At 33.3% G+C, this 72,089-nt stretch overlaps 7 protein-coding genes across 18 annotated transcripts in view; 3 read left to right on the top strand and 4 right to left on the bottom strand.

The window, feature by feature from the left end:
* LOC148199729 (uncharacterized) overlaps positions 1-678 on the bottom strand; it is a 4,701-nt gene extending 4,023 nt beyond the window's left edge. The window contains exon 1 of the mRNA XM_088112768.1: positions 563-678. Coding sequence (XP_087968894.1) covers positions 563-617 — 55 coding nt within the window. The 5' untranslated portion in view covers positions 618-678. The remainder of the gene's footprint in view (positions 1-562) is intronic.
* An 18,725-nt stretch (positions 679-19,403) lies between these two features.
* Positions 19,404-29,550, bottom strand: LOC124848170 (K(+) efflux antiporter 5-like). Its single transcript, XM_088112556.1, has 20 exons — positions 29,217-29,550; positions 27,608-27,651; positions 27,313-27,380; positions 27,106-27,190; positions 26,942-27,003; positions 26,275-26,350; positions 26,042-26,116; positions 25,408-25,479; positions 25,120-25,203; positions 24,960-25,028; positions 24,774-24,851; positions 24,567-24,655; positions 23,928-24,024; positions 23,796-23,849; positions 23,419-23,514; positions 22,662-22,850; positions 22,503-22,580; positions 20,726-20,770; positions 20,556-20,651; positions 19,404-19,838 (listed from the first exon to the last, which is right to left on the bottom strand). The coding sequence occupies exons 1-20, from the start codon at positions 29,449-29,451 to the stop codon at positions 19,800-19,802; spliced, it is 1,731 nt and encodes a 576-aa protein (XP_087968682.1). The 5' UTR covers positions 29,452-29,550; the 3' UTR covers positions 19,404-19,799.
* A 1,222-nt stretch (positions 29,551-30,772) lies between these two features.
* On the top strand, positions 30,773-32,417 carry NEET (2 iron, 2 sulfur cluster binding protein). The gene is made up of 2 exons (XM_047325819.2): positions 30,773-31,083; positions 32,087-32,417. The coding sequence occupies exons 1-2, from the start codon at positions 30,842-30,844 to the stop codon at positions 32,184-32,186; spliced, it is 342 nt and encodes a 113-aa protein (XP_047181775.2). The 5' UTR covers positions 30,773-30,841; the 3' UTR covers positions 32,187-32,417.
* Positions 32,418-32,806: 389 nt separating this feature from the next.
* On the bottom strand, positions 32,807-35,180 carry LOC148199728 (uncharacterized). Its single transcript, XM_088111734.1, has 2 exons — positions 34,986-35,180; positions 32,807-33,959 (listed from the first exon to the last, which is right to left on the bottom strand). The coding sequence occupies exons 1-2, from the start codon at positions 35,107-35,109 to the stop codon at positions 33,007-33,009; spliced, it is 1,077 nt and encodes a 358-aa protein (XP_087967860.1). The 5' UTR covers positions 35,110-35,180; the 3' UTR covers positions 32,807-33,006.
* Positions 35,181-38,537: 3,357 nt separating this feature from the next.
* LOC148199727 (Peptidase family M48 family protein) lies at positions 38,538-42,413 on the bottom strand. The gene is made up of 3 exons (XM_088111508.1): positions 41,160-42,413; positions 40,850-40,998; positions 38,538-39,041 (listed from the first exon to the last, which is right to left on the bottom strand). The coding sequence occupies exons 1-3, from the start codon at positions 42,102-42,104 to the stop codon at positions 38,792-38,794; spliced, it is 1,344 nt and encodes a 447-aa protein (XP_087967634.1). The 5' UTR covers positions 42,105-42,413; the 3' UTR covers positions 38,538-38,791.
* A 5,036-nt stretch (positions 42,414-47,449) lies between these two features.
* Positions 47,450-48,868, top strand: LOC148199726 (embryo-specific protein ATS3A-like). Of its 2 annotated transcripts, none has more exons than XM_088114029.1 (3): positions 47,450-47,619; positions 47,692-47,805; positions 48,429-48,868. In XM_088114029.1, exons 1-3 carry the CDS (start codon positions 47,485-47,487, stop codon positions 48,735-48,737), a joined length of 558 nt encoding a protein of 185 aa, XP_087970155.1. In that variant the 5' UTR covers positions 47,450-47,484; the 3' UTR covers positions 48,738-48,868. The 2 variants fall into 2 exon arrangements, with proteins under 2 accessions (XP_087970155.1, XP_087970156.1); XM_088114030.1 differs by having other exon boundaries at positions 47,454-47,619; positions 48,432-48,868.
* A 2,149-nt stretch (positions 48,869-51,017) lies between these two features.
* LOC148199725 (uncharacterized) lies at positions 51,018-59,557 on the top strand. 11 transcript variants are annotated; one of them, XR_015786183.1, is made up of 9 exons: positions 51,043-51,303; positions 56,397-56,437; positions 56,524-57,186; positions 57,396-57,518; positions 57,649-57,695; positions 57,778-58,545; positions 58,642-58,723; positions 59,121-59,219; positions 59,304-59,557. XR_015786183.1 is itself a non-coding variant. In XM_088114062.1 (6 exons), the coding sequence occupies exons 1-3, from the start codon at positions 57,058-57,060 to the stop codon at positions 58,465-58,467; spliced, it is 462 nt and encodes a 153-aa protein (XP_087970188.1). In that variant the 5' UTR covers positions 57,051-57,057; the 3' UTR covers positions 58,468-58,545; positions 58,642-58,723; positions 59,121-59,219; positions 59,304-59,557. The 11 variants fall into 11 exon arrangements, 1 of the variants encoding a protein (XP_087970188.1); XR_015786181.1 differs by having other exon boundaries at positions 57,637-57,695; XR_015786184.1 differs by having other exon boundaries at positions 57,637-57,695; positions 58,435-58,545; positions 59,304-59,556.
* The last annotated feature ends 12,532 nt before the right edge of the window (positions 59,558-72,089 follow it).

Raw genomic sequence — 72,089 nt, 5'->3', positions numbered from 1 at the left:
GTTATGCTAAGTCGCCAAAAAAATCACCAGACACCTATGAAACAGAAGCCATAAGTAAAGCACAGTAAACATGAACAGTGGGGAAAAAACACCAAATTTCTCATTAAGCACCAAATCACAAAAAAATAAAAATAAACACTACTGAAAAAAGAACTGTTCTTTACAATTTAAAACTGTTGCTCCTTTGTCTATTTTCTGCAAAAAAACAAAGAAATATTTAAAACAAGGTTTAGTTATCATTTTGTCTTATACTTGTACAATATCCACATTAAAACAACAAATGAAATTATAAAAAACCATCAATAAAAATAAAATTTGAATCAAACACCACCGAAAACAAGTGAACTCACTCAATCACTCACTCACTAGTCACTCTGCAATCACTCCATTCCTCAAGGAAACACCAAGAAACCGACCAAGCTTACAGTTTTTAATCGTCCAACATAAACCAAACATGATCCTCGTACACACCCACATGCACGGACGCAAGAGAAAGTCTTGTTTTCTCTCTGGGCCATGCAAAGGAAACAAATGAACGAAAAGAGTGAGAGTGCACACAAACCTTCACCACTGAGAGGAGATGCAAAGGGAGAGATAAGAAGCAGCAGGAGCTCCATTGCGAGGAGAAGCAACAGAAAGTGGTTTCTGAGCTCGCGAAGAAAAGACAAGACACCTTTCATTGGAAAAGAAGTGAGAGAAGGGAAAAAGAGACGAAGATGGAAGAGAGTGAAAGTGAATAACTAACTATGATGAAGAATGGGATAAGGGCATGTTTGGGTTTTGAGAGAAGAAGTCACAGAAAAGGGAGAGTGGTAGAGTAGAGTGCAGACGTTTGGCGTGAAGTGAAGGGAAAAACATAAATGGGTTTTATGAAGAGAGAGAATGAAGAAACATAAATGGTAGCCGTCATTCTAGTCTATCGGACTCTACACACAAAACAATACCATTGCCATTGCCATTGCCAATGCCAATGTAGTACTTCTGCTAAATCATACCATAACACTGTTTCACGCGCTTCTCTTCCACCTTCTCAAACTTCCTCTGTTGGATTCTATTTCCATTTTTTTTTCACCATTTTCAAAGAATAAATCACCACTTTTGGTTTTTCAAAGAATCTACCAACCAGTGACCATTAAAAAACTAACCTTTGTCTTAAATTTTACAGATAGGTTATAAGTAAAATATGCTGTTTAAAAACTATTTTCTTTTATATAAAAAGTCATATAAAAAAACTAATTTTTTTTATATATTTCAAAAGCCATATTCAATTCAATTACAAGAATATAAAACTCTACACTGAGCTCTATGCTCTTAAAAAGATTATTTTTTTTTTAATTTTTCTAAACATATTTTTAGTACTTCTTTATCCTCATTAAATATGAGTTTTAATTTTTGTTCAATGTATTAAAATTAACAAAATTTACCATTCACTTATTATACTATGTATTTTCATATTCCGTGAGCATTTACAGAATTTATATATAAATTTATGAGAAACTTTATTTAACAATTTTTATGAAAAAAATAGAAAAAATCACTAATAATGTGGGTATGTAAACAAAAGTAATGAGTTGGGGTTTATGAATTTAACTATATGTTAAACTTTGTTAGAGAAAAATATATGAAAATTTAAATCAGTGTCAAATAATTATATTTTATACCTCATAAAGAAGAGGACGAGATATTAATTGATAAATGAATCTAAGTCATTATGTATTATTAGTGAAGATGAAAGTACTAACTCAAATCAGAATTTTGAATGTTACTGTACAAAAGTTCTATAAATAATTAAATAAAATGATGTTATGAATGATAGTAGCAAAATAGGAAAAAACAAAACCAAAATGATTTGGTTATAATTAACAGTAAAAGGTTTAACTATACTTCAATGATGGGATTTGGATAAAGGTTTTGGTCTTTTTCTCTTCAACATTTTTTGTTTTCTTTTATCAATAAGAGAAAAATTAGTAATTTTTTAACACAATTTAAACATATTATATTGTAGGTATAATAACTGCATTATGAGTCATAAAGATGTTTAATAATTAAAAGTTTGATTACATTATAAAAGACAGAGAAAGTTGGTGGCGCGTGCCACAGTTCTGACACAAGTATAGAGAGGGTGATAGAGATAAGAATTTATAACTATAGAAGAAACATTTATTAATATCTTTACAAGTTTGGATTAACTAAAACAGTTAATGTTTAATAACTGTTTGTTACTACAATCATTTTTTTTAAATTTTATCTCAATATTTTTAATTTTTTTAATTTAGATAGTGTTACTACATTGATTGACATTGGAAAAATATACTTTTTTTTTAAGTATGAATAAGGTCGAATTTTAATGTACAGAGATAATACAAATACCATCTTCTAAATAATTGTTTTAAGGTTAAACTAAACGTAAAATTATTTTTTATACAAAACTAAAATTATTTAAAATATATAGTCTAATTTATTCGAACTATCTATGTGACAAAATTTGGTTGAATTACTCATAAATATTTAATCTCATAGTTTAGATTTACTTTTAGAAATCAATTTATTTAATATTACAAATAGTATGAGATTAAAAATAGACATTGTATTAAAAAAATATTAAACCAACCATTAAAATCAGTTTATACATTAATATAATTTAAAATAAATTTGGACATACAAGTGTTGAGTTGGATGAACAAATAGTGTTAAATAATAAAAATTTTCAGATTTAGATAGTATTGATTGCAATTTGACCTAACTCAAAAATAAACATTTAATATTAATAAATTTATATATATTTATATATATATTAATTTGAAAAGAATGTTTGAAAAATAGGCAACAAGAGGTTGAGCTAATGCAGCTTTAAGAAGTTGAACAATAAATAGGGATTGCATCGTATAAAGCTGAGAGCTATTATGTGCAGTCCTTTTCAGTCTTCAATTATAAACTCTATGATCCAGAATTAGCACTTTTTTTGTTTTCTTTTTTGTACTTCTTTCTTCATTTCTTTCTCTTTCTTCCCCTTCTTCTCTTTTTGTTTTCTTCTATCTCCTCAATTTAACAACCAGAGGGTAACTCTATTAGTCATCAGATCAAAATCAATCCAAATAAAAAGAATTAAACAAGTATATAAAATATAAAACTTATAAAATTAAGGTTTAATAGCCAATTTAGTCCCCACTTTGGTTGAAAAATCTCAATTTAGTCCCTCGTTATAAAAGTGTTTTACATTAGTCCTAACTTTTAAAATAGTGGGTCAGATTGGTCCCTTTCGTTAAATATAAGTTAACGAAATTAATGGATGATGATGTGACACAGCTTAAAGCTGATGTGTTAGATTGGTCCCTCGTTAGCTTTAAGTTGTGTCACATCATCATCCATTAATTTTGTTAACTTATATTTAACAGAAAGGACCAATCTGACCCACTATTTTAAAAGTTAGGACTAATTCAAAACACTTTTATAACGAGGGACTAAATTGAGATTTTTCAACCAAAGTGAGGACTAAATTGGCTATTAAACCTAAAATTAAACTATTTTATTTGAGTGCTAGAAGGTCTTTTACACCAAAAATCTATATTTTCAAATGGTTTATGTCTATATTATTCTGTTCAAGCCTGAATTTATCTTTCGTATTAAATAGAATAAAAAAGTTAACGCAACATAAAAGAATTTATTTTAAAATTCATTGTTTTAGGATTTTTTAATTAAAAAGTTAACCGCATTTTTTATGAGGTGTAATTTTTCTTTTATCTTTTCTTTAAAGAAAATACATTAATGATATCTTATATTTATAAATGATAAAAAACATTATATTAAAAAAATTATAATTTAATTAATTTAATATTTTATATTGAAAGTAACCTTAATTTATGGGATGAATTCATCTTATACATTCAATTTCTTTCTCAAAAAATAAGAAACAAAAGTCCATCTATTTCACTATAAAATTTTTTAACGATATCTATGTTACAAAAACCACATTAAACTATTCATACTAGACTTATTTCTTTTAAGAAAAATGAGTTTAGATTTTATTAGAAGATGGCTTGCACACTTAATTCAATTCTATAAAATTGATTTTATAACGTGAAGTTTACATTTATATACGTATATATTTTTTAAATTAACTTTATTTTTAATTAGGTTTCATAGCATCTTTTGTCCCTAGTTTTACTCGATTATGTCAATTTGGTCCGTGGTTTTAAAAAAGTGTCAACTTGGTCCTCACTTATTAAATTTTGCATCAAAATTGTCCCTTCCGTTAAATAGAAACAAACAGCGTTAAAGATGGATGATCTGGGAGAAGACGTGACATTTTTAAATTGTATGCGTGGACGTGTTTAGTATTTCCTTTAATTATAATTAATTTGGATTAATCCTTTTCTTTTAATTAATTTTAATTATAATTAATGTGACAGTTAGCAACGACATCTCACTTCTCCTTCTACGATCAAATCTTCTTCTTCTAAAAAGAGTGTTGCAGGCAATGACGTCCTACTCCTCCACCGAATATCTGTCCCACTTGCTTCCTCTCTCACTTCCCCTTCTGTCCCGCTCCGCCTCCCACACCCTATCACCACCCCCACCCCCCAAACTCCTCTTTCTTACGCCCCCGCCAACCCAACTTTCCAAATGGATGCGTTGCGATTTGTCCATGGCTGTTCTGGTTTGGTTCTCTTGCTTTGCAGGTCTGAGGAGGCATGATGTTGATGCGCGATGAGGATTCTCGCGGTGGGGATGGTTTCTACGTGATTAGGGTTCTACAATTTGGGGCTCTTTTCGATTGGGGTTTTGGACGACGCTGTGGTTGCTTCAGTTCCGCTTCTAAAACGAACTGGATCGAGGTGTAGAGGGTTTTAGCATGGAGCTTCAGCGATCTAGGGCAAGCGATTCAGCCTGAATGCCGGGAAGCAAAGCAGAGAGCAGGAACGATTTCCTTGGATGCGAAAAGCACAACAGAGCAATGTGGGCGAGAATTTTGAGGCGCGCAATAAGTCCATGTTTCTCGTCAACTGGTTTAGGTTCGGAGTAGCGGGAAGAGCTTCGACGACGCTTGGAGGGAGGACAATGAGGGGAGACAAGGTTTTGTTCGAGTTGGACCCTGTAAGGTTCTGGAAAGATTGGACGGAGGCGGAGATGGAGTTAGAGAGGGTGGAAGGGAGAGAGGTACACAGAGGAGAGGAGGGTTTAATGGAATGGATTAAGGTTTTGAATTAGGATTTTGAAGATTTGAGGTTTTGTTTGGTGGATAAGGAAATGAATTATTCCACTGAGGATTGCAGAGAAGAACGAAGTCTCTTCTCCATCACACTTTCTCCACTCTGTTGAGGAAATGCCCCAATTTCCCACAAATCAAAATACTCTGAATCAATTTTTTCCCAATTAAAAAAATCATATCTTTAATATCCACCTCAATGTGTAATGACACGTTATCATTAAATACTGCCAGATCATTCATCCTTAACGCCGTTTGTTTCTATTTAACGAAAAGGACAATTTTGATGCAAAATTTAATAAGTGAGGACCAAGTTGATACTTTTTTAAAACCAGGAACCAAATTGACATAATCAAGCAAAACTGGGGACAAAAGAGGCTATTAAGCCTTTTAATTAATATATAACTTTTAAAACTTTATACTATATATTAGCTTATATATTAGCTGATGTGAGATATTCAACATTTTCACTCATGTTGAGATATATACATATTGTATCGTACGACCCTCGTTCTTGGCCGTACGGTCCCCACACTTGGCCGTCCTCTCGTACTGTCCTCCCAGGTCGTCCATTGTCCTCTCATGGTCGTCCACTTAGGTCGTGTCAACTGATAATGACTCATTAAGCCCCTAATAAAGATTAAGGCGTGATTGGGCCGACAAAAGGTAAAAGCTCATTACAACTAGTATAAATAAGAGTCACAGGTATGATTTCGGGACCACGCTGCTCATTATGCACACATGCATTATATGTGGTGCCTTTGATAGGTGCTCGTCCGTCCGACTTGGAAAAGGAGAAGGGAGAGCAAGCAACGTCTGTCCGGTCTTCAACGCCCATCCAATCTTCAGTACCATCAAAAATGTTTTAGCGGGGACCTCCTACCGGAACACATATTATATAACAAATATAAATCTTGATACTCTAAGTCATAATTCTAATACTATATTTCACAAAATCAACAACATATAAGATAAAGTTTACATTTGGGTATACTTTAAATTGGTCTCTCATGTATACTTTAAATTGATGTGACATATAAACTTTAAATTAATTTTATTTTTAATTTTGAAATTTTATAAATCAAAAACATGTTTTCATAAAAGAATTGCTTAAAAAAAATTGGAACTCACTTTTCTCCATGGGTGAATCCGAAAAAAGGTTATTATTTGAAATTATAATATTTGGAGTTAAAAATTCGTTTTGAATTTTCTATTTTGACATGGTTTACAGGGAACTAGAAAGTGTGATTTCATTGAAGTAGCAAGTTTTTCCAACGTTTTATAGGGAAATTATTATGGCAGATTAGATCACGTGAATATGTTACCAGAGACACGAGGTTAATCATTAATAAAGACGACAGCTGCAATAATTATTTTTCTTTTCTCTTTCTTCAAATGTGTTTGATAAAGGAAATTAAGTAAAAAATATAAATAATTTAGTGAATAAAAATTATCTAATTTAGTGAGAAAAAAAAGTACATATTTATATAAAGTATCTCCTAGTTCAAAACAAATAAATAGTTCAAAACAAATAAATGGTTCATAAACAACCCTTTTTTTTTCATTATTTCCATTTTCGGTGTAATATACAATTATTTTGGTTTGTTCCTTAAAAAGTTTACTAAACATGACAATGGAACGACGAGTTTTAACTTGCAGTGTTCATGTCTATGTAAAGTAAGGCAAATTTAAACTTCAAAGAGACGAATATAAAATTTATATCTCCCATTTATAATGAAATTTATAGGGTTTGAAGAAATTCGTCTATATTTTTTACATGAATTAAATATCAATTTATTAATTGTGTTTTAATCCGATAATATATGAAAATTAATAAATAATAACTAAACTACAAATTAACTAAAAATACTCTTTATTAAGTGTACATTTCAAATTTTGTTAATTATGTGTGTCAGGAAGGAAGTACTTATTCATATATACGAAACACTGTGTAAATAGTTTGTATATATTATTTATACAATTTTAACATATTTTAATTTAAATAATAATTTAAAATATTATATAAATCATAAAAAATTTAATATTATTAAATCAAAACGATTATATCTCTTTATTTTTAGAGATTGGAAACTAAAATATATTAAAATTTGAAACAAAAACAAATTTTAATTTTAGTTTTAAATTTGAATATTAAAAAAAACATATATATATATATATATATATATATATATATATATCAATTCAATTAACAATTTAATTATTAATAGGTTTGGCTGACAATGCTTTTGGTTGTATTATATGTGAAGAGAAGTACACACCTTATTTATTACCAATATATTAAAATATTAATTGGTTATTTGTGTGGTACATGCATTCATTATACCGTACTAGACCTATTTTCGTTATAACCCTACGATAGATTTAATTTATGTGACCAAGTTCTTAGAAAATTTAGAACATCACATTTAGCTTAATGAACTTGTGATTATTATCTAAAACCACGATAACTTAGTAGGTATTCTCACGAGAGTGAAGAAAAGTCAACACAATCAACATATATCATTTAATATTATTATATATTTTTGATGTATTTTTTTTTGTCTATGTGTAAATATAATAATTTTAGAGATGACAATGCATATTAACTTATTCAGATTTGATTATCGCGTATTTGACCTACAAAAGGAGTAGATTGGATTGAGTTGTCCCACATAAAAATTACAAGTTAGTTTTCTTGATATATCTACTCTTTTGAGCTAGTTTTCATTCTAATTCGTCCATTTTATGTTGTTGACCCTTGTTTTATTATGTGAACAGTCCATAGTAGTCCAATGCAATGAAGGGGAAAGGTTATATCATATATTTTATCAACTATGTGCTGGAGCACCCTCATCTCTTAGGGGTAAGTGAATTACTTTTGCTTTTGTATCTACTAATATATTTGTTACGTAGATGGGTTATTGTTACAATTCTTATTTGAGGGTTGCCTTGAAGAACGTGGAATTTCTCTTTAAATAGCGGCTTTGATGTTTTATTTATATATCAGAAAAGCTAAATGCACTAAGTGCGGAAGAATATAAATATCTGAGGCAGAACAATTGTTTCTGTTTTAATGATTGCTGACTTGTAATCTTTTTTGCTGTCTTTGCTAAAAATGAATTCTTTAGGTGTTCTTCTTAAGCTTTGATTTTGATCTATGATTGAGTCACTGCCGATTAGCATTTTATTCGGTGAAATCAATTTGTTAAGAGTCTTTTACTTTGGAAATTAAAATCTGGTTTGTCAAGTCTTGTATATTGCTTTTGTTGTCTATTAACATTCAATCATTTGCCTAGTTCATATCCTAGAAACTGATTTATATGTGACGCTTACTATTTCATTAAATTAGTGAACAATATTGAAATAATTTCAACTTGATCATTGAACAATTCTTATATGCGAATTGTTTTTGGTCCATTTTATTGCTTTTTAATATGCTCTAGAACCATTTTGAGGTCTCATTTGAATGCTAGCTTCCTTCATTACCTTTGTTATCGATTGTTTTTCTTAGCTGTCTTGTTTTGTCAATTACACGTGAAGTTTTAGTTTAGGGTTTAGGATTTAAGGTTTAGAATTTATGGTTTAGGGTTTAGGAGTTTACAGTTTAGGGGTTTACGTCAGATGTCTATATAAACGTCAGACTTGACAGGTTGGACGTCTATATAGACGTCTGACTTTGCCCCAGCCGACGTCTAATCCCCTGGAACGAATGTTGCCACTGTAATCCATTAGACGTGTACATGTGTACTGACAGACGTCAATAGACGTCGGACAATGCCATAACAGACGTCTACTGGGTGCTTTTAAAAAAAAATTAATAAAATCACACCTGAAAAACATAAAATTGTCCCATAACAACAAAATATAATATATTTTATGCGTTTCAAGTTAACAAAGTTCTAAATAATCTAAAAAACAATCCAAAACCTAAACTATCAAATTTTAAACTTAAACTAAATGAAATTAATGTTCAACAACAAATGGAAGTCTTCCTAGGTCCATCTTTGGAGAAGATAAGCTGCCCACTCTTGTCTTATCTTTTAATTGTGTCCTCTGGTATAGGAGATGTATTCTTGAAGTGTTGCAAAATGAAGAAAAATTCATTACGTTTGCATATGTTCAAAGATGAATTTGATTTGTAATGTATTGAAGGTAAGCATCATTACGTCAATTCAGTCATCTGTAATGGCAGCTCAAATGATGGTCTTAATCCAAGACATGACATAGTAGCCACATTCCCATGAATCTAGCTGCTTATTACACTAAAACGACAAACTAAATAGTTAAACATTTAGATCATTCAATAACATAGAAAATGAATTAGAACTAAAAATGACTTAGAACCTTTGGATAGAGGATTTGAACTAGCTGACCTCGGGGTTTACCCATAACTCTATTTACATTGAAAACACAATGTAATATTAATATAACTATATTTATCATAAAAATTGAAGGTGAACATGAATTTGAAACATAAAAAGAGAAACACTTACCCTGGAAGCATGTTTTTCAAGTTAGTTTTCATCTTCCTGTGCAGCAAACAAAACCATATAATTTTGTATTGTCTGGGAATGATGACCATCAGCTACCAGTGAGACCTATCATGAATCATAAATAGTTAGTAAACTAATTAAGTAAACTTTAATGAAATTTTACATAGAACAACTCATACCCATCAATGTATGGCACAAGGTATACGTCTCTATTTAACTCAACCATCCATGTTTGCAAATAAATTTGTTTGCTCTCAATTGTGTTACCAGAAGGTTGAATGGTCTGAGATTCAACAAATCCGTACATGGAAGATCGACCTTAGTCCACAATGACTGTGTCCATGTACCTAAAACAACAAAGTTAAGTTTACGTAGCATATTTGTCTTGCTTGACTAGCCATAATAAATGGTTCATCACTGTAATTCATCTTGTTAAGGTCCACCAATGTGAAACCAATGTCATTTGTCATGACACCGAAATTTATATCAACCCATTTACACTTGAAAACTGGGACTCTAAAACTAACATAATCAACTTCCCATATTTCTTGTATTATTCCAAAATAACTCATGGATGCTGTAATTGGATTTTTGTCTTTAGAACTAGCAAAGTGCACAATCTCAACTTGTAGTGTAACCCCACTATTTTGAACTCTACTTTTTTCATCTTCTAGCTTTGTTTGAAAAGAAATATTGTGTATATAGTACCCACCATATATAATCACATATGTGTTCGGCCCACGAGATAACCTCAATAGACTTTCAGAAACATTTGGAGTCGCATAAATCTTTTTCTTAAATCATTGTAAGAAGGTTTTGATATGTTCATTAAGAGTCCATTTTTCACTCATTCTTGGGTGTGCTGACTTTATTTCATTAACATGTTCAGAAATGTAAGGAATCACATCAACAGTGTTGTTTAAGATGTACAAATGAGCTTAATCAACTTCTTTTCTATTGACACTTTCAATTTTCACACCTCAAACACCTTTACCTTCACATTTTCCTTCATGCCTGCTCTTAGGAAGTCCCACTGGTTCACAACTTGGCCTATAACTTGAACAAAATTCAATGGCTTCTTCTGCAATGTATCGCTCTATGATTGAAACTTCTGGTTGATACTGATTCTTGACATATCCCTTTAAGTTTTTTATGTATCTCTCAACAGGGTACATCCACCTTAAGAAAACCGGCCCACATATTCAAATTTCTCTGACTAGATGAACAATCAAATTAACCATGATATCAAAAAAAGAAGGTGGAAAATACATCTCCAATTCACACAGTAGTCTTATACCTTCATTTTCCAATTGATCTAAAACTCGAGGGTCAATAACTTTCTTGCAAATGACATTAAAGAAGAAACTCAGACGTGTCAGAATAATTCTAACAGAAGTAGGTAATATGCCTCGAATAATAACTGGTAAAAATTATTGCATCAATACATGACAATCGTGAAACTTTAAACCAACTAACTTTAAATCTTGCATAGAAAAAAGGTTACTAATATTTGAAGAATAACCTTGTGGAACCTTCACACTTCTTAAAGAGTTACAAATTTTATTTTTTTTTAGAAAAAGTGTGACAGGCTGGGGGCAGATAAGTGCGTCTTCTAATTGACTGTGGATGTAACTCAGAACGGATTCCCATGTCAGCCAAATCTTGTCGTGTTTTTATTCAGTCTTTGGTCTTCCCTTTCACGTTTAATAAAGTTCCGATGACACTGTCACAAACATTTTTTTCAACGTGTATCACATCTATACAATGTCTAACATCAAGTTTACACTAGTATGGAAGATTAAAAAATATTGATCGTTTCTTCGAAATGTTTTTTGCAAAGGTCTTTTTATGATGTTTTCTGAAGACAATTTCAATGTTTTTGACTTTGTTATACACTTCTTCACCATTGTGGGGTATGGACACAACCTCATCCTCAACACTTCCATTAAATGCCCTTTTCAATCTACAGTAAGGGTGATTAATAGGAAGAAATTTTCGATGTCTTGTATATACCGCCTTTTAACCATGCTTCAATTGAAGGTAACTAGTGTTTTCTTCACAAATGGGACATGCAAAATGACCTTTAACACTATAACCGCTCAAGTTTCCATATGCTGAGAAATCATTTATAGTGCAAAACAACATTGCACGCAAACGAAAAGTTTCTTGAACATCTGAATCGAACACTTCGACCCCTTCTTCCCACAACATTTTCCAATCATCAATTAAAGGTTTCAAGTAAACATCAATGTCATTTCCAGGTTGTCTAGGACTCGATATCATCTGGACAATATCACATATTTTCTCACAACAAAGGAGAAAGATTGTATATCATCAACATAACTGACCATGAACTGTGTTTGCTACTTAAGTTCCCATAAGGATTCATGCCATTAGTTGCAAGTGCAAGTCTTAAGTTTCTTGGATCTGCACCAAATTCTGGAAATGTTTCATCGATCTTCTTCCATTGTGGTGAATCAGCTGAGTGTCGAAGAAGATTATCACACTTTCTTCCGGCAATGTACCATTTAAGGTTCTTTGCATCTTCTTTAACAGAAAACATACGTTTCAACCTAGGTATTATAGGCAAATACCACATCACCTTAGTAGGTGCACCATCATTACCTTCATCACTAGTGTTTATGTCATTTTTCTTTTTAAACTGTGATAAACCACATGTTGGACAATACTTTAGTGAAACAAACTCTTTTGTGTACAAAACACAATCATTAGGACAAACATGTATCTTTTGATATTCGAGACCCATTGGACATAAAATTTTCTTTGCCTCGTAATTACGAATAGGTAGAGTATTATTTTTTGGAAGCATCTCCTCCAACAACTCTGTGAAACATTTGTCGATCCATCCATTCCTTGCTTTTAAACTAAACAACTTCAAAATTGCAGACAGACGTTTAAAGTTCGAGCATCTTGGGTACAACGGTTGCTCTGAATCATTTATAAGAGAATCATACAAATTAGCTCTTCCAAAATTATCTTCACCAACATCACATATCATGTCCTCTAAATGATCACTCAACCATTCTTCCACATAATCCATTCCTCGTGACGTGGTAGGCTGGTCTAGTACTTCACCATGCCAAGTCCAAACGGTATAAGTTCTCATTATGACGAACATGAATAGATGGTCACGCATATTGCCTAAGTCTTGGAGTATTTGATTAAGACAACGAACACAAGGACAAAAATATGTCATGTTCACAAACTTTGCATTTTGTTCAACATATTGCAAGAACTCCAAGACACCCTTTTCATATTCTTCACTGATGCGACGTTCATTCATCCAGCTTCAATCCATACTATGTTCGTAACATACTTCATCAGTTTTAATTTTTGAACTCTCACAAGGTTAGGCCCTACCCATTCAGAAAAAATATTTTTCATAATTTGCTAAGACACGTGCAAAGAAGTCTAACATGATAAATTTGATAAGATTTCGACAACATTTCGTATTGGTCTCCGAAATACACAAAATGAGAGTAGTCAAGGATGACCACAATCAAATATGCATCCGGAGAATAACACAAATTATCTGAACCGAAGTTTTATCAATTTTATCCATAAACTCCAACGTACATGTTATAGCAAATTATGAAAAATAATTTTCCCAAATTGTCCAATCGGACAATTCAAAATTTAATACAAATGATTAAAAGATTAATCGTTTGTTTTAAATTTCAAACGAGAATTAAGTTTCACTCAATGATTTGATACTTATAATCTAACATGCCAATCATAATAACACAACAAACTTCATCATATGTTTTAACTAACAACCCAATCACATGCATATTCAAAAGCCAATAACATGCATACACAAAATGTTTTCAACAAGAAAGTTAACCTTCTTAACAAATTAAAAACGCAGTGGAGGGAAATGGAGGAGTGCACCATTCAAGAACTGAAGAAATTGCAGCCTAAAAATGCTCAAAATCGCCGCCCAAGAACATGCGCAAAACTGCATAAAAACGCAACGAAAACACATTTTAATCAATTCAAATGGAAGAGAATCCATCAAAGAGTAACTTAATCCGAGTAAAACTAAGTTTAAACGGTGAATAAGAGAGAAAATACACCTGAAAATGTAATACCGCAGAGAGAAATTGCGATGAGGAAGATGATGAACAGTGCGTATAACTTTTCCGAGTGCACGGTTTGTGTAATAATAAGATCTTAGATGTCGGACCCCTACTTGGCCGACGTCATTTGAATACAATCCTAAATACAAATAAATTCATCACAAAAACAGTTGATTGATCGAAAGTATATAAAAAATGAAGATAGTTCTCAACTTTGCTTTCATATAAGCGATCACCCCTTCCTTTGCTTGTACAAGAAAACAATTACAAGTGACCTACTTTCTTTGTCTCATTTTCTTTCGAATAAAAAATTATCAAATATGAAAATTATGTAGTAATTCAAACTTGCAAAATATCTTACCCAAAATCAATTTCTACCCATTCAATTGTTTTTAACGTAACAAGTTTAAACTAAAACCCAACACCACATTAATGCTTCAAAGCTTAGATATCATTAATTTAACTTAAAATGATTATTCCAAACTCAATGATATCATGTCCCAATTTTTAATCTCACATCATCTTCACACTTTCAAATATTAAATATGTTTTTGTCTCTAAATTTGTATCTAAAATTGGAATTCATTTATGTTTCAAATTTCATACATTTTGATTTTCAAATTTTTAAAATAACTAATTTTAATCCAATAACATTAATTTCTTTTTATGTGTTAAACAATGTTTCAAACTAACATTTAAAATAAAATGTGTTAAATCATATAAACAGTTCATACGCCAACTTTAAACATCCTTTAACACAAAAAAAAATCATGAAGTTAGATTAAAATAATTATATCTATTTATTTTTAAAATTTGAAAACATCAAAGTTTGAGATAAACATAAATTCTAATTTTAGGTTTAAGTTTAAAGAGTAAAAACATATTTAACATCACATTCCATTCAATTCTAATAATTTAAACACAAATCAATATTCAAATGAATAAAAAGATATTTCTCCTTATTTTCAAGTTAAGGCTTGTAAAAAAAATTCTATCTTACTCGTAAATATCTTAATTCATAATAAAATAACATATTACTATAATCATGATAGATTGGTAGAAATTAATGTATTTAGCTCACATCTCACATAAATATATAAAACTTATACAGCACATATTATGAAAATAAGTAAAAAAATGTGGAGACATTAGAAAAAAATATTTGCTAAAAAAATAACATGATATTTACTAAAAATAGTGTAAACAAATCGAAAATCACCTTGACACATTGTTTAATATATCAAAAGAATTTCATGCAGTAAGACTATAATGACTATATCTATTTATTTTTAAAGTTTAAAGATCAAATTATATCTTGAAACAACAATGAATTCTAATTTTATGTTAATGTTTAGAGATTAAAAACATATATATAACTCAACTTTCAATTCAAATTCAAAAATTTAAATACAAAAAAAATATATTTCTTCTTAACTCACCTTATTAGTGTTCGTCACAAAAATATATAAATAAAAAATCCTATCTTATTCATAAATATCTTAATTCAAATTATGAAAACATATAATTATAATCATCATGAGGGTAGAAATTCAACTATTTAGCTCATATCTCACTTAAATATAAAAACTTACGCACACAAATTATAAAAAGGAAAAAATAGAGTAGAAATGTGAAAATAAATGCTCACTAAAAAAATGAATTGTTTAGATGATCCTAATATTTTCTATTTTAAAATTACAACCAAGAGAAAATATGAGAACAATTTCAATTTGTTTAGAGAAAGTAAAAAACATTAAAAGAATAAGTTTAAGGGAATGATAAATTTTAATAAATGAATCTAAATTATTAAAACTCTCTCTATATATACATATTAAACACATTTTAATTTATTTTTTAAAATCATTCATACTAAATATAAAAATTGGTCTGACATTCCTCAATTTAAAATATACTTCACAAGTGTTGCTTTCTTTCTATTTTTTTTATTTTTTTATAAATTTTGTTCCTTGTTAATATGATAAACCACATGAATATGTAAATAAAGTTAAACATGATTTTAATTTTTAAATATTGATTCCAAATTGAAATTTATTTTTTATTTTAAACTTTGATATAATTTAATTTTTAAATTGAAAAGTAAATAAACATAATCCTTATAATTCATCTGCTTTATAATTTTTTTTTCCTAAATAGTTTCATTTGATGCATTAAACATTAGTATTAAAGTTCCATTTACTTCGATACAATAAACATCTAAATAATAAATTAGTTTTATAAAACAACACGCGCATTTTTTTATGATTTAGTTTCTTATGATTTTCCATTGTCTATTTTAATTTAGTACCTAATTAATCATTATAAAATTCGAATCAAATCCTTAAAAAATTGTAACTTCTATACTTATTTATTCATTATTGCAATAAATTAATTGTGCTAAGTTCGTTTCTAAACGAATTAATTTAATTAGATGACGAATTAAAGAAAGGTCAGTTCCATGTATGAAATCTTATAGTCCTGTTGGTGGTTATGCTGTAAAAAAAAATTGATATATCAACATAATTTGATTTATTTGTTATTGATGTGTATTATTTCATATTAAAAAATGGTGTACATGGTGAAAAACAGCATGATAGAATAGTTGTTCTCTCGTGATAGGGTTTATAATTTTTTTAACAAAGAAATTATATTTTCACAGAATAATAGTATTGCAAAATTGTATAAAATAAATAATCTCATAAAAATATCCAAAGTACATATACTTTATAAACTGTAATTGTTTTTCTAAGAATTTTCACATTTTAAAAATTATATGATTTTATATTGTTGATACTATAAAAGATTATAAAAATAAAGTGATAAAATTAATACGTTTACTCTCTCTTTTATTTCTTATTATATTTATATTTATTTTTTAAACAAATGTCCTGGTGAAACAACAACAATCATTATAGCAAAAGTACAAATATTTAGTAAGTGAAAAAATCTTGTGGGATAAGTGATGTTACCTACTTTAGATGTATTTACTATCATTATAAACACCACCATTCATTCTCATTTTTATATCATATTTATATCATAGATACTTTATTAAATGTCTTTATAGCTTAATTCTTTCAAGTCGAGCTTCTTTATGCTAATTTTCTTCAAATTAACTTTTTTTTTGAATTTTTAAGACCGAACTTCACGATTAATTACTTGTGGATAGAACTCCTATAATCTTTCACTCTAGATTGTTTGATTACAGTAGGGTCATAATATAGTCAAGCGAGATTAGAGCACAGTTAAAACAACATGTTCGAGCAAAGTTAAAACATAATCAAAACAACATGATCGGACGAAGTTATAGTATGATAAGAACAACATGGTTGAGTGATGTGACAACATAATCAGATTAAACAACATCTAATCAATCATAAAATCATATCGAGTCATGATTAGGACGACGAAAAAATAAAAACCTATACTATATATAAAGGTTTGAGATATAACTTTATAATAAAATACACATAATATGCATTGATTCCGAACAATAATGTATTGATCTTATGATCGAAGTACCTTTTATAAGTAACATCCAAACAATTTTAAACAAAACTAGAAAGACACTAGAAACAAATAACTAACAATTTGTTAATATACAACACTGCTGGTACGCGACAACACAAATCCAGTTAAAAGGACCTAAAAGAGACATAATTATTAATTCCTGTTATCAATATATATAACCACTATTATATTATTATTATTATGATAATATATTGTATATCATTTATCATTATCAGTTTATATAATGTTGTATATGAATTGTTGAATAAGTTTTAAATTACCTGATTATTTTATGATCATATTGTTGTATTTTAACCACCAAAAAGTAACAATTACTTTACGACAGAAGAAAAATTATTCAGTGAAATGGTTAATAAACTTACATAACATAGTGGAATCTAAAATTTAATGACGTGAAAAGTGATGGGCTAAATTCATGAATACGAATAGCAACACAACAATTTCAACTTTATAGAAAAGAAAAGAAAAAGAAAAAGAAAAGACAGTTGGAATGAGAATCAGCAGGGGATTCTGCCGGCGCGATATTAGCCAGTGACCCGCCGTCTGCGGCGCACGTCTGGCGGTGGTGGTTCATAATGGGGCCAACTCCCCAAAATCATGAAATAAAGAAAGAAAGTATGATATGATAGTAACATCTCATTTGCACTCCCCTTGTATTCCTCAAACTTACACTTAAGTGCGAATATACTTTTTATAAATTTACACCAACTCATAAGAAATCATTTCACACCAGCTCAGATAATTTAATATTGGGTTAAATATGTTTTTAGTCCCTAAACTATTGGCTGTTTCTGATTTTCATCCCTCTTTCAAAGTAAGGTACAATTTGGTCCTCTTTTCGAAACATTCGTTTTAGTCCTCGGAATTTTGGTTTTAGTCCTCATTTGTTGCTAAATGAGGACCAAATTTTTAAACAGTGTTGAGTTTTCGAAGACTAACACGAACGTTTCGAAAAGAATAAGGACCAAATTTTACCTTACTTTGAAACAGGGATGAAAACCAGAAATGACCAATAGTTTAGGAACTAAAAACATATTTAACCCTTTAATATTATATGATATATTTTAGCCCTTACTTTTGGTTCTCAAAAACTTTCCAATTGTACATATAGAGTCTCAAGATTATCCAATTTGTACATTTATTCCTGTTTCATTTCTAGAACAATTATGATTTTATATTCAGACACTCGTCATTATCTAATGGTGAATCAGTCCCTTAATTTTCAAAACCTTTCCATCTATACACCTAATTAGTACATTTATTATCATTATAATTATAATTCATATTTAACTCGTATAATTATAAGATTTTACAATTTTGCATCTTTTTAATTCAAATTTTACTCATGGTCATGACAAAGTACAATTCTTAGAATCATTAAACAAAATAAAAAAGTAATATGAATGGTCATTATTTTTTTTTTCTAAATTGTGTGTTATATCACTTATTCACCTTTTTGAATGAATGAATTAATTTCAAGTAAAATGTAGATCTAATTAAAAGTTAATGTAAATTTATAAATTCAGTTCAAATAAAATGAAAATCTAATTAAAATGTAAATAAAATATACTTTATGTTGTTAGTCCACCCAATTAAAAAATGTGATTAAAGTTCATCTTTCTTTTCGACTGTAACACTAATTTAATTTATTAGTAAATAAAGCTTCAATTACAACAAAATCCAAACAAAATTAAAATTAAAGTTATTTTGTACACCCTTTATCTTCTTAATTGAATGAATTTTAATTAAAAATAAATCTCAATTAATATTATATATCATAATTTCAAATTTATCGATCATGATCCTGTCTGTGTACACTCGTAAATAAAAAATATGTGCTTTTACACTGATTAAAAATATAATTATTTATTAACATTTACTTTATTTATATTAAAAATAACTTGATTTTCTAAATTTCTCTTAATTACATAGGAGATGCTACCCGGATTTGAACAAGACATCAAATAACTTCGAATTAATTAAAATTTATTTAATTTTTCGTCCATCAAACATAAGCATTTTTCATATTTACGTTCAGAAAGTAATTGAAGATCATAAATTCATAGTTCTGGTATATTTATTGATCGAGATCTTCATTAAATGCTCCTTACGTGTTACAGAAGAGTGTTGGTGGAATCAATCTTTAAAAAGTTACAGCGTGAATTCTTTTCTAATTTTATAGCAACTAAAGGAAACCAGCGTATGATGTGATAGGATTAGCGTAAGCAATCAGAATGGCCTACAATTCCCTATATACATTGCTCAATGAATACAAAAAATCATATGCCTATATACACAAGATCTTCCATTAACTATCAATGGAAGAACTGAATATGCTGACTGTTTCATGTGAAGATCACCATGGACTTGCAACAGAAACAGAGTAAGGAAATCCTGTTTTCTCTAGCCACCAAAAAGTAGATAATTGCCTCCAATATACTAATTGACTCTATGCCATGGAAACTCGAAGACTCATAACATTCTGCTTGCTTCATTCACAGATACTTTCCCCTGTTATTATAAGAATAAAGGACAGGTCATGTTGTTTGTTATACCATCTATGATCTTTAGGACGTGCAGAGAATCCTTGGTTTTCCATTATTGATGTAAAGATGGAGCCAAGGATACTGAATTTAATAGAAAATAGAGATAATGTATATCATGATGAAATATGGCATTCAAGAAAATAGTGTAGCCTTATTCTTGAAGTGGAATAACACCGAACTAAAAAAGCTAAGAGAAAAAAAAATCTAGCAGGAATATGCCAGTAGTTACGATAAAGAGTGTTTGTCTTGAAAGTAATAGCATAATATGTGACCTTCAGAAGAAAAAAAATTATGTCACGAAAGCACACAATAGGAAGCAAATGGTAGGAAATATCTAGTAAAGCATTCATCCCCAATCAACTTACAGTAACTATGAATCATATGTAGAAGGATTTTAACCCTTCAAGTTAGTGATATGATCTGTGATTGACAAATATCATATTGAACTAGTAATGTTGACCCCCAAAAAAGCTTTATTTGATTTAGAATCATAAACCCACTAAAAAAAATTGCAGTCAATGATGAATGGTAAAGTGATGATTCGATGCAAATTCAAAATGTAGTATCACTTTTATAACCAGCGCAAATAAGGTTTCTGAAGCACCCTATTTGTTTATGAGAGAAAACAGTTATCTGATCATATATACGAGGCCATCAAAAAGGGAGAAATAAAGAGAGACACCTCAATTTGTGTTGTACTTTCAGAGGGGAACCAGTGCATGAGAACACCGAGATTCATGACAGCAGGTATCAATTTAAACAAAAGTGGAGTTGTAACCTGTATTTAATCAACGATAAGTTTAAATAATTCAAAGGAAGGAACGTATGACACAGCTAGGTGAATGAAATTACCAGACTGAGAGCCGTTGTCCCTAGAAGAAGAAGATACATTTTCCCCTAAAATATTATAATCAGTGGTCAGCAAGAGATAAGGATAGAACAGAGGGAAATTACATAAATCAATGGAAACAATCAAGTAAAGGTATCATGGAGGTGTAACTAATTTTTTCAATTAAACTGTAAATTTTTTGGGTTGATCGTAGAACAGTGGAAAACCCGAGGTATTTTTTCAGTGTAACTTGGGATGAACCTTGGGGAGAGATTTCACTAATACTTTTGGCCCACAAAAAGAATATTTGTGTTAGGCAATTTACGTAATGCACTGGAACTATAGCGAACTTTCCTATAGAGAAATGCTAAAATCATACTCTTAATACCTTGTTATTGGGTGATGTGATATCCAAACAAGTTCCAGAAAATGAGAGTTCTGTTAATTATTTAGTAGGCAGCACTCCATTTTCAATATACATTTTAAGTGTGTTGAAAAGATAATGTCAAGAGTGTGTTACTAGCACTTACATATCACACAATATATAGTTTACTCCTCTCTTTCCCACGTGAAATCCATTATTTTTAAAACCAGCAGATTTTATTTCTATTTGCAGCCATTGAGAGAAGTACACCAATGACAAACCCTCTTTATTAGGGACGACAATGAGGCATGGCAGGTGTAGGATTGACAGTCCCATTTCCATCTTCACAGTAAAAAATTATACCATAGTCAACAGGTATGAGATTTTTGACCCATCTCCATCTCTATTGATGGAGCACGGGTATACCCATCCCTGCACTTGTCCTCGACCCTAAACTATTTTGAATATTAATTAAATAATTCTTTTACAAAAAGTAAAAACATAAAATAAAAATATCAAATGTGTGCCTTAAAAATAAGTTACGAAATTGACTAAAAAAGAGTTCATATAAGGTTTTCTTTTTTAAACAACCTAATAAATTAAAAGTGTTTTAGTAATTTAAAACATGGACTAGTATGGAAACGGGTATGCGGACGGGTATATATGTACATAATCCATCCCCTCCCCATACCTAATTTAAAAAATTGAGTATTACCCATACCCATAGCCAATCAATAAGGGGATTCTCTATCAAAATTGGTACAAGTTCAGATAATACCCGAAGAGACAGGTTCATTTGCCATCCCTACTCTTTATGTTGATGTTCCTTGCATTATCTATCTACTTAGCAAACAGAAAACCATCATTTACGTTTCCCCCATTTTTCTGTAGTTGCATTTTAGGTTTGACATTTAGATTACACCAAACCTTTGCTTGTCTGCTTACTTATTCCATGAACTAACTCACTAATTGGAAACTATCCTTTGCAAATTGGCAAGGTACATAAAAAAGTCCAGGATACATTCTTTAATGATACGCCACTAGATGAAAAATGTCTCCATTGAACAATAACAAGAAATCATGGGTTAACTCCACACCTTGACTTGACCCAACGTTTTCCCATTTATTTGGATCCCTCTTCTATGGTTCCGACGTAGGATGTTCATTTCCAAAGTCGGAGGCTTCTTCACTCAAATTCTAAAACATTTTAACTATTGTCAAAAATCAGAATGCCGTATCCATGCCCATTCATCTTTATTTGTTTCATAATTAACATTGTAGATCAGATGTAACATACTATGTCTCCATACGTGCAAGGTCAATAGCTAACATCTGTTCAGTTCAAAATTTCTCACAGAAGGGGTGGGAAAATCATCTGACATTATTGTCAAACAATACCACTAAAGAGGGGGGAGAGAGAGAGAGAGAGCAAAAACCTCAACAAGGTGAAGATTTGAAGCACGACTCAGGAGGACAAAAGCAAATTCACCTATTTGGGCAAGCGAGATACCAACCTAAACAGCCATTCAACGTGACATAAGAAACTGTCTATAGTTAATCAATATATCATCCAACAAGCTGACTTATTGACTTACAATAAATGCCGTCTTAAGGCTATAACCAAAGGCCTTGGTGACTATAGCAACAACAGCAGTTTTAACGACTACAACCAGAATAACAGATGCCAGCAGGATATCCACATGGTTCCAAAGGAATTGCACGTGTATAAGCATTCCAATACTCGAGAGAAAGAGAGCTGCAAATAGGTTACGAATTGGTTCCACCTACAAAAGAGAACTTCTAATTTAATCAATAACTGAGAATAGTTCATAATTCAAAAGCAGTAAATTATCCCCAAATACATCATTTGTATGTATTTTCATAGGAAACAGAAAAGTGAGAAAAAGAAGTACAACTAGGAGGTTAAACGAATCTTTCAAAGTCTATATACAAAGGGTGGGGAAAACAAAGTACAAAAGCAATAAGGCTGCCTGATGTGTCCCATATTAAAGATATCAGCTCCCTTAAAAATAACATGAGCTGAGTACAAAAAAACACAAAAGTGAAACTGAGCACCTAGAAGTGTGGGAGAAAAGAAACATCCCAAAACATTTTGGAAGAGGCATGCCCAGTGTTCCAAAATTGGGATAATAGAAAAAACCAATCCTTGTAACACATGGTATTTGCAAGACAAAAGATGATACAATAATAGACTATGTGAAGTGCAGCCCAAGTGATCCAAAGATAAACGTATCTAAGACTAAAGAATATGAATAATTATTAGAAAGTACTTCATGTATGCAAAGCAAAATAAGTCTGACACAAGTCAGAAGTTATCAGCATGAGTAGTACCTGGTCCAAAGTATGTTGACCGAAGTCTGTTGTGGAAATCATAACACCAGCCATAAATGAACCCAGCTCAAGACTAAGGCCTAGCTTATCACTGCACTGGAAAGATATTATAAAAATTTAGCAAAATGTACATCATCATTGCTAATGTTTAACTAATAGGCTGCATAATGGGTCTAAATCCCTTTTTTAAGAAGGAAGCCTGGACCCCCATCCAGGAATCCGTACATGCATAAAAAATATTCTTCATTCCAAAAATAACATGCATGGCATTGCAGTCTAGCATACATCTGTTTCAAAAAGAGTGCACAACTTATGGATAAAAGAAGCAACAAAATGATAAGGAATCAGTAACAGCAATCAGCATTTGTTTTTCTTACCCATGCAGATAACAAGCAGAAAGCAACAGCAGCAAGCTGATAAAGTTCATTAGTCTGGAGAGCAGAAAAATAATTCATGAGTTGCTAATAGTGCTAGCAAGGCAATAGCAAATAAAAATGTTATAGCCTAACCTGAGATGATAGCCGCATCATAAGTTTAAGAAACCGAGGAACAAATGACCATGACAATATGGATGTAGCAGTGATGTACAAAGACAACACTAGCAGCCTGAAATTCAAAGTGGTTAGATAATTAGATCCTATCCCGATGACGGTATGCTGAATTTAAGGTCAATTGCACCTCCCCAGAAAGAAAACCTATATTTCAATAAAACTGAATTTTTGTGGTCACTCTCTTTACAAAAATAAAAAATCATGATGCATCATACCAGCACTCTGTTTCCAGAAGTCTACCCACAGAAAGTTACAGTTCAACCACAAACTATGGTCTCCCGTTGTTATGTTTATCTAGTTTAGAAGACAAATTCCAATATATCTTGGTAATATTCATGTAATTAAGCTCAAAAAATGACTACAAGCCATATTCCTAAATTGTAAGATCTTGGAGCTTGCTTACATTAATTTGGATAACAACTTCAGGAAGGTAATTGCATGCAGTATATATTAAAGTAGAAAGGTGTAGATTTAGCAACACTACGCAGTCCAATTGGCTTGCACTGACTGAAGTTGTTAGTGATCACTAAGCAAAAAGGGAGTTTATGAAAAAGAACAGTGAAATCAGAGTGAGAAAGTGTAGATGGAAAGACTTACAGTCTCCCCATTGACATTATTCCTTGCAAAAGGCCACTGTTACCACCCAAAACTGGGAGCAAAGCAAATAGTAAACCCACTGCACAATCCTGATATATAACAAGTGGTAGAGGAAAGATTGATATGCAATATAAGTCTAACTTAAGAGCATATTACTTTATGAAAAGCTAACGAGCTTAACATTTAAAACACCAACTAGAAAGATACCTGAAAAATAAGAGTCCCAATTGTAATTTGAACATGAAGAGCATTACTACTATTTCGCTCCACCAAAAACTTCACCACCTGGAAATAGGTAAAAAAAAAAATAGCGAACCATGCTTAGAATCAACTAGAAACCACTGATAACAAAATATTTACAGTATGTTTCTGGGAAATGGTGTAAAAACATACTACTGCTGTTGATGACATGGACAGAAAGGAACCCACAAAAACACCCTCAGACAATGAGGCTCCAAATAACTGCAAACCAAATGCACAATAATATTTATTGAAAAAAACTTGTAAATCCTTAATTCCATTGAAGAAAAAATCAGACAAGTCAGCACCATACCATGGAAAGAATGCCACACATGAACATAAAAATGACAATTTGAAGTAGTCCTCCAAGAACAGCAACAGCCCCCACAGCTTTTAACTTCATGCATAAAAAGTTTAAAATAAGAAAATGGAAACAGAAAAGCTTTAGTAATACACAAGCCCAAATAAAAAACCTTAGAAGGGATAATAATACATTTCTTTACAAACTTAAAATATGGTTTGAGATTTAGTAAGAATAGAGTTATAGCAAGAAATTAGATAAAAGTGAGAAAGAAGTTTTTGCAAGACAAGAATAACAAACCTTTGCCAAGGAAAATTCCAGCCCCAAAGCAAAGAGAAGAAACACTACACCAAATTGTGCAACAGTCTCAACCTGCATAAAAGTGACAAGAAAAATAAGGATATCAGGTGCAAAATGACTGAGTAAAAGCATAAAAACAATTAACAGCTTAAGTTGATGTTTCAAGTTAATGTAGTGGAAACTTATGATGATCATGATATGTGCACATATGAAGAAACCTAGATCTGAAGGTCAAGATTGTACACTGCAAAAGTGATTTTTAACCACCACTACAATAAGTGAGGCACAAGTTTTATAAAGATTGATCAGATTGGAAACTCAACATTTGCCCAAGAACCCTTAGAATTTAGATTTAAGCCTAAATTAACTTCACAAAATTGGCTTGTTAGGTGAGAGTTGTCCCCCCACTTATATACTCTACTTTGAATTTATCTTTAGTCAATGAGACAAGTGTTTTTTAATACACTTCCTCCCATCCAACACCATCTTGAAATTTGGATTTAAATGAACTCAATCTCATAAAACCTGCATGTAAATGAAGAGTTGCCACCCCTACTTTGACACTATTTCTAATATATGTCGAACTTGAGTTTTTCCCAGTAAGAATGGTATTGAGTCACTTAGAACAACACACCTGCACCATTTCACTAATAAATTTCAAACCGCCAGGTCCAATAAGTGAGCCTGCAAGAAGATAGCCCACGATAACCTACATGTTTTAAGAAAAATACATGAAATCCAACATTGTAGAAAGATTTCCAGTCAAATAAATTACTTAATATCCCCAAAATATAATTTAAATATGAAAATCATCTACTGCATAAAGGACATTAAATGTCACAACGAGAAATAGTAACAATCACATACCGGTTGTCCCAAACAAGAAAAGACAATCCCAGCAATAGCTGCTGAAACTATTACAACCACCAAATCTGATATTAGCCTGCATAAGCGTGCAGTTGTTCAAAGGTTGACAAAGTCTCATAATAGAACAAACTGACGAAACCACAAATTTCAAGAACTACAAAACACAAAGGATCACAATCTAATATTATAAAAACTTCATAACTATAATCTTGTTGAAAAAAAATTGGATACTCATTGGAAAGTAAGTTATCCTTCACTCTAAAAGCCATTGATACCTGGCAACTGTATTTTGAGCACACAAAAATAACTTGAAAGTATTTGGTGAAAAAGCCTTGCGCAAGAAAAAAAAAACCTAAACCCAATTACTTTTTCACATGAAGAAAGAGAAAAGAACAAAAAGGGGTATTGCAGGAAGACTCATCTGACATTTTCACAATTATACCTTCCAATGAACACAGCTTCGCTCTTAACACTAATACATCACTAAAATAACACATTCCATAATCCAGAAGTGCTGAATTATGAACATAAATCAGCCCAGATACAGAACATTTAGTCTAGACTTAAAGCAATTTCTTAACACAATCCTATTCTTAGATTAGTCAATCAAGCTGATAAAGAATTCCCTGAGCAGTAATTGCAAGGATAAAAGTCATAACATATACACCTCAAATCCACTTGAAGCACAGGATATTTGGATTTCTTGTTAGACATGACGAAGACATTGTCCTGTCATGCAATAGCATAAACAAGTAAGGAGGTTGAAACAAAAATAAAGGTAGTTTAACATCATATTGAAGAACACCAGAGGAGTAAGGCCTTTTAGCACACCTTTTTATCGATCAAAGTTGTCACATCATCGGAATCTTCATTTTCCAGTGAGAACACATCCTGAAACTGAAATGCTCTCGTAGCACTACAGTAAATGATCATTTAAAAAAGATAATGTGTCATTGTGTATGCAATCGGGATTACATGATTACATCTAATAATTCATTATAAGATGCAACTGAGAAACTACATTGGACAAGACCATACTTTCCCTCATGTGTATCATTTCTCTTTGATTTCTCATGAGTAATTTTAGCTACAGTCTCCAATACAGCCTGCAAAAAGAAGACCAGATGCTCAAAACTCATCTTTACATTAAAAAGAAGAGTGGGATAACAGATATATAGACTCATGTCATGTAACTTCTCAAGCAATGTTTGAAACTGAATTTGATGTACATTTAGTCCTACTCATTTTATACACACACAATGAAACATCAACTTGTTATCAGCTGAATAATCCAATTCAACACAACTATTGAGACCTAGAGTATAGGACCTACCTGCTGATCTGCTACACTGCTATTGAAGCTGCTTTTGTCAGATTCTGTTAAAGATGAAAAAAACAGTGAGAATAGCAGACAACCTACTAAAAAAACTCAATGAGCTTCAGATCTATAAATTGATTTGTGACAGCTGAATCTAGTATTTCATTTCACAAGCAAAATCTGAAAAATAAATTACAATACAGCATCATTTACACTATATTTAATCAATAACAAATCATCCATGCTGACATCCATAATAAAACCACAAAAAAGACAGATAAATTGTAGCAGTATAGCAATTGTTATGCAGTGTTAAAGCTTATAAGAATAAATGCAGATCTTATCAATTCCATACCAGTACTAATGCACCCACTAAAAACATTTTAATGTACATGAAGCATCCATTTTTTATTTTTTTCAAACAAGGTTTTAGCTTTAGACTAAGCATGAGGTACTGAGGGGGAAAATGAGATTTTTTATGCATCTCTCAACATGAACCCCAAACACATCTCTTGACAAGAACAGTTCAACCCCCACACCATGATTTACTGCTAATTTCACAAACATAGAACAATACTGTTTTCCTTCAAACCTTGTCATCGATTCAGAATATATAGATGCTATAAGTACTCATTGTGCAACAGCGAGAATTATAACACCCCATCACTCCACCATCATTGGGCAACAAAGAACAAGAGGGAAAGCAAACCAGTTGATATGCAGTTTCACTTTACCCCACCTACTTATAATCTCACGATGAAAAGAATACAAACACCCAGCCCAGAAATGCCAGAACGGTGAAGATCGAGAAGGAGGTGAATTGTCTGAGTAAATCCCCCCCAACACCAATCTCCACTGCACATGCTCACTCACCTCTTCCATAAGAAGCTCCAAGCCTAGAACCCCGTCAACCATAAATCTACCTAGAAGGTTATAATGCTCCATATTTACTTCTAGCAACCCGTTCACTACTTTACAACTACCCAGCTAGCGAACCAGACTATCCAGCCGATCGAGCAAAATACCCAAGTACACTTGCCAATCCCAAATTGCATTCCAACCAACCCTAGACAACCAGACAAGATAACACGCCTCAGTTTAACGCTTACCACCAGACTACCTCAAAATCCCCTGGGGGACCCAAGTCCACCAGAATAAAGAAAACCTAGAACCTTCTCACTTGTGGTTAAAGCACGAAAAGCATCACCTTCCCCTGACAAATGAGAATGGCACCATCCACACCACCCTCTGAAATATCCTGCGCACTGTAGATGTGATCCTCCCTCCATTACACTAGGTCAAGCATTACAGGACTAGCCGGGATTCTTTTTAGAACAAAAGTCTATTTATGCAATTTCGCTTAATAAAAGAATCATCTCGTGTATTCATCCCACAACTTTGGCCTCCTGGGCCAAGGTTCTCTTTCTTCCAAGCTATAATAAGACTACACATACACTACAGTTCGTATTTGTCTTTAAGACTCTCCAGCAAGTAGCATGTTCTGTTCTCTAACACAAACACCGAGTTACTTCCTCCCCAACAAAACAAACAAATTAAAAAAAGAAACGGAACTTTAAACTACACCGCAAAATTACATTTTGTTTAGAAAATGGGAAAACAAAACCTTCTGGTTGGTCATTCTCAGAAAACTCCTTCTCGAGAACGCGATCGAACATCTTGGCCAAGGTGTTGTTGGATTCGGGTGACGTCAAATTGGCTATGTTTCCGTAGAACCTCTCGCGCGTTTCCTTGTCCGATCTGGCCGCGCTGCAAACCCTAGCGCAGATCGCGAGGCACATAACGCAGCACCAGAGCCCAAAAGCCCGCCGCTCCTTCGGGCCGAGAGTCGCCGTCGTCATTGTCGTTCCGGTGGCGAAACTTCGGGTCGGGTCGGGCCAAAAAAAGGGTTTCGCGCAGAAGTGGGCACAAGGAGAAGGAAATGATGAAAGGAAGCGAATGAATGCAGAGTGGGAAAACGGTTTTCTCTGTTTTCAGAAGAAGCTTGGTACACTTCTCGTTAGTTCCATTTGCATTATCGTGGTTGGTATTGTTGTTATTGTGAATGCGTCAATGCAACTTCGCTCGTTTTTTCCTTTATTGGGGTTTTGCGTAATTTCATTAATCTTTTACGCGAATAAATATCTAAATTTTTTATATTTGTTATTTTAGTAAAAAATAAATATTTTCACACCATTAAGATAATTATAAGTGTTTTACAGTGTTTACATATTTTATCATGTATAATATGAAAAAAAGTTTAATTTTCCAGGTGGGTTTCTATAATTTATTATTTTGAGCTAAACACCTTAAAAATATTGTTTTTATTTTTTATTTTTTTGGTAGCTTTCTATTTTCTTTCCCCTCACTTTTTCATTTCCAAGTTTAGTTAGTTGGAAGGAAGAAACCTTTACGTTTTGTGTTTTAAAAGATTTGGTGGTAGTTGAGTCACTTTTATTTGGTGGTGCAACTAATGTGGTGCCCTGTTGCTTTTGGAAGAAAATTGTACTATTATTATTATTATTAATTATTACATCTCTAGATTATGAATTATTACATAATAGCATAATATTCAACGTGAACTAAATATTAAACTTCAAAATCAAGGATTTGCCGATAATATTGACAATGTTCCACTTCAAATTGGCCTAAAAGTCATAGCAAAACAGTAGTAACCCAATACAAGATGAAAGAATTTAACCACTATTTTTACTTTATCAATGTATGTTTATTGTTAAGTTCTTAAGTTCTGATGATTTTCATACAAAGATTTTGAAACCTCACAAGAAAATAAGTTTCAAATGTCACATGGCATGTTCAGCACTTGCAGTGTTATTTTTGTTGAGAGCTACGTATTGCGGTGCATTGATGACAATTTATGACTGACGATTAGGACATTTTAATTCTTGTCTTCTTCGTTAACTACCTATTTTACTGTTTTGGTAATTTAACAATGTCACTTTTGCTTTTTGTTTCTCTATGTGGTCGAGTGGTCACATGTTCATTCATGATTTTTCTTCACAAGAAAAGAAGTGTGACAAGAATATGTGTATTTGTGTCCATTCAAAGTGCTACGTGTTCTAGAACACAGGAGTGTGGCGTCCACAAGTTCAGGAACACGTGTCACCAGATTCGATCCTCTTTCTCTTATCTCATCCACTAGGTTACATCGCAAGATAGTTGTGAAGCCAAGGAAAGGAAAATAAACTGATAAACACAGAAAGAGAGAAAGAGAAAGAGAGACCCTTTTGAATGGAGTCTGTTCTAAGCCAGGTTGGTGTAAGTTTGTTCAATGGGATTACCCCAAAAGGGGTTGTTAGTACCCATTTCAAGGGTTGTTCTTTTGGTGTTGGTGGTGGTGGGAAACCAAGGCGTGTAGTGTTGGTGAAAGCTGAGGCTGTGGGTATAAACCCTGATATCAGGAAGAGTGAAGAGAAGGTGGTGGATTCTGTTGTGGTCACTGAACTCTCTAAGCCCGTCACTGCTTATTGCAGGTAAGCTTCACTTTATGAAGCTCTTGCTTTCTGGTTAGTTCTAACATTGTATCATACTTTTCTGCGCCATTTTTGGTTAAGCAGAAAGGATCGAGAAAGCAATAGAAAAGGGTGCATATATCATTATTATTATTCAGATTATGAAAATAGAGTGTGATGCATGTTGAATGGAATTATTTTCTAATTTCTACGATTTGTTGTTTAAAACTGTGCTCTATCAGGCAAAATGTAAAATGGTGATGATTTCTGATACGTTTCTGGGTATGAAACCTATCTAAAACAATCACTCACACACTCACAATCAAGAATCAAACTGTAAAAATCAAGAATCAAACTGTAAAAAGAATGAGTTTCTATATTTCTATTCAACAAAGTACACATACAACACTATACGGGAGCCTAATCCCCTCCACGAGACAAATGTTCCTGTCTATACTCAAATGAATACAAAAATCCATAATGCCCCCTGTATATAACACACACCCTAATTATAAATTCTCTCTTCCCCTTCCCACTAACTAATTGTCAAACAACTCTTCCCTCCTAACTGTCCTCTCATTTCCTCTTCCTTCTATCCTATTACCTTATATCTTATCAATTTCGCTTTAATTCTTTTCACAAAAACTCACAATGTAGCATATAGATACCAGAAGAAATATTGATCATACCTTGATATGAAATATACGTTCCTTGCTGAAGCATGAAAGAAAAACAGAATCATTCACTGAATATTCATATGGCTTCTTTTAAGCAACAACTGTGGCTTCAGAACTATGAATGACACAAAACAGGATACGATTCTCCAACTGCTGAATAGACCTTTTCTTACATATCAAATTATAAAATATCATTCTTACATTAGAAAGAACGTAGTCCAGTTCAAACTCATGTGTACAGAAACAAGCTCTATATTGGTGCTTTGTTACTAATACTAAAAGTTGTGTTAATTTTACATGGTGTTTACATCCCAAAAATCTTCATCTTACTGAGTGCTTTGGTGCAGATGTTGGAGATCAGGGACTTTTCCTCTATGTGATGGAAGCCATGTTAAGCATAACAAAGCCACTGGTGATAATGTTGGACCTCTTCTTTTGAAGAAGTAAAATTATGATGATCGAACGTGGCTTATGTTGTGAAGATTCCTTTTAAAGTCTATTTTGATTTGTATCTTTGCAATAATTTTGTTGAAGTCGGCTGCGAGTGTCAGTTTCGTTTTTATCTTCAGCTGCGAGTGACAGTATACAATCATGTGAAAGCAATTTCTTAAAAGATTGTATTTATCCAAAATATATAGTCCTTGAGCTAGAAGGAAAGCCTTTATTTATAGTGCATTATACCTATAATATTTTTATCAATGACCTTATTAGAGAATCTAACAATGAAACTAATTAATTCATTTCAACTAATTGAGAATGAGTAATTTATAGTTAACATGTAAAATATCAGTCGATTCATTTATCAACAGCAACAACTTTAAAGGTTTAATTAAGGGGGTGTGTGTCACTCTGCAAATCTTGCCTTCTACAAGACTTCAGATCCAAGAACAATCATCATACCCATTTAATAGCTCTTCAAACTGTCAAATCAATGGTGCGAAATACAAATCTACAACCATGCTACAGAGCAATGATCCCTTGTATAGAATAAAGCATTTTTTAAACGCCAGAACATTAATAATCGCTGACTTTCATATTCATTCAATTTATAAAAGGCTGGTCGACAGTGACAGAAATCAACAATCAGTATTAAATACTGTTACAGAAAGTTCTGATTATTTAATCTTCAAAATTGTACAGGAGGAAGGAGACGGATAGTCTACAAGTAATGTGGTCAAGATAAGTATCATCATGTGCCCAAAACAGCACCTAAAGTGTCTCTATCCAAGTAAAATAATGTTTCTCCACCCACCTCAATACCAAACACCTAAATACGTCGTTTCTTTGGTAATCTGCAGCCATTATGGGGTTTTCTAGTGGTATCTTCAATGAATACAATTGGATTTCTACCGCCTCGAGAATCAGAAGTAAAGCCCTCCTTCCAGCTCAGTATCGCTTGCCTTTTTCTTCTAAAATGGGTAAATCCATTCACTTTCATGACCACAGATTTCAATCCCAAAGCCCTAGACCTCCGGCCCACAACTTCCGCAGTTGCCTCGGCGGCATACCTAGAAAGCTTTTGCCCTGATTTCAGGTCTTTCAATGAACCAGCAGAGCCACTAAGTTTTACATTTCCTTTAGAATCTGTTACAGTCACAAAGGTATTATTACGTAACATCTTTATATGAACATGATCAGCATCCTGCTCATACTGATACTGAAAGGAACCACCTCTCCTAAAATCATCTGCATCTAAAATTCCTCTTACAAAGTCCATTGGCCTAGAATTCCAGCCAGTCCCAACATCATTCTTGCTTTCGAGGTTTATGTTCTCTTTATCTTGCATAAAATCGGGAGGGGCGTCTGCATTTGCTTTCACATTCTGGCCCAGATTATTCCACATTATGCTATTCACGTTCTCTCTATTTTGCATAAAATTTGGATAAGCGTTGGCATCTGCATTCACATTCTGGTTCCCATTATTCCAGTTTCTGGGTTTTAGGTTTTCTAAATTCTGCATGTCTGGACGAGCATTCCCCCCTGCATTCACATTCTGGCCCAGATTATTCCACATTATGCTATTCACGTTCTCTCTATTTTGCATAAAATTTGGATAAGCGCGATCTGCATTCACATTCTGGTTCCCATTATTCCAGTTTCTGGGTTTTCGGTTTTCTAAATTCTGCATGTCTGGACGAGCATTCCCCTCTGCATTCACATTCTGGCTACTTTGAAGCCTCCTCCAATCAAAATTTGAACTTGAAAATCCCCTAACATGTCCTGCAGTTACAAGAGAACCAGACGCTAAATGTCAAGAAAATTCAAATAAACAAGTAATCAGTCACTACCGCACCACCCATATTTCAAACCAAATAAAAGGAAATAAGTACTAAAAAAACTGAAGATAAATCCCCTTAAATGTAGGCATCCAAAAATAATCATAATGAGAAAAACATATATGGTCTCAAGTTATTCAACATGAAGAACGCAAGATCATCATCATCTCTAATAGCTTGAAGACCTCGTCAAAATCTTTAAAAAGAAGGGCACAGTCATTTTTCCACAACAATGGAAGCTTAAATTTTCACTCCTCCATATAAGAATAATAGAAATGAGTCTATCTCTCTTGGCATTACAAAAAATTAACTCCTCCAGACATAAGAAAAATGAGATTCTACAAACAGCTATGGAAAAAGACCGGTCCAAGTTCCGCACCAGGTTTTAAATTACAGTGACTCTTGAATTTTCGTTCGGATCATTGATTTTTCCAAAAGTTACAGACAAATATGGCCGCAAATATGGTTGCAAAGACTTAAAAACAATATGGTTGCCAAAATCACGGGGTCAAAAACCGTTTTCCAAAACCTTTGTTAGGCATACAATACGAAACCACGAGCAAAGCACTCGTGTACAAATCCAACATCGTATCTCATGCTATTATCACACACAAAAAACACAATGTGAACCTAAAACTGACGAACTTCTAAGCATGATTAAAAACTCCACCAAAGTGAACTCCATAACAAAGTAACAGCTTCATTCACCAATTTCGCACAAACCAAACAACGCAAGTCAGGACAAAAATTGAACATTCCCTTTTCCATAATATTATTTTCCGTTCGAAAACAGTCAACACGGTCTCTAATCTCTACCCATCCACACATCCAAAATACGCTGTCAAATTACGAATGTAAAAATCCCTACAATTTTCCATTTCCTCAGTCGAGAACCAAAACGAAATATGAGTAGATCCGTTTCTCCATTTCAACAACGATGAAAGTGAAAGCAGAGAGATTCGAAGAGTACCGTCGTTTTGAGTTAAGCGGCGAGGTCGCATAGCGGCATCGAATGGAAACGCAGGTTTTGATGCAAGGAGAGATACGAGGGAAGATCCACGGCCATGGCGAATGCAAGAGAAAAATCGATACATTGGTTTTTTTGTTGTAATGTTAGGGTTTGGGTTTGAAGAACTCAGATTCTGATTTTCTGTTTCGTTTCTTCCCAAGTAGAAAAAAAGAACTGAGTACTTAATTTTTTTTTTCAGTTAAAAGACACTGGGCTTGTTTAAATGGGCCTGCCGTATTGTATTGGTAGACTCTCTGAGTAGGCAGTTGCTCCCTCCACCACCACCAAATCCTTCCTACACCTTTCTAAACCTTCCCAATTTTTTTTTAAATTCAAAAGTACCCTTTTTTTACTTTAACTATATTTATTTACTTTTTTTACCCAAGATCAAACACCATGCCCTGCAAAACAAGTAACAAAAAATTAATGTTATGATGAGATCCTCACATTCAGAGCATGCATTGTCATGATTGTTGACTGCTGACTTGTGAACACAATAAAAGCAAAAGGCTGCCAAGACACGAAAACCACATCAGTGAAACAATTCACATAAATTCATAAATAAAGATACCCAAGAAATTAAAATTGAAATCAACCTAAGACGAATTGCTAAGAGTCCAGAGATGTGAAGACTCGTAGTAGGGGAATTCGCGAAAAAGATTGTAGATTCTGCAGGGCTTTACATCTTCTGGAAGGCCAGCGATGAAGAGGGTGCAAACCTCTTTTGTGGAGGGTTGAGGAGCGCCGTAAGAACCGAACACCGCTTGTTGTTGATGCTGAGCCACGTATGGCGGATGCCCATGGTGCACCGGCGGGACAACCGCGCTAGGTGGTAGTGATATCACCGCCAACAATGGAGGAGGTTGCGGAGGCGGCAACTGATAGTACTGGTGGTAACTGAGAATGCCCGCCAGTTGGGGCTATGAGTTCACACGTGACAAGCCTGGAATTTTGGTTTATATTTTTCTCAATTGATTCATTCGGTTTGGGGGCTTAAACGGATGTCAACATACGTTTGTCCTTCAATCGGATGTCAACATCCGTTTGTCCTTCAATCCGAAGTCAACATCCGTTTGTCCTTCAACGCATATTCATATCCGTTTAAATATTACTCAAGGGTAGAAAAGGAACGGAGAGGTGCAGGGAGCACTGTGTAGTGGTGGAGGGAGTAACTCTCGTGTGAGTAATGTTTCGAGAGTTGCTCACTCCACAATCATCGCTTTCTGCACCTCCTCATACTTAATTTGTTCTTCTATAAAACGAATGTCAACATCTCTTTCACCTTCAACGGATGTTGACATTCATGAACGGATGTTGACATCCGTTTACATATTTTATATTTTAATTTATTATTTTTATTTTAAAAAAAGAAAAACTTCAACGGATGAGCCATATCCGTTTAATAAAATTTTAAAAAGTATTTTATTTATTATTTAAATAATAATATATAAATTAAATTAATAATAATTGTTTTATTAAATAAAATAAAATTAATTTATAAATAATTAAATAATAATTTTAAAAAAATTAAATAATATTTATATATTAATTTAAAATTAAAAAATTAAAAAACTAAAAACTAAAAAAAAAAACTAATTCAACGGTCGTCACATCGGTTTAGTAGATTTATAACAAATTTTTTAATCATTATTTAAGTAATAATACATAAATTAAAATTAATAATAATTATTTTATTAAATAAAATAAAATAAATTTATAAATAATTAAGTAATAATTTTAAAATAATTAAATAATATTTATATATTAATTTAAAATAAAAAAATAAAAAAAAATAAAAAACTAAAAACTAAAAAAAATGCAACGGATGTAACACATCCGTTTTAATATATTTATAACAAATTTTTTTGTTTATTATTTAAATAATAATACATAAATTAAAATTAATAATAATTATTTTATTAAATAAAATAAAATTAATTTATAAATAATTAAGTAATCATTTTAAAATAATTAAATAATATTTATATATTAATTCAAAATAAAAAAATAAAAAAACTAAAAACTAAAAGAAAAATGCAACGAATGTGGATGTCGCCACATCCGTTTTAATATATTTATAAAAAATATTTTAATTATTATTTAAATAATAATACACAAATTAAATTAATAATAATTATTTTATTTAATAAAATAAATTAATTTATAAATAATTAATTAATAATTTTTAAAAAATTAAATAATATTTATATATTAATTTAAAATACAATAAATTAAAAAACTAAAAATTATAAAAAAAAAGAAACTCAACGGATGTGGCACATCTGTTGAAGAATTTTTAAAATATAAAGGATAATTTTGAAATTTTAAAAAAATGTGGGGTGCAGGGAGTAACCCTCTAATGTTTCGAACAAAAAGAAACATCGAAAAATCTGAGTTAAATGTTCTCATGTTGTTTCTTGTGTACGTGGACTGAGACTTTCACTCTTGGACTGAGACTTTCAGTGTCAGTTTCACTCTTGAACTTTTCTACTGTAATTTAAATTATTCCTTTCAGTTACCAAGGAATAATTCGACTGTTAAAAATGACATTTTCTACAAAAGAAAACGAGTCAATTTGACCTGTTTAAATCCAGTTCAACTTTCATTCGCTAAAAACAGGTTAGGCCAAGTTGACCTATCACTAAAAGAAAAGGTTAAATTTTATAACTTAAAATACCGAACTGAGCAGGCTCATGCTAGGTTGGAAGGGTTGTTGGGCAGATTGTCGAGCAGGTTACAGGATTGTATTTTGAATTATTTATCATTTATTTAAATCCAGTATCTCTACTTGCTTTGAGTTTCTCAAAATACAAAAAAAAAAATTCACACATTTAGATTTTTTTAGTGATACTGAGTGTTATGGTGAACGAATTCCTTACATTTAGATTTTTTTAATGATGTCAAACTATCGAATGGACATGTCAGATTATCAAACTAGACGAATTGTGTCAGGATGCTAGATTGAATATGTCATCTCAATCCCTTTCTTTTTCAGCTAAACTGTCAAGTTTACTCATGAGACTATGTCCTTTTTACCACCCTTAATTTTCTAACCATTGTTTCAATGCAAAGGTTCTTTTTAGACATTGTTTATTTTATGTTTCAATACAATGTTCTTTCTCTTATTCATAGTTGTCGGAAACTTTAGATGTTTAGTCAATTTAGGGAAGAAGCTGTGTTCAAAAATGACTTCACATGTTCGTATGAACATGTCAAATTGAAGAAAAAAAGTGTTGAAGTAGTGGAAGTAATTAGTGAAATAACATACTATATTTTAATTAGATAACCAATTTGAGGTAAAGTGAAATCATACATATGATAAAAGCAGATGTTATAAGTATAAGAATAGATTTAATCTTGTCAGGCATATCATATCACATATTCGAAGATATGAAATTTCTTCTATTTACTGTATTAACTCATTTTCTTCATTCATTAAATACGATTTCAACTCATTGTTTTTTCTCTTTTATTCTTTTGAATTAAAAAGTCAAATAAGTAGATTGTTTCGAATTGAATTTAAAGTTATCAAACTCAATAATCACTCCTTATAACGCTTTTAATAAATTCGTGCACATCATAGAAAAAGTTCTTTTGCATTTTTCATTTGTAAAAGAATGCAAGAAGGTATTCTCACACAATCAAATAGAGAAATTGATTGCAACTCTGTATAGTTTAAGCTAAGCTGAATCTCCCATTAAAGTTTATATTGAACATAAAAACCTTTCATTGAAGTTTGAATCACGTAAAAGGGTGGTTGTGCAGTTCTAAAGAAAACCTTGAACTCCACGTCCTGCTATTGTGTCTCTATATATAGAAAACGCTTCTTCCATTATCTTGGCTTGGGCCAACAATTCTGCTCTTTTTCTTCCGGAAGGATGAGTAGAGAGATAATCTCTAAGGGCAGACTCACCAGTAATCTTTCCCAGCTTCTCATAAACTTTAGGTGCCATCCGGGGATCATAGCCAGCTGATGCAATTAACAGCAGCCCAATGTAATCGGCTTCTATTTCCATCCTGTGAATAAATTGAGGTTTTTAGAAAATTTGTAACCCAAAGAACCAACACTAAAACGATATTACTATTGTTGATGGGTCCATAATTAGCATTGCATCACAGAAGCTTGTTGTAATTATAATAAACTTCAATTTCAATGAAAATCTACCAAGACGAACAAAAACTGGCAGTTTGAACACAACCAGACGTGTACAATTTCAATGGAAAGCCAACCTTAAAAAGCAGAAAGGAAACACAAATAGTGTTAGGGATTCAGGTAAGAAATCTAACTCACTCACACTCTTACGCTCACAGAAACAAACACCACACAGTATGAGATGAATAATGGGTGTGTATTCACAAGAAAGAAACAAAAATACAGAATAGTCCAGGAGCTTAACCTCCTTCACCAGGTGCTATGACTGGTCAACAAATCAACAAATGTCAAACTGTCTACTTGTAACTACAAAAGAGGTCCTTTTTATAGACCTTTTTCCGCCCCCTTAACTGCCCAATAGTTAAGTACTCATCTTTATTTCTCTACAATATTTCTCCTTTCATAAACCCTCCCGGTCCTAACAAATAGTATGAACAAATCTAAAGCACAAATAGTATGAAAAAATCTAAAGCACAAATAGTATGAACAAATCTAAAGCACAAATAGCAGTAGAAAAAGATAATTAAAAATAAGATAAGAGGATAAGTGATAGGACTCCTAATAAGGATCATAAGGTGGGAAGTGCACATGGGCCTATTACTCAACAAGGAACAATTATAGAAGGAACAATGAGGCCCAAAATATCGAATGTTTATGTCACAAGAAAGAAAATGGGGTTAGGGAAAGAAAGAGAAGTTAGTTAGGAGGGGGAATGACGTGTCAAGAATCTAGGAAGGGGGAATTCTGTTATAGGAGAGAGAAGGGAGAGTGAGAAGGAGGTACGGAAGTAGGAGTTTGTGAGTTGGTTAGGAGGAGAGTAATCCTCTGGAGGAGTCTAGTGCTATGGGTTTTCCTTTACTAAAGCCATTTATGCAGTAATGCATGTAGATGCTAACTGCTATGCAGTGAACATACCATATATAGGTTTGCTTTCTAATGCCTTCATATAACAAAGCATAGTGAATGTTCTGCCTTTTTTTTTTTTCTCAACTAGTGTCCAGAGTCCAAGCTAGATGGAATCATCCCAATTGGATAGATTTGACAGATACTTCCAAGAATCATTTGGAGGTTGTCCAAGAAATCAATCATACATCTCTATATTTCTACTGTGATTAAGAAGCTAAAAGGATAAATATTGACTATACGTGTACAACTGCAACAAATATCAGCTCTGTCATTCAGTATGTATCCATCAACTGGATTCATCCTATCATGGTACAAAAACCATACATCTGAACACAAGATATATTCAAGTCACGGTAAATTAGATAGTAATCATGCAATTTGCATATAGATTCCACTTCATAATTGGACATGAATTGGTTTCTGTTTTTAACTTCTTCTGTAATTTAAAAAAATCTCTAACTACTCAAAGAAAATGAATGTATGTCAAGTTCACATAATGTTTCACATGTAAGAAAAATATAAGTACTTAAGGTTCAACAGCCAAATTGAAGGAACATTGTGATAAGCTACTTGTTCTGCTTGATATAGCAAAGCAATTTATTTAGAAATCCAACAAAGCAACAACACTGCTTTATAAACTCAACGTATTTCAACAAGTCATGGCAAGTACTATCTTTCAATGAATTCCCACTAAATGAATCTAATATTATAACAGATCATACAGGAAACCAATTGGTTAGGAAGAGAGATGGTAAACAAAGCATACCGCCTGGAGAAAGGTAGGTGCAAGAAAAGGGATGACATTGTGTTCACTATATCAGGTGTCACAAATTGATAAAGTATCAACTGTAGAATAGCAAACCACAGGTTCTTTGTAATACCCTCTGCACTGTGTCTTGCAACAGCATGCCCAACCTAATTAACAATAAAACCCATATAAACTCACATGTTTGCATATCATTTGTGCAAAAGAACACGTTAGCAAGCTGTACGGTGTGAGCTTTAGGTCTGCCAAGGTAGGCATATTAAGCTGCAAAAGCGAGGACTTAAATTTAATCCAAGCACAAGTATAATACCTCATGTCCAATAATTGTTGCTATCTCTGCATCACTTTTAAAATGCTCAAGCAAACCAGTGAACACAACTATCTTCCCACCAGGTAAGCAGAAAGCATTAACTACAGGCTCATTTACCACCAAAATTTCCCAATTTATTCCATCCAAATGTGATGTAGCAGCCTCTGAACCTTTCTCCTGACCCTTTTTCCGGCTTTGCTGAATCCATTTGTCATCAAGAATCTCATCGTCCTTGTGCCAATTCCCTTCAATTTTGTCACCACTCCCAGCAGCCAATGCATCCAATGTCTCCCTTCCATGTCCTTCACTCAGCGTAGAATGCTCTGATGCATACCCCAAATCACTCCACACCTGCTCCTTCCTCAATCCTCTCTGCAATGCATCAATTATATCCTTTGCAATCATTGTCACCCTCACACTATCAGGATGTATAGGAGGCAATATTTTGCCCTTAAAACCAGCCTTCATCTGTTCAAACTGGCTCTCCCCAAGCTTCCTCTCCATGGCTTTCGACAACAGAATCAAATGGGTTCGCTTGGTGTAAGGAACTGTTTCCATGTTCCCAAAATAAACAGTGACTAAAACTCCAGAACCAACCATGACAACAATGAAAACATGCCTAGGATTTTGAAACCAACGCCTTGGGCCTCTTGGCCTGAAATGCTGCACATTGTTAGGATCCACGTAGTAAAATCTCTTAGCCCCAAACAGAAACGAATTGCGAAGGTTCTTGTTAACTCCATCAACGCCTCGAGCGCCTAGTCTCTTAGAAATTGAACAAAACGAGGAGAACCCATTAAAACTAGCACCTTTTGAACCTGAACCCAAATACCCAGATTGGCAAATTCTCGAACTACGCTGAAAAGCTGGAGTTTGAGGCGTAACCCTTGAAGCCAAGTTGCGAAAAAGATCATGAACGAGCTTTCCCCCTCTGTACCACCCCATGATCCTCAAAACGCCAAATCCAAATTACAAAAACAGAAACACAAATAAAACGGGAAATTTGAAGTTTTAGAGCTAATCAAACTTCTGGGTCCGCGGTTAGTCAAATCGTGGAGATGAATGAATAAGTATGGTAAAAGGTGGAAGGTTGACGAAGACGCGAGAACATCACAACATTAAGAGACAAAGAATCTAGAAAGAGAATCACAGAAATACACGTGAGAACAGATAATGAAAACCAAATTGAAGTGAAGAGTGGTTTTCGGTATCATGAAATGAAAGCGGTGTTTGCTATGCCCTGCGCTAGGCACAAAGAATGTGTATGGAAATATTTTTCAATGATACTTTATGTCAGTTTATAATTGGTTCGTTACATTTTTGAATGGTTTAATTCCTATTTTGGTCCCACTTTTTGTAGGATCTGTTCAAATTGGTCCTACTTTTTTTCAAAAGTTCACTAAGATCCCACTTTTCGCAAAAACGGTGCAAGTTAGTCCTTTTTGGTTACGGCGTTAAAAAACTAACGGCACAGGTGCCCAGCTGGAAGAAAACTGATGAGGTGTACATTTTTTTGTTGACGTGGCACTGTGAATTGGTGATTCATCCTGAGAGCAGAGGATTCATGGCTGTTTTACCCAAATTGAAAAGCAAAGTTAGGGTTCTGAAATCTAAAAGCAGGAGGTTTCAGCAAAGTTAGGGTTCTGAAATTTAAAAGCAGAGGTTTAGGGTTAGGGATGAATTCATCACAGAGTTGTTCTTCCTGTTCGAAGGCAACCTCCAAAGGATTTTCGCAATCCTCACACGGTGTTGTTTCCAGGGGAATGGCCACCTCTTATGGGAAAAAACTACTTGTCCTGATGTACTGCCACCACCTAAGAGGAACATGCCTGGGAGACCCAAGAAAAAAAGAAGAATGGAGCCATGGGAGCTAACAAAAGATGGGACCAAGATGAGTGTTGGTGGGCAGCGAAAGAGATGTAGTATCTGCCGTGAACTGGGGCACAACAAAAAAATGTGCCCTTTAAATCCAGCCATCATCCAACCAACACAATCAACACAGGCACAAAGTTCACAACCCATTGCACCTTCACAGCCATCAAGTCCCCAATCTCCTCAACCACCACAACCAAGTCAAGATTCCATCCGAGATTTAAGTGAGCCAATACAAAGGCAGAAGTTAAACATTAGAAGAAAAGATCCATAGATTTAGTTGAAAATTTGGATGTATTAATATGTACTCTTCTTAACTACTTTAATTGTGGATGTATTAAGCACTTTCATTGTCTGTGTTGAATTCTTATCAAACACTTTCATTCTGTATGTTGAATTCTTATTAAGCACTTTAATTAAATATGTTGCACTGATATTATGTTTTTTGCCAGGTATCCTTAATATGTATTATAGTAATGTAGTAAGGGACCAATTTGAAAAATTTTTAAAGGAAAAAGGGACCATCGTGAACAGATTCAAAAGCAAAGGGGGACCACAATTAACATTTTTAAATCAAAGGGGGGACTAAAACGAACTTCATTACACGAACTCAGATTGTTCACTCATATTACATCCATAACCCTTATTTTTTCCTTCGTCATGGGGTGCCAAAACATCACTTCCCACCATTGAAACACCAGGATCAGCCTAAGAAAAGTGCAAAAAGTGCTTAAAACTCACCTTTTTGGCCAATGGTGACCCCAGTTCACCTGACTGAGTACCTGTGTTGGACTTTCTGTACAAAATCCAGTTTTCTCTCGGGTAATCGTTTACAGTGTCCTTGTAATCGATTACAGTGTCAAAAAAGGTGTAAACTTGATTTCTAAGGCATAATTTGAAAGGTCTTTGAGTGTAGATTCCAACAAAACAAGAATCAACTCATTTGGAGTTCGGTGGAGAAAGTTATGAGCAAAAGAACAAGCAAAGGTCAGAGTTGGCAAAAATATATGAAATGCTAACTTGAAAGAATAAACTGTATCAACTCAGATGTCCAAAAAATACAAATTAGTAGTCATTGGAAAGATTTTTGAGTCTAGTTTCTAATAAAAAAAGAATCACATCATTTGGAGGTCGGTGGGAAAAGTTATCAGTAAAATAGCCAGCAAAGGTCAAAGTTGACAGCATGTTATCTCACCCAAGTTGCTCATCTCATAAACATTGTTTTTTTCCTCCATCATGGGGTGCCAAAACATCACTTCCCACCATTGAAACACCAGGACCACCCTAAGAAAAGTGCAAAAGTGCTTAAAACTCACCTTTTTGGCCAATGGTGACCCCAGTTCACATGACTGAGTACCTGTGTTGGACTTTCTGTACAAAATCCATTTTTCTCTCGGGTAATCGTTTACACGGATGCTGTAAACGATTACCAAGCCCTTTTTTGAACACTCTTAGTCATCCCTTGCAGAGCTTGCTCCTCCAACTAATGAGGGGTCACCCCACACTCATTGGACTCACATCACATCACCAACCACCCTCTCCCACCACTGAAACACCTGGACCAGCCTCAGACAGGTGCACAACTGCCTAAAACTAAGCTTTTTTTCCAATGGTGACCCCTGTTCACCTGGCTGACTACCTATGTTGGACTTTATGTACAAAATCCAATTTTCTCTCGGGTAATCGTTTACCAGGATTCTGTAAACGATTACCAGACCATTTTTTCAACACTCATCCCTTGCACTACTTCGTCCCTCTACTCATCACGGGTCACTCCACACTTCTTGCGTTTACATCAATGACCAACACTCATCTCCCCACTCAGAATTTGATCAACTCCTTCCCATTAATTACCATTAATTTGGATGTATTTGGATGTATTTTGTACTCTTATTAAGTACTTTAATTGTGTGTGTTGAATTCTTATTAAGCACTTTCATTGTCTATGTTGAATTCTTATTAAGCACTTTAATTAAATATCTTATTATAGTTGTACTGATATTATGTTGTGATATTTGGAAGTAGTGATATTATGTAATTATATCTGTTTTTTGCCAGGTATCCTTAATATGTATTACAGTAATATACGTAAGGGACCACCTTCAACAATTTTTAAAGGAAAAAGGGACCACCGTGAACAATTTTTAAAGCAAAGGGGGACCACATTTAACATTTTTAAAACGAAGGGGGGACTAAAACGAACTTTATTGCACGAACTCAGATTGTTCACTCATATTACAACAACTGATATTACATCAACAAAACATGATGTTAAACACCTAACCCATTACATGAACAAAACATAAATTGCACATTGCACACCTAAGATCAAGCTAAACACAACCACAATGTCATAATGTTCAACACAATAACAGCAAACACAACTCCAAGTAAGAACTTTATCCTTCTCTGCAACTCTTTGACATTATTTTCCAGATCAAATATCCTGTTGCTTTGTCTCACAATTGTACCATCTCTATCATCAGCATTGTCCTCAGAACACCACTTGAAAAAATTACATGACATCCCACTTGATATCCCACCCTATTATTCACCAAGAACACAAAAATGTTAAAACAAATAAAATCCAAAACACATGGAAGTGGACAGTACGCTATTCAAAACACCTTGTAATGGCGACATCCCCAAAATTTCCTCCCAGCATTCCTTGAAGTTCTAGCAACTTTCATTACAGCAATATCACCACAGTGGCAAATAGGGGTTATCCCAACTCCCCTGGAAACAACACCGTGTGAGGATTGCGAAAATCCTTTGGAGGTTGCCTTCGAACAGGAAGAACAACTCTGTGATGAATTTATCCCTAACCCTAAACCTCTGCTTTTAAATTTCAGAACCCTAACTTTGCTGAAACCTCCTGCTTTTAGATTTCAGAACCCTAACTTTGCTTTTCAATTTGGGTAAAACAGCCATGAATCCACTGCTCTCAGGATGAATCACCAATTCACAGTGCCACGTCAACAAAAAAAATGTACAGCTCATCAGTTTTCTTCCAGCTGGGCAGCTGTGCCGTTAGTTTTTTAACGCCGTAACCAAAAAGGACTAACTTGCACCGTTTTTTCGAAAAGTGGGATCTTAGTGAACTTTTGAAAAAAAGTAGGACCAATTTGAACAGACCCTACGAAAAGTGGGACCAAAATAGGAATTAAACCTTTTTGAATTATTCTTTAGTTTTCGTGAAAATAAAACGAAGGAAAATATTTTTTTTATAATTCGACAACTTTTTTATAATAGTTTATATAATATTTTGTAATTGATCTCTTTTAAATATATATTGTCAAATAATTATTAAAAAAATTGTTAAAATATCTGTCTTAAAATGAATTGTAAATCAGGGTGCGGATATTTCAAATTTCGAAATTTTGTTATTACACTCAAACCACCAATTTGTTTTGGATGGTTCTCATTATGTAAAATTATTCAGCTCATGGATTGAAATACATGTCACGACTTTTTTTTCATTAAAGTGATTTGTTTCGGTAGAGATGTGGAGACCGAGATACCAACCTAACAAATCTGGACAGCTTCTTCTTGTGATGTCTATTACGGTGCTCTCTCTCTGTACTCTGCTCTCTGAAGGAAGATGGGCTGGGTACCTGCAAAGGCACTCCGACGCTCAAGTCAAGAAAGGAATGTGTGATCGATCAGAAGAAGAATAATCTCTCTCTTAATTTTCTTTAGGGAAAAAACGTACCTTTTTTCTGGTCTGCTTTGCATATTTAAAACAGGGAAATAAACCTTTTACCTGGAAATCCGGACAGTTACCGAAGTGGACTATTTGGAAGTTGTAACTGCTAGGTCGTGTTTGATACTGAGTCAATTACTTGCGTGATTCGTGGCGTTAAGCTAATATTTGTAACTGCTTATTCTTAACTGCTGAACCGTTTACTATGATATCGCTCACTATATGTCGACCGTCGTATGTGTCGACATAAACATACGAGATGTCGTGCGAGCGATATATGTCGCGACGTCACTGTTTGGTTGTCGATCACCAAATGGTCAACATCACCAAGTGGTCGACATCAACATGTAATCGTGTGACATTACAACCGTAGGGGAACTTTGTATTGCATACCCTTATTATTAGTTTTAACTGTCGCCATGTCGCCCGGGTTACCGGTCGACCGCTGGTGAATTAGGTATCCTACAGTACATGATTTAAAAGTGAAAAAAAAATTCATAAATGGAATTAATTTATGTAAGGATTAATTTGTAAAAAATATGATATATAACCACTTTAATTTGTGTACGAATTAACATTATCGTATAAAAAATATATATTTTTTAAACTTACGAATAATCTCATTCGAACAAGTAGTATTTATTTTATAATAACTTAGGGTGGTCCTTTATTGGGGTACATAGTGGCATATAATTAAACTAATAATTATCTAAAGCACGACTTCTATATTGACTTTTGTAGTGAAAGTTTATGCAGAAGAAAATGATGAAGCAGGTTCTTCTTTTCTTCTGCTTTGCCTCTGCATTATCCCTTTCAGTCTCAGAATCCAAATCTAATTCTCTTCAAAATCCTGCAATTGATTCCTTCTCTTTTGGCTATATTCAGGTACGAAGTGTGATCTTTCAAGCAACACTTTTTTCTTTTTCTTTTTTCATGATTACTTTTTGTGTTCAACAGACGAAGACTCCACAGAACTGTTCTTACCTTGTAACTATATCTACAAGGTGTTCATCACCCAAGTTCACATGGGAGAAGATCGGAATTGCTTTTGGAGATGCTCATGGCAACGAGGTTTGCTTCGCATTTTTCATTCAATGAATTTGAAATTTTGTTTCTCTCTTTCTTTCTTCCACCTCATGATTAACGGGGTTCGATATATCTAGTTTTGAACCAAGTACTGATAAATGCATTGTTTATAGAAGAAAGCTGGAAGCAAAAACCTGACAGTGAATTGAAATTCAGCTCTAGAACCATGATATTCAATACCCTTTTAGTTTTTTTTATCTTCATTTTAATTTGGAGAAGATTTTTGTTCTAGTTTATCAGCTGTTCAAAGATAACATTAATTATATTCTTAAATTGACAAAAGTGAGTAAACTGAAAAATACTAGGTACTTGTATAACTTATACAAGAATTACATCTATGTATATGTAATGGTTACCGAAAACCTTGCTACTCAGCATAGTACTAGCAGCTAGTTTGAGCCATGCTCATTTGAAACTATGATAATACAAATACTCATCGACTTTGATGAAAATTTCTCTACTTTTCATTCACATAATTTGAATTTAAAATCTCACTTTGTAAGAATCAAATTAAGCTTTTTGCTCTGTGATGGTTAACCTTTTCTAAAGTACACAATATCAATTTTTGGGTATTAAGGAAACTTTTTATGATTATGATTGTGATTTAGCAGGTATACAAAGGAAGATTAGATGGTCCAGGCAGATTCGAGCAATGTTCTTTAGATGTATTTGAGATAAATGGGGCATGTTTATCCGATATTTGTTTTCTGTGGCTATATAGATCTGGTGCAGTGGATGATTGGAAACCTGAATCAGTGAAAATCTCCTGCAGCAACGCATGTTTTCCCATCTTCAATATACACTTCAATATAAACTTCTCCCTCCCTGATGCTGCCTGGTTTGGCTATAAATGGTGTAATACTGATCCACCATATCTGGCAAATGGCTTTCCCTTCCCAACTGGTGTTTTCTTTTAGGGGATGGTAATGTTGTTTGAGTGTAAGAATTTTATATAAGGAATTACTGATGTTATGCATGAGGAAAAGTTTATTTTAATCATACATTGATTGATAAATCTCTATTTTAAACAAGAGACTTGATTTTTCAACCATAATTTTGTTCATTCAGAATGAAAAGAAAATGCTCACTAACATGGAAACATCCATAATTATTACAAACTTGTAACATCACAAAATTTATGAATTTGATATGTATTTTTCTAGATTGCAATTTCACATAACAAAATCAATGTGGTCTGCAAATCTTCCATGTTTTTTGAGGTTTTAGATTTTTTTTTTAATAATACTATATAGGATGAATAAAACCGAGTATGATATTTGGAAAATTATATTTACTTAAAATGGAATGCACCGATTAAAATTATCTCAATGTCAGATTTCAAAACATATTTTAAAAGTATAAAGACACGTGTATAAATTTTGTGAGTATGTCAAATAAATTAAGGGTTAAATATGTTTTTGATCCCTTAACTTTTAGTGAAATTTGGAATTAGTCCCTCTTCAAAACTTTGGCCTAATTTAGTCCCCAAACTTTAAAAATGTGTGAATTTAGTCCTTTTAACTAAATTTTGTTAGGTTTATTTGATGTTTCAAGTGCGTTTCATGATAGCATTTGAGTTGTTTATACCATTTGACACATTTTTGCTTCAATGTTAACGGAGAAATGCGTTTGAAACATCAAATAAAGTTAACAAAATTTGGTTAAAAGGACTAAATTCACACATTTCTAAAGTTTGGGGACTAAATTAGTCCAAAGTTTTGAAGAGGGACTAATTCCAATTTTCACTAAAAGTTAAGGGATCAAAAACATATTTAACCCATAAATTAAACATACTAAAAAAAAAGTATTCACATACTAATTTATCTATATATATATATATGGGTTTGCTAACGCGCGTACGCCTGTTTTTCAGTTGGTACATTTTAGCAATGTGTACCGGATTTTAGTAGACAAAAATACCCTTATATATCATGGATTCTAAGTTTTAAGGTTAAGGGTATTTTAATCCCTCCAACCTTTTCTCTGTCATTAGCCCCAATTGAAAAAATCAGAAACACTTGCCTTTAAACAATTTGTCTTTCTAAAGAGTTGAGTCATTGACATATTCACTTTGAGGCAAAGGTTCATTCAAGATCTCTTCAATTTCACCATCTTCACTAATTTCTCTAATTTCATCATCTGTGCATATGTTGAATCATTATCTCTAAAAATTACTAATTCTTTCGGATGTCATTATGCTTGTGAAAATTAGATAAACTTAGATAAGACAAAAATTATAAAATAAAAACTCATTATAAAGTCATTTTTTGTAAGAAATTGTTTAACAACAAGTATTTCTGATTTTTTCCAGGTCAATTACCAATTCCTTTATGCTTGTGAAATTGGATAAAATTAGATAAGACAAAAATTATAAGATCAAAACTCATTATAAAATCATTTTTTTTTAAGATTGTTTAACTTTCAATTGGGGCTATAGTAGGATGTTTCTGATTTTTTCAATTGGGGCTACAGTAGGGATGACAGAGAAAATATTGGAGTGAGAAAGATGAAAGAGAAAGGGTTTACACGAATGAGAGAGGTGAGTAAAGGTTTGGGGGTTTCCTTTTTTTTTAGTTTTGAGAATGAAAATTATTAAAATACCCTTAATCTTAGAACTTAGAATCCATGGATATTTTTGTCTACTAAAACCCGGTACACATTGCTAAAATGTACCAACTGAAAAACAAGCGTACGCGTTAGCAAACCCATATATATATATATATATATATATATATTTATATTTATATTTATATATATAAGTTCGGGCGATAAACAAAACAATTGTCTATTTAACATTAAAAATAACGATAAAAATGGGAAATGATAGAGTGTTTCAATATTGGTTTGTAATTATGTCATTTATATATGTTTGGCACTCAGATACACATACAATATATTATACTACATAATACCTACACGAAGATTTTAGAAGATGAACAATAGTAATTTTTTATTATTTATATAAATATCCAACGAAAACGTGAGTGGATACGTGTGCGTGTGTGTATGAGTAATACTTTTTTAAACTCTATATATGAATGTATAGAACAATAAATAACTTTTTTAAATAAGCTTTATTTATAGATACGATAATAAATAATGTTTTTTAAAAATAATACTATCTATAAGTATTTAATATTATTTTTTAATTTTTTGAAATAGAAAAAAAACCGCTATTTCTTAAGGTTCGAAAACAGTTTTCGCGTTCAGTCTACCGTTTTCATCACTGTTCGTGTGGCATTGCCTGTAGGGCTTCGTTGGTCTATTGATTTCAGGTATTAGGTTTCTTCATTCTCTCCTTCTCTTCTCTGTCTGTCCTTTGCCCTTTTTCGGTTGATCTCGTCATTGCCTTGCCTGAAGCACTTGTTTTAGAGCTCCGTTCGTGTACTGGGTGTAGGATCTCTCTTCGTGCACTAGGTTTAGGATCCGTTCTCACTTGCGGAGTTGCCGGCGCAAACCCTGAGGGCGAACGATACTCCTCTGGTGAGTCTTCTCCCTTTGTATGATGCCATGTACTCTTACTCAACTTCAATTGCAAGAAGAGTCCAATACGTTTTCTGAAGCAATTTCCTTTTTAGTATTGGCCCTTCATCCTAACATGAGGCATAATAGTCAATATGCAGAATTTAGAGTTGTTTCATTCTCTTATTTTACCTTGTAGGCCATCCCTTACGGTGCCAAATTCTTTAGTACATGTCTCCTTGCCAAAGTGGCAGCTTTACGATAGTAGTTGTTCCCCCATAATGAGATTATGGAATTTATTTTTGAACCATCCAAGCAATTTATTTCTCTGCAACCCATTTTATTTGTTCTATTAGGCCATGCTTTCTTTATTTTAACATAAGAGTTAAATGGACCCTACTTATTGTAGAACTGTAGTAAGGACAATAGAGGCTTGATGCAACGCATGTAGTATCAATTTGATACCTTAAAGTTGTATGGGTGGTTGCCAAGGTTTATCATGGCTGTGAAGTGTGGTAATTCTGTTGACTATATGAGATTATTGAATCATGCTCTGTTGCTTTCACTGGGCTGGTCACATGATGTATGCGTGTGTGATGGGTTGTTTCTGAAAATTTTGTTTTTCCTTGACTTATGATGATAATGTTTGTATGGTTTTGGGATATAATGTGGTATGTATTACAAATGGTTAGAGTCAGAAATGATCTGCATCTGTTTGCTGCTTAAGTGTGAATGTGACTATCTTGCCATATTGCTTTAGGACCGAAATCTGTGTTTCTGAACAATAAAATTAGTGTTACGCTCTATTCATAAACTTGGCATTTTTAAAATGCGTTTTTGAGAAACTAGAGCTATACATGAAACGATTTATGTGATGATTTCCTGTCTAGCAGCCTAAATAATTTATGGATTAACCTGAGTGATATTTTTTAACAAGACCCATGTGGAGGTATTTATCTCAATAATAATTGTTAATTGGAATGCATAAAAATATATGTTCTGTTCACTATTTTATTTTAAAGAGTAAATATGTTTATAAATGTTATACTGGTATGATTTTGGGTGTCCATAAGGAGTAGATTAATTAGGAGGGATGCTTCTAAATGATAAATTGCTGGAAGTCTTGTGCTTTGAGGTGGTAAATTTTCTTCTCTGAAATTATTGGTATGAAAGAATTTTCAATGCATGCTTAAGTTTATTTCAGAACTTAATTCATAGATGATTGAATGGTAAGAGTGAACTAGGTTTTAAATTGTAATGGGTGGTGAAATTGCTGTGAACATTTCTGATGGGTTGAAGGTTGTTCAGTATAATCTAAGGGCTTTACTCAACTTGCTGATATATGAGTACTCTGGATGTTGGCCCTGCTGTATTGTTAAACATTAGGTTGTTGAGGTATGATCATAAACTAGTATTACGTTGTTTCAACACTCTGAATCAGTATAGATGTTCTGACTTTTGATTGAAAATGACCTGAGAACACTCAACTTGAATAACAAAACTTGATTTCATGGTCTGAAATGTGTGACAGTGTACATTATGTGTCATATTGCTCTGTGATAACCTGTTTTGTAAGGGTTAATGGTCTACCCAGTGCGGGATCAATTATGGGTGGTAGTTAGAGTGATTTTATGTAAATTCTATTTAAGTCAGCATGTACAGGTGTTCTAATGATTACGATTTGGACTATGCTGCTGTTAATGTGTGTATAATGTGTGTAGTACAGTATAATGATTCTAAATAATTGGTTGGAAGTATATATTACTAAGGACCGGTTTTGTATCTTTACGTAAATGAGAAGTGCAGAGCTATTATGCTACTGCCAAGAATAATGGTCTAAAGTCTGACGATCTATAACAAATTGTAAAATTGAGTGGTAAGTGTAAAAGAGAAATTATATTACAGTATGTATATGATAATTGGAAAAGTGTAGAATTATGATTCTTTATGTTACGATTGGTGTTTCTAAAGGAATGAAGGTCGGGTTTTAAATATGTTATGATTCTTTATGTTACAGTATGTGTATGATTCTTTACAGTATGTGTTATGATTCTTTATGTTACGATTGCTAATTCAGATGGGTAGTTTGATACTTAAATGCATGGTGGGCTTTGGAGAATTCTGGTTGGGCATTTCTAGTAATTAAAAATTTGATCTTAGGTGCTTTATGCATGTATGATAGGTATGAATAATACCTGCTGAAGTTTGAGTCTTTTCTTTGGTCCAAAATCACGTATACTACTTGTGGCCTATGAAGTTTAATTCTGGAATTCTATTTGAGTAGGAAGACTTACATTTAAATGCTAGATCATGTTGTCGTGTGTGGCCTGTGTCAGGTCTTGTAAGGGGAAACTAACTCTCTGGCTCTAAGTTTTGTGATGAAGTAATCGTTTTGTATCCGGTTTTGGTTGATGTTCTTATTTTTGTGTGGGATGAATTGTGGATGTGTATGTCCATGGGCTGTAAATTTCTTTCTGTGATTATTTATGTGTCGTGGGTTGAGGGAGCAGAATGTCTTGTTTCTTTCCTTTGGGTGCTAAGCCTTGTCTTTGATTATGTGAAATGTGATGTTATATAACTGGGTGGCTTTTCTTTCTGATGGCTGTATGCTGAATGCAGTTAACGTACTTTGTGATTGGGAGTAGATTTTTGGTTATGATTGGTTATATATGTATGTGACGTTCATTGTTTTTATTGGTCTGAGTTGGAGTTTATCTGGTGCAATACATAAATTAGTTAGTGTTAAGAAGTGAACTTTAAACTTAACTCAATCCCACAAAATCGGTTTATAAAGTGAAATTTGCATCCACACACACCCCTCACACTGAGGTATAAGCATCATCTCGAGCGTGAAACTAGACATTAATGGATGGTCCGATAGCGGGTGAGACAATATACCCAACAAACAACAAATATCGCTAGGATAGGCTGACTCTGATACCATGTTAAGAAGTGGACTTTAAGCCTAACTCAACCTTACAACATCGATTTATAAGATGAGGTTTACATCTACTTATATATTATAAATTTGTCTTATCTCTAGTCGATGTGATACTTTCAACGGTTATCATATCACTCTATTCCGGTACGAAACCTTTCTGCTAGTATAAGAGACTCGATTTCCTGATTAATTGGATGGTTGTAGCGATTTAATATTTTTCGTTAGTTAAGAAGAGATAGTTCTCTGCTGTGTTACTACAGAGCTGTTCGTGGAAATATAGACTATTCTTTTTATTTGGTGAAGTGAGGTAATTAAAGAGAATTATTAATGATCTAACAGTGGGATAGGCTTGTCGGTCATGTGACTAAAATGATAGACAGATTATAATTCCACACATATAAGGAGGGTTATAGGCAGAATAAGAATTTAAATAGGTTCTCTAGGAGCATTGGGTTATTTTAACTGGTTAAGATACAGTGTTTTATGGCTGTTGGAGAATTGCACATGGTATTGGTTAGAATTCCGAGAACCACACCAGTATTTGAGATTTTGGTACATGAACCAGGATTTAGGATTTAGTAATTAACGTGGATAATCTAGTGTACTTGGAATTAGCTAATTCTAGAGTTAGTTGACGTTCTAGGTTAATTGGTTAGGTAGCTTAATTGGTAAAAACACTAGTTTAGCATCGGAGTTCTTGGGTTCACCTCTTCGTAGCAACATCTATTTTTTTTTTTTGTTTTTTGATGATTTTATAAAATTATTATAGCAACTTTAAACTAGGAAAGATTGGCACTGTAAGGCATTAACGTGTCTCTGGTTTAACTTGGAAATCTAATTTGGGCTGCATTGAATTGGAGAAGGAAGTAATTGATTAAAATACTATTAATAATAATAAGAATAAAATAGGTGGAGGAATGAAGTGAAATTGGTTTTGGACGTGCAATTAAGCGGGTGCAGTCCATATAGTGAAACATATATTGGTATTGGAATTAAGGGATATTAATTTTGGGGTCGTTACATTGTAATTAGGATTTAATGTGAAATATGGGTGGCGCGGTTACAACAGTAATTAAGACTGTTTCAAACGAAATTATGAGAATTTAATAAAAAAATTTTAGGCAGATAATTAGAATAATAAAAAAAAAGGAGCGTGGTTAAGTATTTTAGAACTGAGTTGCTGCTGTTCACATTGATTGACGTTGTTGTATGGATGTTGTCATTGAAAATTGCCTTCTTAAATATTGAGTCTGTTTGAACTGTGAAGCAAATGAGTTAATATGATTAGTAACGCTTATGAGCATTGGTTTAATAGTATAGATAACTTAATGATGTGTTGGATTCAGTTGTATCGTATGACTAGCATTGTTTACGCCTGTTAGAGTGGATTATGGTCAGCTGTAAATTTTGGGCTGTTGATTCAAGATTGTATATGGCAGAGAAATGTTTAGTTGCTATAAGCCAAGAGGAGACAATTGCTTGCATCTTCTATGGTATTTATTCTACTAATTGTTAAATGCTAGATCATGTTGTGTCACATGTGATAAGTCAATGTCATTAACTTTTAGACTTTAATAAAGTTGGTAAGGCACCTACACTATATGTTAAAGCCCATGCTGCCCTTTAAAAAATAAAAATATAGTGCTTGGTTCGGTGCTTCTCGATAATAAAATCAGTGGTGTGCATTGTGAACATATACCCTCATCATTATGCTGTGATAATCCAAAACTATCAGATTCACCTGAGAGTGATTTCACCAAGCAATGTCTTCGGAGCTCTTTGAGTACCTGAATTTAGATGATGATTAATAGTCATACGACACAATCACACATTATAGCAACTAAACACTGTAAAAATAAACACTATAACAGCTAAGACACCTGGAATAGTTCTTATAGCAATTATCCTCCTGAAATTGAGACTCTAAGCAACCAGTAATACACAAACCAGCCACTGACATCTAAAAGCAAGGTTCTAACAGATTGAAACCTTCCAATCTAAGCTTAACGTGTTCATACTAGAAGTTAATTTGACATATCTATATATATAATAAATGTAAGATAAATCTAGTTGAATGTGCTTTTTGAATAGGTTCCGTGCATGTTTTGTAGTTTGATTTAACTAATCCTTTCATTTTTACTAATTGCATTGTTATTCTTTTTGTAAATTGCAGTTGTGAACTTTTATTACATATATGATGTGTTCAAAGTTGAGGTGAGATGAATATTTTTTATAGTTTATTATTGTAAATAGTGTTAGTTTCTATATATAGCTAATACTATATTAACTAATCTTGATAGATTATGAAAATATGGATCGAAAATGGATATTTGCTAGTCGATTATCAAAAGAATACGAGGATGGAGTGAAAGAGTTTTGTAGATTTGCAGTTGAACATGCAAAAAACCCTGGTAAAATCATTTGTCCTTGCTTGAAGTGTTGTTATTCAAGGGTAATGAACGCAAATGAGTTCGAAGAACATTTAATATGCAATGGAATTGATAAAAGTTAGTCATGCTGGATCAAACATGGTGAAATTAGAAAAAATCATATAGATAATGATTTTCGTGATAATACAAGTTATACGCTGAAAGAGACTAAAACAAAATATAAGTTAGATGAAGTTAAGGAGATTGCAAACGTTATCGAAGAGGATATGCGAGACTGTCCTCAAATGTTTGATAAGTTGACAACAAATGCAAAGACACCATTGTATAATCGTGTTAGGGGAATGAGATTTGGAGTTGGTCACAGATTATTTCCCGTCCAGAAAGCGTTATACACACCATGAGCATGATAAATTGATTGCTCAACTGAAAGACATCAATGAAAGAATGACACGAATGGAAAATGAGATTATTTCACTTCGAAAAATTAACACACCAAATACTATTGAAGAAGCTGATATTGGTGTCAATAGTAGCCAAGGGAGTTGCACACGGTCATCAAATAGCTTTTTCGAGGTAACTAACTTATCTACGTTACTTTCATTATTACTTTAATTTGCTTACTTTAAACTTTCGTAGGTCTTCATATTTAGTCACATTGGAGATTGTCTTATAATTTTATTTTCTATATTAGAAGTAATGTTAGTGTAATTTGTTTACTTTAAAAGCTCCCTACATTTGGTCACTTTAAATAATTTATCTTATAATTATATTTTATAATGTAGGGGGTCTCAAGTTGTAAATTGTTTGTATCATCACCATCACTTTGCTTGGTTGCCCATGGAAAATTGCATAATTTTAAAAGTGATACACTACATGGTAGACCTCTACCTAAAGGACATGTAAAAGTGAGTATAGATATTGCTTTGGAACCAAATGTATCCTTGCCCATACCTATTGTTGAAAATAACATACCTATTGTTGAAAATAACATACCTATTGTTGAAAATAACATGATGACAATAGGACAAACAATAGGTACATTCGTGGCATGGCTAATCAATCTCATACAAGTTGTTGATGAGGTATGTTTATACAACTATATTTATTCATATTTATGAACATATTTTATTTATTACCTAACTTGTTTAATTGATGATGTTTTAGGATTTCACTCAATCTAAAAAGAAAAGGATGAATAATACAAATGAATGTGTCGCACCTAAGAAGAAATGTCAAGGAAAAATAACCATTCAACACACTCATTGTAAAGTGTTTCATCTCAATCTTCCTGAATGGTGCAACTACCTTTCTTCATACCTAAAACTAAAGCCATCAAAGTCATTTCTTCCAATACAAATGGAGAAAAAAATATTTGGACTAGATGATCATAAAGAAATCGTTAATGCAAAAATTATTGAAGAAGTTATTACCTATGCATGGCTAGGTGCAACTACAATTTCTATATATATCGGGTACAACATATACTACTTTTAATCATTAATTTCATTCTTAGATTGACACCTTATCATATTACTAATACATTCTTATATTTTTTTTATAAGGTACCTATATCAAAATCTTGTTAAGCCAAATGATAAAGGATTCTTTTTTCTATCACCCCAAATCACAACACATGAGCTACCAATGAAAGAGGAAATGCAAAAAAAATTACTCTTTTTCTTGATAATGTGGTGATTGATAAGTTTGTTCTTGCACCTATTAATATCGGCTAATACCTTACTTTACAACTTTATCAACAACATATTATTTTCAAAGTTAGATGTATGAATTCTAATTTTGTTGATTCATTTCAAATTGTAGCAAACATTAGGTCTTGCTCGAAATCAATCTTAAACTAGAGATAATTCATTATCTTGACCCAATGGCGGTAGACATTAGTATGAGGCAATATTTGAAGAAATTGTTTGACATGTAAGAATATACATGTTGTATACTTTTAGTTCACATATATGTATTTTAATTGTATTGTTTTTACTTATACGTGCTTTAATTTTATTCATTCACTAGGGTTATACAAACCTATCGAACTCAAACATGATACGTGGTTTCAAAGTCTAAGTCAAACAATATCAAGTGGACATCAATTAAGGTACATTACTCTAGTATGTTTTATGTGTACTATGTCTTGATTGGGATAATTAAATTGTTGAATGACCTTATGTGACCTTTAGTTCACGTTTTGGCTGCCTACATTGTATTGGTTAGGTGAATAACTTTTATTCTTGAATGGTTGAAGACTTATTCCCTTGTTGCATTGTACTGGTTAAATGAATAACTTGTATTATTATGAAATTGGTTGGAGGAGTATACGATTGTAATGAAAGCATGACTTACTATTAAGAGTTTAAACTTGTATATGGTATATAGTTGTTTGTTACCATGCACTGAATCTGTTTGGAGTTTACTATGGGTTTTGGTTTTACTGTGGGTTTTGGTTTATTGTTATGTTCAAATTGTAAAGATGTTTTTTACTTTTGGTTTTCTAGTGTCCAAAACAATCCAACGACAATGATTGCGGATATTACGTGTGTCGATATATGAAGGAAATTATCACATACTGTGAAGGAGGGACAATTCCAACTTATGTAAGTTATCTTAATTATCATAATTAATTTTTAGTAAAAATTTAATTAACTAATTTTATATTATTTTTCTTTCCTGTTTTCTAGTTGTAGATGCCAACAATATCGTGATAATCAAATCATTGAAGTTAGGGAAGATTGGTGTTTACATGTAATTAATACATGCTTATAGGTTATGCTATGGTGATGTATATGCTTATAGGTACTAATAGGATATATATGTTATGATTGTATATATTATCTTATAAAGCAATGTCATGTCATGACACGTCTAGACAACTTCACAATTATATTTTGAAATATTATTGCGCTAATAGTTTTTATTCATATTAATGAACATTTTTTTTAGATCTTTGTCTTTGTCATATTTTCTTAATATATTATATTTTTTTTCAGTGTAACGGTGTGCCATGTTTCATGCCATGTTAGAAATTGAAAATTTGAAATTTAAGTGAAAATGCTGTCATTTTTTCTTCCTCCTTACCATGGATCATTCTCCCTTCCTGCGTTGAATATCTGGTTTTGAAACTTCCATCTCTAACCAAACCCCTTCACTCTTCGGGGTTCGTCCCTTCACCACCCCTTGCTTCTGCAAAATTCGCAGCAACACCTTGCCTACCCATACGACCCTTCTCCCTCTCTTCGCCTCGACCTCCACCCCAACACCACCACCTCCACCTCAGCCTTCCACCTTGACCCCGCCGTCCTTTGCTGCCTCTCAGGAAAGCCTCTCATCTTCATTCTCTTTATCTACAACGACCCAATGGACCATTCCTGCTGGATGTGTGACACCAAGCTGTTGGGTCAAGTTCATTTCACTGCTAACCTCTCCCCTGCTCTCTCTCTCTCTCTCTCTCTCTCTCTCTCTCTCTCTCTCTCTCTCTCTCTCTCTCTTACTCCAATACCTTTCAAACACCCAGAAGTTGTTTTTCGTACTACACCTTCCAGCTCACCTATTTGTATTGGTTTATTAGCGCATGCCTACTTTGAACTAGTTGTGTTGAAAAACTTTAGCGCAAAATTCATTCTAGTAATGCTATGTCTGGTTGTGGATGCTAAACGAGTTATGTAACTATTAGTCCGTAGTCGATTAACAATGCCAGACTTATGTATTGGTTAGCTAATTGTTAGAGAACAATTCTTATGTAATAATAGGTTTGAAGCCGTAATTTTACTTGCTTTGCCTCCTAACTTTTATTTCTATTTTTTTTGTAATATATCATATTTAAATTCTTATCTGATTATAATGTGTCTAACTTGTGACTTAAATTAAAGGCCAAGAAGGTAGACGCCTAGGCCTAAATTATATTATATCCGTGGAAGAATGTAGCTGAAATGGTATCTAAGATTTGTAGTTGTATAAACTAGAAGATTATAGTATATAGCGTGTGATTCATGTATGTTTAAATTATTTTATCACTGTGGAAGGTTGTAGCAGAAATCCTGTCTAAAATTTATGACAGTGGACGGTAGAAAATGTTATTTATCTAACATGTCACTGATCAATATGAACAATGTGTTTCCCATATACTAGTAATAACTTAATACTTGTAAGATTCATTAGTTGTGATGAAACTACCTTCTTTATTCCAGCACACATGAAGCTTACACGTTGAAGACTTATTATGAGAATAACGTTATTTAAATATTATACCTTTTAGGAGTAATGCACTAGTACCCATTTTGGATTAGATGGACATGATTCTACGGGACTGATAGTCTGTCTGGAGCTAAAGTACTCTCTGATTTTTCTAAAGTAAATGGAGTTAAGTTGCTTTGGGTTATCCTGTTGTTAGTAAAATTAGAAAAAGGTACTCCCACCTATTTATAACTGGAATGTCGACATTGATTATATGAACAATGAAGTATTTCCAGAATAAATTTTCAATGAGATAATTAACAATTTATGACCTCCTAGCATGAGAAAAAAAAATGTTAGCTGGTTCAAATATAGACCCAACGATAGAGAAGCACCTGAAACTTTTGACTTTTTTCGAACTAACTACTTTTGACTGGGTTTTAGAATTTTAGATGGTTAACTTATTTATTTATTTAATGGACTTGGACAATGTTGGCTAACGTTTGTTTACTTTTTGTTAGAATAAACAAAACATTTTAAGTTTTTCAGTTACAGACACTTCAGTGTATGAGTATAAAATGCTATAAATCATACTTTTACGTTTAATGAAAATTCTAAGAAGTAATACAGTACTTGTGAGTATCTCTGTAAGTGCCTTGTTGTTGATCTTTGCGTTTTGCTCCGGTGTACGAAGGTTCTGATCATCTGTGGTGGAGGTGGAAACCCTAGCACAGCTCTACGCTCTGCCTTCTCTCTAGAAACATACATTTCTCATTTTCTCTCTCTTGATTACGTGGTGCACTCGTTTTAAAGTCAGTAGATATTTACTTTGGGGTTTTTTTGTTTTTGCCCTTAAGTCTAATATGATATCAAGAGCATAGGATGTATTTTCCTAGTGTGTGTGAAGTGAGTGGCTGATCGGTGACTAGAATTGTGTGTATCCAGAAGAGGAGAAAGAACTTTTCTTTGGGTGTGTAAAATCAAAGAAATTACAAGAATTCAGCAAGAAAGGATGGCGGGAATTGGAGGAATACAGGGACCATTACCAGTATTTGATGGGAAGCAGTTTGATGATTGGCGCATCAAGATGCAAGCCATCTTTGGTTTCCAGGATGTTTCAGAGGTGATAGAAGACGGACTGCCTGAGTTGAGTGACAGAGCGTCTGAAGAATTACAAGACACAAGTGAAACTGGACAGCAAGGTAAGATTCATGTTGCACTAGTGTGTCAGCCCAAAGATCTTTAACAAGATCTCCAAGGTTGCTACTGCTAAGGAGATATGGGGCATCCTTGTGAAGACCTATGGTGATGGAGATAAAAACAAGAAGGTAAAATTGCAGGCACTAAGGAGACAGTTTGAGATTCTAGTCATGGATGAGAGTGAAACCGTGGCAGAATACTTTGACAAGGTACAAGAATTAGTGAATAAAATGAGGGCGTGTAAAGATGGAATATCTTATGAGTATATTGTTGACAAAATCATGAGAACTCTAACATCCAGTTTTGACAATGTTGTGGTGGCTATTGAGGAGACTCGAAAAATGGAGATCCTAGAGATTGAGGAGTTGTTGCACTCATTAGAAGCTCATGAGTATCGCATCAATGAGCGCAAACAGTGCCAAGAGCAAGCCCTACAGGTCAGAACACAGTGGAAGGGCAAGAAGGGGTTCAAGAAAGGAGAAAAATGAGGCAAGAAAGGTAAAGACTATCAGGACCAGCAAGGAGAAGAGTCCAGTGAATCAAGAAAGGTGAAAAATCTGAAGAACTCAACTGGAGAATGGAAATTTGATAAGAAAAAATTAAAATGCTATACAACTGCCAGAAACGGGGTCATTATGCCAAAGAGTGCTGGAAAGGTGAAGGGGCAAAAAATAAACCCAAGAAGTGGGCTAATCTGGCCCAAGAGGAAGATTCTGACTCTGAAGCAATAATATTGATGGCCCATGATGATGAAAAACAACCAAAAAGCACTGTATGGTACCTAGACTCTGGGTGTTCCACTCACATGACCGGGAGAAAAGATTGGTTTGTGAGAATGCAGGGGGTTGAACATGGAAAGATTAGATTTGCTGACAACAGCAGTTTAAAGGTAGAGAGCTCTGGCAGAGTGGTGTTGAGAGGTGAAGATGACAGAGAAGTGATAATAGAAGAGGTACTGTATGTACCTGGTTTGAAGACTAATCTGCTGAGTCTGGGACAACTTTTGCAGAAGGGTTACATGATGAAGATAGAGAACAATTGTCTCAGCATCTTCAATCAGAATAGGAAAGTTGTTGTGCAAGCCCAGCTGTCACAGAATTGAACATTTAAAGTGGTGATGGAGGAAGTAAATTATCAATGTTTTACTGCAACAGAAAGTAAGGAGGAATGGCTGTGGCACCTCAGATTTGGGCATCTAAACTTTCAGGATCTATCACTGTTAAGCCAAAAGAATATGGTGATTGGCTTATCTAAGGTTGACATTGCAGGAACTGTTTGCAAGGAATGTGTCCAATGCAAACAGACAAGGGGAAGTTTTCAAAGAATCTTACCCCAGAAATCTGCAGAGAAGCTTGGGGTGGTATACTTAGATGTATATGACCCTATGCAAGTAGAAACACCTAGGGGCAACAGGTATTTTCTATTATTCATTGATGACTGGACCAGGAAGTGTTGGGTCTACTTGTTGAGAAGAAAAGGGGAAGTGCTGCAACAGTTTCAAAAGTTTAAGAATGTTGTTGAAAGGCAAAGTGAGAAGAAGTTGAAAATTCTAAGAATAGATGGAGGAGGAGAGTATACCTCCAATGACTTCAGAAATTAATGTGAAAAAGAGGGAATAGTTCATGAAGTTACTCCTCCCTACACGCCTTAACACAATGGGGCAGCAGAGAGGAAAAACAGAACCATTTTGAACATGGTTAGGTACATGCTGAAGAGTAAAGGGCTGCCTAGTTTCCTATTGGGGTGACCTATATGTTGAATTTGTCTCCAACAAAGAGACTGAAGGGTGTTACACCAGAGGAGGCCTGGACTGGAGTAAAACCAGATGTCAAGCATCTGAAGATTTTTGGTTCCCTATGCTATAAGCATGTGCTGGATCAGTTGAGGAAGAAACTGGATGATAGAGGAGTCTCATTGATTTTGGTGGGTTATCATGTTACAGGTGGATACAAGCTTTATGATCCTACAACAGGGGCAACTTCTATCAGTAGAGATGTGGTAATTGATGAAGTTGGGACATGGCAATGAGAGTCAAAGGAGAATGAAGGACCAACCATTGAGTTGGGAGATGAACCTGCAGCAGAGTTAAAGGTATGCAGGAGGGAGGAGAGTGTTAGGAGGTCATCTAGAATCACTCAGCTGCCAACACATCTGAGAGATTATGACCTAGCCTATGATGCAATCATTTCGTCAGAAGGAAATTTTATTCACTATGCCTTGATAGCAGAAGCTGAACCAGTGGAATTTGAACAAGTAGTGAAAGATGAAAGGTGGTACAAGGCTATGCAAGAAGAACTAGGTTCAATTGAGAAGAACCAGACCTGGGAACTAACAGAGCTGCCTCCCAACAAGAAGCCAATAACACTGAAGTGGATTTATAATTCCAAGATAAATCCACAAGGTGTGGTGACCAGGTACAAGGCCAGATTAGTGGCCAAAGGGTTCTTGCAGCAGGCAGGGATTGACTATGGAGAAGTGTTTGCACCTGTGGCCAGAATGGAGATAATCAGACTGGTGGTCTCTTTGGCAACACAACTCAACTGGACCGTGCATCAATTAGATGTAAAGTTTGCATTTCTGAATGGTAACCTGGAGGAAGAAGTGTTTGTTGTCCAGCCTCAGGGATTTGAAGTCAAGAGGCATCTTGACAAAGTGTACACGTTGAAGAAGGCTCTATATGGGCTCAAGCAAGCTCCAAGGGCCTGGAATTAGAGAATAGACGGGTTTATGAGTAGCATCGGATTTGAGAAGTATGTTTCTGAACATGAAGTGTATGTTCAATGTTATCAACAGAATGGAAGAGAAGAGATACTGATAGTGTGTCTGTATGTGGATGATCTGCTAATCATAGGAAGCAATGTGGAGAAAATTACTAATTTCAAAGTCCAAATGTTACAGGAATTTGAAATGAGTGATTTGGGGCAGTTAAACTACTTTCTTGGAATTGAATTCACCAAAACTGATGAGGGAATGTTGATGCATCAGTCTAGATACGCATTGGACATGTTAACTAAGTTTAACATGCTTCATTGCAACTCTGCTAATACTCCAGCAGAGGTGAGTTTGAAGCTTGAGAAGGATCCTGAAGAAGAAGTTGTTGACCCTACCGAATACAGGAAGATGGTTGGGAGCCTAAGGTATCTGTGTAATACTAGGCCAGACATCAGTTACAGTGTGGGTTTGATTAGCAGATTTATGCAGAATCCTAGAGTCTCTCATTTAAATGCTATTAAACGAATTCTAAGATACCTAAAAGGTACATATACCTTTGGAATTTTGATGCCAAGAGGTGAATCAGGAGGAAAGGTACGAATCAATGCTTACTCAGACTCAGATTGGTGTGGTGACAAAGATGATAGAAAGAGTACTGTTGGGTATGTATTTTTCTTGGATGGAGCACCAATTTCATGGAGCTCTACAAAAGAACCAATAATGGCTCTTTCATCGTGTGAGGCAGAATACATTGCTGCCTGTGAAGCCACGTGTCAGGCAGCTTGGCTGTGTTCTTTGATGAAGGAATTGAAGATGGAAGTAGAGGGGAATGTCGGACTGCTTGTGGACAACAAGTCAGCCATAGACCTGGCCAAGCATCCTACATCTCATGGTAGGAGCAAACATATTGAGACTCGGTTCCACTACATCAGGGAACAAGTAAGCAAAGGGAAGCTCAAAGTGGTATACTGCAGATCCGAAGACCAGATTGCAGATATACTCACTAAGGCGCTGAAAGATGAACACTTTCTAACACTTAGAAAGCAAATCGGAGTGAGAAAGGTGGAGATTGGTGTAGATCAACAGAAAAGAGCTACGAAAACCTAGGGTTTTCATCTCAGAGAGGAGATCAACTCAGAGGAAGGTGTTTTCACGTATTAATCGGTGAAAAACGTTTTACAAGTTCAAAGGAAGCATTTTTAACGATTATTAATCGGTGGAAAACACTTAATCGGCGGAAGCAAAATTTTTATCGATTCAATCGATGAAAAAGTGGAGTTTCTTTGTAAAATCATGTTTTTTGTGTTTTGTTTAGGAGAAGTGTCAGAATAAACAAAACATTTTAAGTTTGGTTTAATGTCTCAATAGGTCCCTATTTTCACCTAGAATTTTAAATAGGTCCATTTTTTTTTCGGCATCTCAATTGAGTCCTTATTTTTGTAAAATTGAATCAAATAGGACCTTTCCGTCAAATTGAAATGACGCCGTTAAGAAGGGTATGCTGGCAGTGTAGTTTTTTATTACGTGGCATTAAAAACGTGATTGAATTATATTTTTTTAATTTTTGAATTAAAAAATAAAGCATACAAAGTGGAAACTGATGTTTAAGTAAGGGCAAAGTTGGAAATTAAACCTAAAATTAAATGTTAGATCTTCTATGCAATTGAAATCCAAATCTAAATGAAACTGGGGAAAGTTGAGCTTAAGGGTTCATGGGAGAAAACAAAAAATTTTCTGTTCGTGGTGTGGGCTACAGGGATGACAAAGATTTTTCTATTGTAGCCCGATTTAGGGGTTTTTCTGGGTAGTGCGATTCTGGGTAGTGCGATTCTGGGTTCTTTGTTTGCAGGTTGTGCGAAGGAGCAAGCTTCCATGGTTGTGCGAGATTGATGATGGAGGTGCGGCGTCCATGGAGTTTGGATGAGAATGAAGGCAGCGACGCTTTGGCGAAGAGGCTTGCAGTGGAGGTTCAACGACGATTTGGGATTGTTATGTGGAAGAAACGCGATCTGCGATGACGACATTAGTCGCAGCGTGAGGCTTCGTGATGGTGCGAACTGCAGCGACGCGAGGAAGATGGTGAGGACGAAGGAGAAGGTGGCGGTGCGATGATGGTCTTTCGTGGCGGCACATGGGATTGATGGTTGTGGCGCGGCATAGCTGACGCTTGAGGGAGAAGATACTTTGATAGTTGGTGGCCTTGCGGCGGCGTGTGCATGGTGGCTTCGAATGGAAACACCGTCGTTGATGGCGTGATGAAGACGATCAAGATGCTTGCGCGTGGAAGATGGGTGTTGGCCTGATGCGATGGTGCGGCGGCAAGGTGGTTGCTGGTGGTGCGACGGTGGCTGACGGCGCCCTAGGGTTTGGTTTGGGAATTAGGGTTTCAGATTGTTAGAGAAGATGATGATGTGTCAAAGTGGTGATGTGGTAGCATGTTATTGGCTGAAATGTTTTTTCTCCATAAAATATTTTTTCTTTTTTAATTTTATGTTCACGGATGTGTTGTTGGACTGTTGAATTTCACAATGTAAATGAGAATGAGGCTTTCAACACTTAATTTTAGGTTTAATTTCCAACTTTGCCCTTACTTAAACATCAGTTTCCACTCTGTATGCTTTATTTTTTAATTCAAAAATTAAAAAAATATAATTCAATCACGTTTTTAATGCCACGTAATAAAAAACTACACTGCCAGTATATCCTTCTTAACGACGTCATTTCAATTTGACGGAAATGTCCTATTTGATTCAATTTTACAAAAATAAGGACTCAATTGAGATGCCGAAAAATAAAGGGACCTATTTGAAATTCTGGGTGAAAATAAGGACCTATTGAGACATTAAACCTTTTAAGTTTTTCAGTTACAGACAGTTCAGTTTATGAGTATAAAATGCTTTAAATCATACTTTTACGTTTAATGAAAATTCTGAGAAGTAATACAGTACCCGTGAGTATCTTTGTAAGTGCCTTGTTGTTGATCTCTGCATTTTGCTCAGGTGTACAGAGGTTCTGATCATCTGTGGTGGAGGTGGAAACCCTAGCAGAGGTCTACGCTCTGCCTTCTCTCTAGAAACATACATTTCTCATTTTCTCTCTCTTGATTACGTGGTGCACTCGTTTTAAAGTCAGTAGATATTTACTTTGGGGTTTTTCCGTTTTTGTCCTTAAGTCTAACACTTTTAATATTGGATTGGAAGATAACTTCAATCATTACAGAAGGGCACCATGATGGTAAAACATCTCTAGTTATATATGTCTTTGGTGAAGAGGTTTGCTTTAAGCAAATATTAGCTAGTTTTAAATTTTGAAAATTGATATTCCAAATTGCTGAAGTTAAAAGCTCATAGAGGGAGTAAAAGTCTAATTCATTTTATTAGTGCATTTATATGATTGAAAAGAAATAAAATTTAATGCTAATTTATAGAAAATTACTAGTAAGCCTCATTTTAATACTATCAGCCTTTTGTTCTCGTTCTATTATGCCAAAGATGGGTGTAGTTGCTTTCACTTTTAATTACAACTGTTATGTGTTGTACTTTTTATGTATTTGCAATTATGTTAATTTTGATATTTTATGTGATAGAGTGTTGAGCAAATTGGTAACAGAGCGGATCGTCTTAGGATTCAATCAGATATTTATTTATATTCAAGTAATGATGTTGAGGTGCTTAGTATTTTCTTTGGCTTACTCTTTGAGATGAGTTTTGGTGATTTATAACCTTACTTACTACTATAAAAAGTTTGTTTGGCTTAAAATGTTATTCTTGATAATTAATTGTCAGGAGTATTGTAACGAAGTCAAAACTATTGTATTTTTCTCTAATTTTGTATAGTTCAAGATAGTCATGACAAAAAAAATCCGAAAAATCTGCGCCCGCGGATATCCGCGGATAAAATCTACGACGAATAGTTGGTACCCGTGGATTGCGGTTATCTTAATATCCGCTTATAAACAGGTTGGATGTGGGTATTATACTATTCGTACCCGCGGATATCTGGTACCCGCAAAAAAAAATAAAAAATTTAATTTATATTTTATGAAGTTAAATTTAAGGGTTAAATATGTTTTTAGTCCCTAAACTATTGGCCGTTTCTGGTTTTCGTCCCTCTTTCAAAGTAAGGTACAATTTGGTCCTCATTCTTTTCGAAAACGTTCGTTTTAGTCATCAAAAACTAACACCGTTTAAAAATTTGGTCCTCATTTAGCAATAAAATGAGGACTAAAACCAAAATTCCGAGGACTAAAACGAATGTTTCGAAAAGAATGAGGACCAAATTGTACCTTACTTTGAAAGAGGGACGAAAACCAGAAACGGCCAATAGTTTAGGGACTAAAAACATATTTAACCCTAAATTTAATTAAAATTAACACCAACTTATATTTTATAAGGTTAAATTTAATTAAAATTAAATTTTAATTTCATTTTTATTATATTTTATATATTTTTTGTAATTTTATTTAAATTTTATTTTAATAATTTCTAAAAATATATTTTTTAAATATTTGCGGGTATCCGCAAGTATTTTTTAAGTGGATATCCGTGCGAGTAGCGGATGAATTTTTTTTTCGGGTTGGGGTTGCAAGTAGGCACTATCTGTGTTCGACCCAACTCATTGTCATCCCTAGTTTCAGGATATATATTGAAGAAAGTTCAACATCTCTCTCATGGGGCTCTAATTGTTTATTTAATACAAACTGTTTATTTAAAAGGAATAGTGGAAAGTCCTGGAGGGATTATGCAAGGGAGAAGTTAACGGTGAGATGAATCCAGTCCAACAGCATGGCGTCGCACTTTTTTGTAGTAGTGGTGCGTGTGTGCATGTGTATGTGTGGGATGGAGGGGGGGGGGGAGACATTGAGTGAATGATTAAATGTGTAGTAGTATAGTAGAAATATGTATATGAGGTTAGAGAGAGATGCTTTTATTGTAAATCTTATATGTAGATGTTGTTGGAATTGTATTGCAATATTCTATTGGTAGTTGAACTCTCTCATGTGGAGGTTAAATGTAATCAATTATAATTCTCTATACTCCTACTTCTTGGGTATTTATATATGCTTTCATTTAATAGGTTGCGATTTGATTTGTATTTATTGGTTAGATGACTTGATCACTCATCTTATTTCATTAGTTTGGATTGAATTGGAAAACTGGTCTAAAAATATGGTCCGGTCCAATCAAATCATCACACTCTCGCTAGAGGCTCCCAAGAGATCTAGAGGGTGTGTTGGGTGGGAAATTCCTACGTAGTAAAGCAATGATTGATTCTATCTAGGTAGAGGAATGAACCTAGATCTATAAGTAAGAGTACATCCAGAATATTGAATGATTTGCGTATTAAATAGACAAGATAATTATGATATAGTAAAAAAAGATGAGATGAAATCCAATTATAGTCTCAACTCCACTTAATCTATATAACATATACTACTACTTATATTTACATGTACACTTTATCAAAATTCAAAAAACCCAAAAGCTAACTACCAATATACTTGCTAAATCTTTGTGGATACGACACTTGTTGATACTATTATAACCATTACATTTGCTAGAAAATGATTGTTAGAAAAATGTCATCACTTTCATAAACCAAAGATTGCTTGAATTGTAAAACATCCATATGAGCAACATGCTTAAGAAAGACCTTGAGTGAAAGTTCCTTAGTAAGAGGGTATGCTATCATTGAGTTTGTCCCTAAGTGTTGTATGAAACTTCTTTCACTTTGTACACTTTCCTTAACAACTAGGAGCTTGATGTCAATGTGCTTCAACTTGGTCGAGCTCCTATTGTTGTTAGAATATAATACAGTTGATTTGTTGTCACAATATAACTAAAGTGGTCTTTCAATTCCTTTCACAATTTGTAGCCCTTTGACAAAATTTATCAACCATGTTCCATGATTTTATGCCTCATGGTATGCTACCAATTCTACAACTATAATGGATGAACTCGTAAGGATTTGCTTGATACTGCGTCAAGAAATCACATCATCAACTAACATGAAAATGTAATCTGAAGTGAATCTCAAACTATCTTGACATCCTGCAAATTCTGAATCACAAATTCTGAATCAGAATATCTAATAATCTTTAACTAATATGACCTCTTAATATGTGAACATAAAATTGTTTGTTTTCTTTAAATATCTCGTAACTCTTTTAATTGTTTTCCAATGGTCCATTATTGAATTGTTTAAATTTTCTCATTCAATTAATGTCAAAACAATTTTCAAAAATAACTACCTAACATTTAAGTTTTAAACACACTTAATTTCGTTAAAATTCACAAAGTGGCTTGACCTAATTAAAAATATATGTTAAATTCTTCTACTTGAAAAATGTCCTATTTTTCAAGCAACCTAACTATGGGAAAGAAATAAATTGAGGATATTTAAGAGACAATTATACTGGTCCCAAAAAAAACCAAACTTTAATCAAAGTTCTCTTTAACTAGGTTAGAGTTGCTTTTAGTTATCCACTTGAAAGAGAAAGAGTAAGGTAACCATTTTGAAATTTCTTGCATTTTAAATTTCTAGAAAGAAAGTAGAAAGAAGTTAAAGAGATTTAAAATGATTTTAATATAATTCCATACATATTTTTAGGAAGAAATAAAAAATGTTTATTTATAAAATTTAACCAAAAAATACAATTATGATTCTTCATAAACTTTAAACTTTACCTTCTTACATAAAATCAAATTCTTACATTATACGCATATTTTTTTTAACTATATTTGCACATATATTAAAACTTAACACAAAACTTAAATAAAAATATAAGTATATATTTTAGATAAAATTATTTAAAAAATTATATATTTGTGGATATTAAATCTAATTTAATTTTATAAAAATGAGATTTGTATCAATTTATATATTATAAATTAATTTTAATTATTAATAATTCATGGAAAATTTATATATATATATATATATATATATATATATATATATATATATATATATATATATATATATTGAACATATTTAAATTCTTTAAAGACATTATATAATTTGACAAAGAAATATATGATATTTGTGATGAGTGATATTTCTTTCTCTTGATCCTTAAACGTGGATGTATCTCTTTATTGTATCGTTGTAAAGCAACTGCTCCTTCTATAAGTTAGATTTTCTTCATGTCGATGTCATCATCTCATTTATTTGGTGGACCTAATTGCATAAATTGTTTTAAATTTCAGATTTGCAATTAGTTAACTTTTATTGGAAACATAGTACTAGATATTTGACTTTTATTTTCACTCTTGATTCTTATTTATACACACACACACACACACACACATATATATATATATATATATATATATATATATATATATATATAATATATATATATATATATAGAATAAAAATCA

This window comes from Vigna umbellata, chromosome 4 (genome assembly GCF_029865625.1).
Source record: "Vigna umbellata cultivar VRB3 chromosome 4, Vumbellata_1.0, whole genome shotgun sequence".
NCBI lineage: Eukaryota > Viridiplantae > Streptophyta > Magnoliopsida > Fabales > Fabaceae > Vigna > Vigna umbellata.
This window is presented reverse-complemented; position numbering and strand designations above follow the sequence as displayed.

Coding starts and splice junctions, on each gene's coding strand:
- LOC124848170 (XM_088112556.1), bottom strand. CDS start 29,451: ATGACGACGGCGACTCTCGGCCCGAAGGAGCGGCGGGCTTTTGGGCTC. Junction 25,029..25,119: donor TGTGTGGCATTCTTTCCATG/GTATGGTGCTGA, acceptor TTTGGTTTGCAG/TTATTTGGAGCCTCATTGTC. Junction 20,652..20,725: donor GGACAACGGCTCTCAGTCTG/GTAATTTCATTC, acceptor GATTAAATACAG/GTTACAACTCCACTTTTGTT.
- LOC148199728 (XM_088111734.1), bottom strand. CDS start 35,109: ATGTATCGATTTTTCTCTTGCATTCGCCATGGCCGTGGATCTTCCCTC. Junction 33,960..34,985: donor CCGCTTAACTCAAAACGACG/GTACTCTTCGAA, acceptor TTGTAACTGCAG/GACATGTTAGGGGATTTTCA.
- LOC148199727 (XM_088111508.1), bottom strand. CDS start 42,104: ATGGGGTGGTACAGAGGGGGAAAGCTCGTTCATGATCTTTTTCGCAAC. Junction 40,999..41,159: donor CAACAATTATTGGACATGAG/GTATTATACTTG, acceptor ATTGTTAATTAG/GTTGGGCATGCTGTTGCAAG. Junction 39,042..40,849: donor CACCTACCTTTCTCCAGGCG/GTATGCTTTGTT, acceptor ATTTATTCACAG/GATGGAAATAGAAGCCGATT.
- LOC148199725 (XM_088114062.1), top strand. CDS start 57,058: ATGACACGAATGGAAAATGAGATTATTTCACTTCGAAAAATTAACACA. Junction 57,187..57,395: donor CATCAAATAGCTTTTTCGAG/GTAACTAACTTA, acceptor TTTATAATGTAG/GGGGTCTCAAGTTGTAAATT. Junction 57,696..58,434: donor TCATACAAGTTGTTGATGAG/GTATGTTTATAC, acceptor TTCAAATTGTAG/CAAACATTAGGTCTTGCTCG.
- LOC148199726 (XM_088114029.1), top strand. CDS start 47,485: ATGCAGAAGAAAATGATGAAGCAGGTTCTTCTTTTCTTCTGCTTTGCC. Junction 47,620..47,691: donor TCTCTTTTGGCTATATTCAG/GTACGAAGTGTG, acceptor TGTGTTCAACAG/ACGAAGACTCCACAGAACTG. Junction 47,806..48,428: donor GAGATGCTCATGGCAACGAG/GTTTGCTTCGCA, acceptor ATTGTGATTTAG/CAGGTATACAAAGGAAGATT.
- NEET (XM_047325819.2), top strand. CDS start 30,842: ATGGAGTCTGTTCTAAGCCAGGTTGGTGTAAGTTTGTTCAATGGGATT. Junction 31,084..32,086: donor CCCGTCACTGCTTATTGCAG/GTAAGCTTCACT, acceptor GCTTTGGTGCAG/ATGTTGGAGATCAGGGACTT.